The sequence below is a fragment of the Choloepus didactylus genome, chromosome 24, assembly GCF_015220235.1.
Source record: "Choloepus didactylus isolate mChoDid1 chromosome 24, mChoDid1.pri, whole genome shotgun sequence".
Classification (NCBI taxonomy): Eukaryota; Metazoa; Chordata; class Mammalia; order Pilosa; family Megalonychidae; genus Choloepus; species Choloepus didactylus.
The window spans coordinates 5,026,542-5,098,630 of NC_051330.1; the positions used below are offsets into that span (position 1 = coordinate 5,026,542).

The following is a 72,089-nucleotide window of genomic DNA, read 5'->3' on the forward strand; positions in this document are numbered from 1 at the left end:
AGATGGCCGAGAGTATGGTTGAAAGAGAAAGGTTAGGGGCTTGTAGGACACCAGAAGGAAAGATAGAAGATAAAAACTGGAACTGTGTGGCTTAATGAAACCTAGAGCAGTCAATGAATGTGATAAAATGTACAAATATGTTTTTGCATGAGGGAGAATAAACGAATGTCAACTTTGCAAGGTGTTAAAAAGAGGGTGGTGACACACCCTCGGCTCAAGCTAAAGAGTAAGGGATCTTTCAACATTACTGTTAACAGCAGGAAACGTGAGGGAAATCTAAAACTACAGTGAGGAGATTTATCAAAATCAGATATTAAGGATCAATAGGGAATAGAGTGAGGCGGGGCAAGATGGCGGAGTGGTGAGGAGCAGAATTTCGTCTCTCCCCTAGAGCAGCTGGCAATTACCCAAGAACTATATGAAACAGTGTTTTCGGGGTCTCCAGTAACCAGTCACACATTGGACACAAGTTTGGAATTGGAGGAAAAGCTGAGATCGCAGCGAACATTGTAAGTTCCCCGGACCAGGGGTCTGGCGCCCTCCCCACCCAGACCTCACAGACTGTCTTGTTGCCGGCTCCCTGAAAGGGGGGAAAAAACCCCAAAAAACAGCAATCTGCTGAGGGCAAGAAGGGAGGCTCAACCCAGCCTCAACTGCAGAATTAATTAACAAATTAATCAACTAACTTTGGGAGCTGGGGTGCTAAAGAAGGGCTGGGCTCCGAGAAGTGGGGGCACGTAAAAGCGGGCACCCATTCCCAGACTCCAAAAAAGCCATTTTTTTTTCCCCTACATTTTGTCCCTTCTGGCTTCTCACTGATCCCTTATCTTTTTTGCATTTCAATAGCCCCCGGCAGGGGTGAAACTGAAGCGGTTGGAGAGTAATTATCAGACAATAGCCCAAAGCATATCTTTAAATGCTCTATTCTGACACTGACAAAACTTCCAGGCTGGGGAAAGACTTGTAAAAGGGACTCCTTTTTTTTTTTTTTTTTTTCTTTTTTTTTTCTTGTTTTTCTTTTCTGTCTTTTTTTTTTTAATCTAAAAGTAACATACATGGTTATTTTCTATCGGAAAGCCCAGGTTGAGGGACTAGGCTGGGCTTGGGGGAGACAGAGTACCCACAGTGTCTTTGAATTCCGTATTCACTACTGAAGGCCTCCAGCCCCTTCTTTAATTGGCAACTCAGGCTCACCAAGGAATCTAGCTGGAGAGGCCCCAAAGAGGAGAGGGGAGAAGGGAATAGTGCCCCTGAGAGACAACTGGAATTCTGAGGATTGGGAGAGTGGAGGGAGGCCCAGCTCAACTGGCAGTCCTCCTTCTGGGAATTCAGACCCCAGGGGCTGGAATTCAGATTCCAGCTTCAGTCAGCCACGCCCCTGACAGGATCAGAGTCACCAGGAGAACTAAAGTCTCTACACCTCCTTACACTGGTGGGGGAGCTGCGGGCTGGCCAGTGCCACCTGCTGGACAGGAGAGGAAAAGCACCAATTCTAAAGGCCTCATAGGAGGGTCTCATTCTCAGGAAAACTCCATACCCTCCCAATGAGACCTGGGCCTCACTAGACTGGGAAAATCTGACTAGGGTCGACCATATCTGAGGAGACCCACTCACAAAAAGGTTACATAGAGGCAGAGCAAGAAACAGAAAAAACAAGAGGGGAAAAATTCTGATCAACTAAATAGAACCTAAGTTAGAGGTCTAAGATAAGTTGAACTGAATAACAGAAGCCAGAGAACAAAGCCAACAACAAGAACCCCCCTAGGTAAAAGATAGAAAACAAGCTCCAGAATAAACTAATCAAGAAAATCAGATGCCTAGACAACTTAAGATGACAAGCCATACCAGGAAACATGAAGATATGGACCAGCCAAAGGAATAAACTAATAGTTCAACCAAGATACAGGAGTTGAGGCAACTAATGCTAAATAAATTCAATGAAATGAAGGAAGATATAGTGCGAGAGATGAAGGATATAAAGAGGACACTGGATGACCATAAAGAAGAATTCGTAAATTTGAAAAAACAAATGGCAAAACTCATGGGAATGAAGCATCAAAGGACTTTGTCAGAAAAGTAAAAAGGCAGCCTACACAATGGGAGATGATATTTGGAAACCACATATCAGATAAGGGTTTAATATCCCAAATATATAAAAGAATCCTACATCTCAATAACAGAAAGACAAACAATCCAATTAAAAAATAGGCAAGACATGGACAGACATTTTTCTGAAGAGGAAATACAAATGGCTTAAAAACATACGAAAAAATGCTCCGCTTCACTGGCTTTTAAGGAAATGCAAATCAAAACCACAATGAGATATCATCTCACACCTACCAGAATGGCCATTATCCAAAAAACAGAAAATGACAAGTGCTGGAGAGGATGTGGAGAAAGAGGCACACTTATTCATTGTTGGTGGGAATGTAGAATGGTGCAACCACTCTGGAAGACAGTGTGGAGGTTCCTCAGGAAGCTAAATATAGATTTGCCATATGACCCAGCTATTCCATTGCTGGATATATACTCAGAGGAACTGAAACTTAAGACACAAACAGACATTTGTAAACTGATGTTTATTGCAGCATTATTCATGATTGCCAAGAGATGGAAACAGCCCAAATGTCCATCAACGGACGAGTGGATAAACAAACTGTGGTATATACACATGACGGAATATTATGCAGCTGTAAGACGGAACAAAGACATGGATCATGTAATAATGTGGATAAAACTTAAGGACATTATGATGCACGAAGTTAGCCAGAAACAAAAGGACAGATCTGTATGGTCTCACTAATATGAACAGACATTAATAAACAAACTTTGGGAGTTAAAAGCTGACAACACAGGCGACCAGGAGATAGGAAGAAGGCAGAGATCAGCCATTTGATGCTGAAGGACTACAGAATGTTTAGGATTGATTGTATAGATCCAGAAATAGGTAGCATAATACTGTGGATGGTAGCACAGTATTGTAAGTACACAGAACAAAGATGTCTGTGAGTAAAGCTGAAAGAGGTGGGATAGGAGAATATATGACACCAGAGGTAAAGATAGATGATAAAGACTGGGACTGTATAACTTGGCAAAAACTGGAGTGGCCAATGACTGTTACTAAATATACAAATATAAAAATGTTTTTGCATGTGGGAGAGCAGATGAATGTCAACCATGTAGAGTGTTGAAAAAGGGGTGGTATTCAGGAAAAAACATGGTCAAGGCAAACTGGAGTCTATGGTCAACAGTAACATTGTAATATATCGCCATTGGATGTAACAAAGGCAATATGCCAATGCTGGGTGTGTGGGAGAGGGGGATACAGGGGAGGAATATGGGATTCTTGGTAGTGGTGTTATTTTCTGTCCTTGCTACTATACTGTATTGTATGATGTTATTTTTCTTTTTATCATCTTTTTCATTATTGCTAAAAAAAAAAACAAAAAACAATTTTTCTTGTAGTGATCAATATGTTCAAGTGCTGATTGTGGTGATAAACGTGCAGCTTTATGATGATACCATGAACAACTGATTGTAGACTGTGGATAAATATATGGCATGTGAATATAACTTTATAAAATTGTAGGAAAAAATATGTATAGGAGTAGGGGTGTTGGAGAAAACATGGTGAGAGGGATGTACCTATCTACTGTTTATGAGCAGGTAGAATGGTGTAGCCTTTCTGAAGGTCAGTGTGGTGGTTCCACAAAGTTAAGTATGTGGGGACAATAAGGTCCTGCAACTTCATTATGGGGTATGTCATTTGAAGATCTGAGAGCAGAGACATGAATGGACATTTGCAAACTGTTGTTCATGGAGACAGTAATCATGATTTGCAATGGGTGGAGGTGACTTAAGAGACAATAGACTGAGGAACAGAATGGTGAACGGTGGTGTGTGCATACAATGGAATATTGAGGAACTATAAGAAGGAGTGAAGCTGTGAGACACACAATGAGGTGAATGGATCCTGTGCACAGTATTTGAGTGAAATACGCCAGAAATAAAGGCAAACACTATAATGCCTCACCAATATGGACTAACTACAATGTGTAGACTCAGAATTGAATCTTAGAACATAGCCTAACGTGGACATGATTATTGTAATGGTCCCTAGATTGTAAGCTCTTACAGCAGTCAACTCTATTCCTGAATTGTAATGCCTGTCTCTAAACTTTGAGATGCTAATCCCTTAGTGTATAACCTGATTGGTCTCTGGAACAATGCGTATCTCTGAGACACCTGAAACTCAGAGCTAGAGCTCAGCAGATATGAATGTCAGTATTAGTGCATACAGCAACTGTTGAAAAAAGGGTGAAAAAGAGCCCAGAATTCAATTAGTGATATGAATGAAGCAGGTCTGGTTAAGACCAGGGCAGGCCAGGCCAAAGGGTAAAGGTTGAAACTGACTGTGTATTAAAACTTCAACTTCCATATGAGACCAAGGGAAGAGATGTTTATTTGGTGCAGGATCTATATTTTCTAAACAGTATAACTCTGCAGTCGGTTTGTTCAAACACCACAATTACATGGAACTTTGAATAGGAAGTGAGATACGGTAGGTTAGTATAGGTTAGAGTGAAATAGTGACACATCCCAAAGTAATTTGGGCAGAGAATAAAAAATATATTTACAACCTCCCCCACCCCCCACCCTGAGGATCTGGGGGAAGGTGCGGATGTGTTGGACTTCCTCACCTGGACTGGTGTTGATGTTGTTACAAACATTGGGGCTGGTGGTTTGATGTGCTGAGCCCTCGATCGTGGGACTTGCCCTTATGAAGTTCGTTACTGCAAAGGAGAGGCTAAACTTGCATATAATTGTGCCTAAGAGTCTCCCCCTGGGTGCCTCTTTATTGCTCAGATGTGGCCCCTTCTCTCTCTAACTATGCCACCTCAGCAGGTGAATTCACTGCCCTCCCCTCTATGTGGGACCCAATTCCCAGGGGTGTAAATCTCCCTGGCAATGCAGAATATGACTCCTGGGGATGAATCTGTACCCGGCATTGTGGGACTGAGAGTATCTTCTTGACCAAAAGGGGGATGCAAAATGAGACGAAATAGTTTCAGTGGCTGAGAGATTTCAAATGGAGTCGAGAGGTCACTCTGGTGGACATTCTTATGCACTATATAGACAACACCTCTTAGGTTTTAATGTATTGGAATAGCTAGAAGTAAATACCTGAAACTACCAAACTCCAACCCAGCAGTCTGGACTCCTGAAGACGATTATATAATAATGTAGATTACAAGGGGTGACAGTGTGATTGTGAAGACCTTGTAGATCTAGTGTATGGATGAGCAGAAAAATGGGGATAAAAACTAAAGGACAAATGGGGTGGGATGGGGGGATGGTTTGGGTGTTCTTTTTTCACTTTTATTTTTTATTCTTGCTCTGGTTCTTTCTGATGTAAGGAAAATGTTCAGAGATAGATTGTGATGATGAACGCATAACTATGCTATCATACTGTGGACAGTTGATTGTATACCACGGATAATTGTATGTTGTGTGAATGTATTTCAATAAAACTGAATTTAATAATAATAATAATAATAGTAATAAATGTGAAACAAACATCAGTAATGGTATAAAAGCTACTTAAATAGTATAATTGACTAATTCCCAATGGTGTAAATGCACGTTTTTTAAAGTGTGCATTGATCAGCTTGAAATCATAAATTGTTTTGTCTCAAAAGAGGAGAATTAAAGTAGAAATCAATGACAGGTTAAGTAGCACTTCTAAGAAGCATGCTGAGACTTCTACTTTCTTAAAGGGATCTGAATGATTCACCCATACCATTGCTGTGAAGACTAAACAATAGATATTGCAGTTTCCTAATAGATACTTTGTGACAGGTACTAGTCTAAATGTTTTTACATTTTCCTATTCTCAAATAGTGCATGATGGTGGACACTGAGGTTAATGTGTGAAAGAGGAAGAAACTGAAGCACTGGAGATAAAATGATATGCTGAGAATCTTAGAATCACAGTCCTCTGTTCTGGGCTTGAGGCCAGGTTCATATATGTACTTTGGACAATTTCAGAAAGGCTGTTTTTCACTGCACCCATTAGCAATACTGTTAGTTTTGCCCAGCTAGTGAAAATCACACTTTTCCTGAGAGGAAAACCCCGGAGATGAGCAGGGACAACTGGTGTTGGATTAGACTGAGTTTGGGCTTCGGGTTTCTCCTTCTCTGCTCCTTGGTCTGTAGGAGCCACAGACATTTCACCCCAGGAGCCCTCAGAATGTTAGGGGAACTGTGATTCACTTTATGTTTCAATTGTGTCTTTAATCTTCACCGATCTTTTCATTGGTTCAAATATACTAATTTTTGCTTATATACAAAAGTTGTGCTCTTGGGCAGATTGTATTTATCATCGAGAACCAATTACCTCATTGAAATTACCTCTGGGCACTGGATACTCATGGTGCCAAGTCTGTGTTCCCAGGGGTTTTTTGCCTGATACCATTGGAGTCTTCCCTTTTGGAAATAAAACTGATTATGGAAGCTCTTACTAGAAACAGAAAGATTCCACTCAGGATCTCAGGCATGTCAAATAAATATGCCTGCTCATCCCAGCCTGTATGTAAAATATCACTGGACCTTTACCAGAAATCTATCATGCCCATGCAGCTTAAGGAAAAGCTATTAACTTGTGAGTGTTTTTGTTAATAATTTGTTTTTCTTTCCTCTTTCCCTTCCCTCTATGAATCACCCATATTTCTTTCCTGAGCTATTCACTTATTTTTGTTTGTTTTTAAAAAAAAAAAAATAATAGTAATATGAATATAACCTGGAAGAAACTCAAGTGCTGAAGGAGTCATGTAATTAATCCTATTTTGGATTTATATTTCTTTTTCATTTACTTTCCTCCAGCAAAGCTAGTATTTTGAGTTTCTCATTTACTTGAAATATTTTAGAAATACTAAATTCTTAAGGTGGCCATTATTACAGTTTTTATAGACAAGGAAATTGAGGTTGAAAGTTATTTCAACCTGTTGTATTTCTTAATATAGCGGAAATTTTCTGATATGGACTTTAGTGGGGAAGAATTTAAGCAATATTTTAAGATCTCAATCTTCAGAATAAATCTCATTTAATTTGGTTATAATTACCATACATGTATTTATGCTAATAGTTATTGAGCTACTCTCTATCTCTTTATATATATATATATTTACAGATAGATCTAGTATAAATGTTGAAATAGCAATTTTAACCAAGTTTATCAAACCATGTTCTCAATACATTTTCAGTAAACATGTTGGTATAAAACAATAACAACAACAAGAAATAGTCAATGAACAATTTTGAGGCTTCCTGAAAGAAAAAGGAACAAAAAGAGAGAAGGAATATTTAATTTTGAGAGCAGGAAGTCAGTCTGAAAGTGCCCCACTCCCCCCCGCCTTCTGTCATTTAGCAGATGTTCTCTATGTGATAATATTGATCATAAGGGAAAGATGAAGAAATAATAATGTGAAGTATGAGGGCATAGTGAATGTTCCATTATCAGTGAGAATTAGAGTATGATTTTAAGCAAATCTGAAATGTGCCTTCTGTGGTTTCAATGCAGCATGTAAAATATACAGCTCAATCATATCCAGAAGAATACCTTCTGCACCTTAGCATTATGGATTTAGCTGGGGGCCTACAATTATGAGAGAGAACATTATTAAGGAATTAGGTATAAGTACAACAGACATTAATAATCCATATACCCAGCAATGTCTTTCTATCTCAGCTTACTCAAGTTCTGAAATGTGTTCATATTTTATGGGAAAACATGACAGTATTTTCTACAAAACTGAAGAAACAACTGACCTCATTAGTGAACTTGATATTGTTATTAAATAAATTCTAATTATCACAGGTAATATCTACTTATCAAGAGTTGCAAGTGATTTTTCTTTGAAAGGACAAAACAAAGCATTTATTTATATTCAAGGATTACATGAGGAAGCAGAAAATCTTATGGCATTTAACTGAAACATTGGCATGTGTGAAAGAGGAGAAAGACTTTAGATGAGTTTGTGAATTAGCCTCAGATGGGAATGATTCTCTAAACATTCAGATAGCAGATAAGGGGGGAAAATGAGTGAACATACATAAAAATTATTTTATATTGCCATTCTTAATTTGTTAGTACAAAATCTCATAATATTTGAAGTGGATAAATGGGTATGCTGACATTGGGAAGAGACTAAAATTCATTATGTAGAAATAATTTTTCGGCTCTGAATCACTGTGATTTAAGTGAATACAAAAAAATGGGGTCTCCTGAATCCTGCAGTATCGGAAGGCAGGACTGCAGCCACACTGGTGAATGCTCAGCCTGAACAAGGGATGTGAATTGGTATCCTGGGACGAAGTAAAGCTCAGTAAATTCAGGAATTCTGGCAGGAGAAATATTCAATGTGGTGATATGCAATATTAGCAGACAACCCTGTCTTTGAAGGCATGCCCTCCAATTTACATTTCCATGGTTAGTAAGTATCCTTGTATTTCAGTGACATATTCTTTTATTTTTAAAATGACGTACTTTACTTCCCATTTTGCAGTTTCAAGGAGAATTACAGTGCATTATATATAAATAATGTAAACTACATAGGACATTCTGGATAAATAAAAGCTAGTGTCAACATAATTCACGGGGTTGATTATTTTATCTAGGCTATGGAGTGAACAAAATAAAGTCAGATAGAATCTAACTATTAAAAATGACAAAGAGATGTCAAAGAATCAAATGTCAAAATAGTATCAAAAGTCAAAATGGAGGAAGTGGAGATATAAATAATTTTCCACCTGGTAGGCAGGGAATGGATTACAATTGATAGTAAAATTTTCAGAAATCCAAAATATCAGCCTGCTCTCTCTATTCACATTTTATTTTGTCATCAAATAGTCATAAGCATTAACATTTATAGAATATTACTAATGTATCAGGGATACATAGAAATCACCTATAGTACATCCATTTATCTTACAGGCAGAAATGTAACCTCCAGTATATCCATTTTATATAGTAAGTGAAGCATTAAGTTTATATGTTAAGTGAAATAATATTTGCCAGCATAGGAAATGTTAAAGATTATATTTTCATACAACCCCTATCCTGGAAAAGATTTACACAAGCCTGGAGACTAAAGTAACATGAGGAAACATGGTGTCATATCCCACCAACCTATACAAATGAGAGAGAATGAAATTGGATAATTGTTAGTCAATCAATGTACTTTGGCTAATTTCTTCCACATGTTTTTTAAGGATTACTTGCCTGCTTCTTCAGGAACAAGGAAAATTGCCCAAAGATGCCCAACTCTACCACGGTAACTGAATTCTTGCTTACAAGATTTTCTGATGTGTGGGAGCTCAGAGTCTTACACACCATGCTCTTCCTACTGGTGTATTTGGCAACCGTGATGGGGAATCTTCTCATTGTCACAGTCACCACGCTTGACCATAGTCTTCATACCCCCATGTATTTCTTTCTAAGGAATCTCTCTCTCTTGGACATGTGCTATGTATCTGTTACAATACCCAAGGCATGTGCCATCTTCCTGCTTGATAGCAGGGTGATCTCCATAGCTGGATGTGCAGTTCAGATCTTCTTTGTGATCTTCCTTGCTTTTGCAGAGTTGCTATTCCTCACCTCCATGGCCCATGACCGCTATGTGGCCATCTGCCAGCCCCTCCAGTACCCTATGATCATGAACCATCAGGTCTGTGTCCAGATTACTTTGGCCTCAGTGCTCAGTAGTGTTGTCTACTCTGGATTCCACACTGGAATCACATTCCGGCTGTCCTTCTGTCAGTCCAATGTGGTCCATCAGTTCTTCTGTGACATTCCCCCACTGCTGAATCTCACCTGCTCTGACACCCTAATGAATGAAATTGCAATTTTTATCTCTGGAGTGATGGCTAGTACTGGCTTTGCATTTATTACCAGGTCTTATATTCACATATTTTCTACTGTGCTCAAGTTTCCAACAAGAGGAGAGCGAGGAAAGTTCTTTTCCACTTGCGTCCCCCACATACTCGTGGTGACCGTCTATGTCGGCTCTTTTGCTGCTGCATATCTGAAGCCAACCTCCCATTCACCCACAATTCTGGACATGATCGCTTCTGTGTTATATTCTACAGTCCCTCCTTTCTTGAATCCTATTATCTATAGTCTTAGAAACAAGCAGATTAAGGAAGCCGTAAGGAGAATTTCTAGAAGGCTTTGCTTAGAAAAATGAGAGGGTAAAGATTTCAAGCTGTCCTATTTTTGTGATGTCATTAAAATCTGATTTAAAATTGACTTTGTTCCCAGTTTCTTCCTTTGGGTGACCTGACTTGAGTTCTAAATAACATTCCATTGATTATGTGTCAATGAGTAACACACATTTTATTTTGAGGTTTCCACTTGCCAAAATTCCCCTTCCCTTGATGGCTGAAATATCACTGGTAATTGTATTCTTGCTAACTAGCTCTCTTATCAATTACTCTCAATTAAATAAAATTAGTCCTAAAATTGTTAAACTCTGTTTGCCTGTAATCTTTTTGCTATTAGAGAATCATTCCTTGTCGTATATTTAAAATATCTCTAAAAATGAATGCAAGAGCATCTAAAAACTGGCCATAAATTAACACTAAGATATTAATTATTTTATTAGCAAAAAAGAAGCATCCGAGGATACTATGATTGTTAGGGGAGATCAGTAATATCTTACCTTGTTTTTCATATCATGGAAGGATAAATTTTAAATAATAATACTTTTACTCAAAGCAAATATTAATATTCATGAAATGTAAACAACTGCTATGTTGAGAAAGTTTAGGACTGTTAATACACGTTGGAAGGCACTAAATTCTCAATACCATGAAACCAAAAATAGTTTTGTTTGTTTGTTTTTTTTCTATTTCTATATATGTTGCATCTGAGGCATCTTTTCATTATATTTAAAATTGTGAAATTATGTTTTTAAGTAGAGTTTCATACAGGTGGCTTATATTTTAGGGTCCATATCTCAATAGTAACACTCGAGATAGGCAAGCGGTCTCTGTTGGATGACAAAATAGTTTGCCACATTGAATAGCTTCTCAAGAATAGGCAGTCATGCAGAGAAATTAGCTAAAATATTACCATTTTGCTTTCTAGATATGTTAATTGGAGAAATGATTGTCACTAATTGCAAATAGCACTGCCACTTCTGTTAATTCTAAGTTTGTTATCACAGGGAACTGACCATAGTTAGCTGATCATACATAATACTTGGCAAACTGTTATACTGTCAGCAACCTTTTATAATTATAACATACTACTTTTAGTAAAATTCTACTACTTTTTGTCATGCATGGCTGTGCATTTATACATTTTTATGTTTGTATGAAAGATTTATTCAGTTAGCAATGTGTAAATGATATTATTTAATATAATGACAACACAATATATTTAAATTGTTTCCTTAATTTTATTCCTCACATATCAATTTATACTTTATTTTGCACAATACAAGTTGGACACCAATTTTCCAGTATAAATATCCATCTCTAAACTTTATAAAGCTCATTTTGAAATATTCATTGAAATAAGATGCCATAGTGTTCTCATGATATAATAGAATGAATCACAACATATAAAGCAAAATTTAGGGCACTAAAAAAAGAAAATGGACAATAACACAATTGTAATTAAACAGTTTAAAATTAGCTCTTAAAATGGCAAAAGAAATGTGTAAAAATAAGAATAGATAAAAGACATGAGCAAAACAAATTGCCAAACAAGCCTAATTGAGATTTGTAGAACAGTATACCCCCAAACTATGTATTCTTTTCAAATACACATTGAACATTTGTTACATAGACTATATACTGGGCCATATGGAAGATTTTTACAAAGTTCAAAAAATTGAAACAATTCAGAATATTACCTTTGATCTCAGAAATCAATATAGACAAGGTGGGGTGTCAATATCTCCAAATAAATTATTCATATGTCTATTTTTCCTGGCAGTTTTTCTTTGTGTATTTTGTAGCTCTGTAATTTCATGCATATGTTTGTGATTAATTTTATACATTTTTTATTGTGAAATCTAACATACATAACTGATAATTTTCAGAGTACAATTTAACAAGTAGTTAGAGAGCAAATTTAAAGAATGTTATAAGTTACTGTTCTAGAATTTCAGTTATTTCCATTATTGTAAAATATAACATTTACAGAAAGGTGTTCTCTGTCAAATTACAGCCCAATAAGCAGTTGTACATTATATAGATAACTTTAAAAAATGTTATGGGTTACAGTTCCAGAGTTTTAGCTCTTTCCTTATTGTGAAATACAGGATATACACAGAAAGCTCATAACTTTCAAAGCACAATTCAACGAATAGCTAGAGCAAATATCAAAAACTGTTATAGGTTACAGTATCACTATTTCAGTTACTTCCTTCTAGCTACTGTAATAGCCTAGCATCTAAAAAATGCATATATTTATATAAAGATTCAGTATTCATAATCCTTTGTTAAATCCTCTCTGGTGCTACTCCTTCCACTTGTTTAATCTCTTTCTCAATCTTCAGGGGTGTCTAGGAGTGAGCACCCTAACTCGTTCATATTGAAAGAGGTTGTCAACATTATGGGGAAGGGAGCTGCATCTGACTGTTGTCCTTAAAGAGGCTGTTGCCTCTGGGTTTTAGGGCTTCTCTGCATAGGAACACTCTGGTGGATTTAAGCTTCTGAGAGATAAAATTTAGTGAGTGAATATTCTATAGAATCTCAGATAGGGATCTAGGAATTTGGGGACCACTGTTGGTAAGGGCATGGCATACTGTGGCCATTTGGGATATTTGGCTGGCGCTTGCATAAGAGAAACCTCCGGGAGAGCCTCTCAACTCTACTAGCCACTGTAACCTTCTTTGCTTACCTTTTCTTTCCCCCTTTTGGTCAGGTAGTCACCCCCAATCCCTCACTTTCAGGGCCAGGCTCATTCCTTGGAGTCATGCCTCACATGTGAGGGGAGGGTAATTAATTTGTTTGCCAAGTTGGGATTAGAGAGAGAAAGGCCACATCTGAGCAACAAGAGGTTCTCTGGAGGTGTCTCGTAGGCATAATTATACGAAGGCTTAGCCTCCCATTTGCAGCGCTACATTTCACAGGAGCAAGCCTCAAGATTGAGGGCCTCATTTATTAAGCAGGGGTTCCTAATTTCACATAACATATATTCTATCCAAAGATAAACAGTTTCTCACATTATGTTCACTTAGTTGTTCAATCATCATCACTCTCAATTTTAAACAATTATCACAACATAAAATATCCCAGAGCTCATTTCAGGTTCTAATTATTCATCCCTAGTATTAATGTAGTGCTGGTAAGACAGTCCTATTAAATAGAGTCTATAATATGTAATGGTGGCTTTCCCATATACCAATCTGTTGTTAACTCTTTATACAAGTTATCCTGTTAACATTTGTTTATATTTGTAGTGCTACTCTGTGGGTCAGATGCCTTTAGAGAACCACTTTCAAACATGCTTGTCTTCAGTGCAGCACTGATATTTATAATCCCATTAACAAACCATAATCACACCTGACCATTCTCATACCATTTAATTCACACTCATTTTCATGTCTGTACATCTTAGATCATCATTCCTCTTCACTAGCTTCTATCTCTAGTTTCCCCATATTCTACATTATAAGACACTTATTTTACATTGTTCATGGATTTCATATTAGTGGTAACATACAATATTTCTCCTTTTGTGTCTGGCTTATTTCACTCAGCATTATGTCTTCAAAGTTCATCCATGTTGTCATATGTTTCAAGATCTCATTCCTTCTTACTGCTGAATAGTATTCCATCATATGCATACACCACATTTCTTTAGCCACTCATATGTTGAAGGGCACTTGGGTTGTTTCCATCTCTTGGCAATTGTGAACAATGCTGCCATGAACATAGGTGTGCAAATGTCTGTTCGTGTCACTGCTTTCAGATCTTCTTGGTATATACCAAGAAATGAAATTGCCAGATTGTAGGGTAACTCAATATCTAGTTTTCTGAGGAAATACCAAACTGTCTTCCACAGCAGCTGTATCATTATACAGTCCCACCAGTAATGAATAAGAGTTCCAATTTCTCCACACCTTCTCCAGCATTTGTAATTTCCTGTTTGTTTAATGGCAGCCATTCTTATTGGTGTGAGATGGTATCTCATTGTGGTCTTAATTTGGTTATTTCCCTAATTGCTAGTTAATATGAACATTTTCTCATGTGTTTTTAGTCATTTGTATCTCCTCTTCAGAGAAATATCTTTTCATATCTTTTGACCATTTTATACTTGGGCTGTTTGCATTATTGTCATTGAGTTGTAGGATTTCATTATACCTACAAGATATCAGTCTTTTATCAGATATATTATTTCCAAATATTGTCTCTCATTGTGTTGGCTGCCTCTTCACCTTTTTGAAAAATTCCTGTGAAGTACAGAAGCTTTTGATTTTGAGAAGTTCCCGTTTATCAATGTGTTCTTTCCTTGCTTGTGCTTTGGATGTAAGGTCTAAGAAGGTATCTCCTAATACTAAGTTTTGAAGATGTTTCCCTATATTATCTTCTAGGAGTTTTATAGTATTGTATCTTACATTGAGGTCTTTGATCCTCTTTGAGTTAATTTTTGTATATGGTGTGAGGTAGGGGTCCTTTTTCATTCTTTGGATGTGGATATCCAATTCTCCCAGCCCCATTTGTTGAAAAGACTGTTCTGTCACAGTTCAGTGGATTTGGGGACATTATTAAAAGTCAGTCAAACATAGATCTGCAGGTCTATTTCTGAACTCTAAATTCAATTCTATTGAACAAGATATCTATCTTTGCCCCAATACCATGCAATATTTTGAGTACTGTGGCTTTATGGTAGGCTTCAAAGTCAGAAAATACGAATCCTTCCACTTCATTTTTCTTTTTTTAGACTGCTTTTAGCAATTTGAGGCCCCTCATTCCCTTCCAAATAAATTTGATAAGTAGCTTTTCCAAGTCTGCAAAGTAGATTGTTGGAATTTTGACTGGAATTGCATTAAATCTGTAGGTCAGTTTGGGTGGGGTTGACATCTTGATTATGTTTAGCCTTCCTATTCATGAACACAAAATATCTTTCCATCTCTTTAGGTCCCCTTTTATTTCTTTTAGTAAAATTATGGAATTTTCTGTGTGAAGTTCTTTTACATCCTTGTTTAAGTTTATTCCTAGATATTTGACTTTTTAGTTGATATTGTGAATGTAAGTTTTTCTTGAGTGTCTCTTCAGATAGATCATGTCTTAGTGTATAGGAACATTAATGACTTTTCACATTAATCTTGTATCCCACCATTTTGCTGAATTTATTAGTTCAAGTAGCTGTGTCATCAATTTCTCAGGATTTTTCAAATATATGATCACGTCATCTGCAAATAATGACAGTTTTACTTCCTTTCCAATTTGGATGCATTTTGTTTCTTTGTCTTGCTAGATTTCTCTGGCTAGAACTTCTAACACAATGTTGAATAATAGTGGTGACAGCAGGTATCCTTGTCTTGTTCCTGATCTTAGGGGGAAGGTTTTCAATCTCTCGAGACCCACACTGAATGTGCAAGGCCACATCTCCATGGATATAATTTAATCAAACATTTCCACCCTAATCAATGGATTAATAGTCTGCCCTCACAAGATCGCATTAAAGGATATGGCTTTTTGTGGGACATGGTATATCCAAACTGGCACAAACATGTTTCTTTACTTGTTCCAAATTCCATATCACCCTTACTTTTTTATTTTCTCTTTTGACTGGGTCATATCTTCCTGTTTCCTGGTGTGACTTGTTATTTTTTGCTGATGTCTTGGTGTTCTGATTTGCTAATGCTGCCATTATGCAAAATACCAGAAATGGATTGGAATTTATAAAGGGGGGTTATTTGGTAACAAAGCTACAGTCTTAAGGCCATAAAGTGTCCAAGGTAAGACATCATCAATAGAGTACATTTGCTGAAGGATGGCAAATGGCATCCAGAAAACCTGTTAGCTGGGAAGGCACGTGGCTGGCATCTGCTGATTCCAGGTTTTGTTCCATCTCATATCTCAGTCCTGTGCATTCTTCAAATGTTGCTCTTGAGGCATTCTGTCCTCTCCTAGCTTCTCTGAAGCAAACGCAAACTCTGGGCTAGCATAAGTCTGTTTTCAATGGCTGTCTCCAAAACTTCTCTCTCAGTTGCTCTCCAAGATGTCACTCACAACTGCTCTGAGTTCCTTCTGTTTGTCACCTCACTTATATGGCTCCAGTGATCTAGTTTAGACCCACCCTGAATGGATGGGGTAACACCTCCATGGAAATTATCCAATCAAAGTCATCATCCACAGTTGGGTGGGTCATATCTCCATGGAAACATCCAATCAAAAGGTCACACCCTCATCAAAAAGATTAATCAATCTGCCCCCACAAGATTGCATCAAAGATAAGGGCATTTTGGGGGCCATAATACATCCAAACTGGCACATTCCACCCCCTGGTCCCCAAAATGACATGATCTTTCCATATAAAAAATACATTCAGCCCATCACAATATCACAAAAACTTAAATCATTTCAATAGCAATAGGTAAGTACAAGATCTCATCAAAATCATTCACAGGTGTGGTCTGTCCTAAAGCAAAATTCCCCTCTGACTGTTGACCTGTGAAACTTAGAACAAGTTATCTGCTGCCAGTATACAAAGGAGGGACAGTCATAGGATAAACATTCCCATTTCCATAAGGAGAAACTGAAATGAAAACAGGGTTTAAGGGACCAAAACAGTTCCTAAAACCTTCAGGGCAAACATCATTAGATTTCAAAGTCTAAAAGTCATTTATGCAATGATGTTTTATCCTTGGGGCTTGACAGAGTGGGAGTCCAACCCTTTCCAAGGGCCTTTGTGGCAGCCCTTTTCTCTCCAAATGCTGGGGTGAGTGCTCCAACATATCCACACAATGGGGAGACCACCTTCTTCTCAGCCCCACCCTCCTCAAGCATCAGGGTGCCACTGGGACTCTGCATCTCTGGGACAAAGCCTCTCCCATCTCCAAACAATGGGGTGGTGGCCAGATTCTCCCCAATCTCTGAGGAATGTGCTCCACCCTCTCTGAGGCCTGGGGTGGCACAGTCTTCCTAAGAAGTGAGGCGGAAAGCCCACTCTCTGCCTCCAGGGCAAACGCACCCTTTTCACGTGTATGTGGTGCTCCATTCTCCCAGCCCAAGACCTTTTGACTCCAGACCTCAATCTCCATGGCTCTGTCTTTGTAGAAATTTTTAATTCAGTTTGTTCTTTTTCCATCTCCTCCAATCCAGATCTGCAGTGGCTCTGTTTATACACATTTTGCAAAAATCTCATTGGCTTGGCATGAAGTTTACAGGGGTCAAAACCTTCAGACAATAGGACTTTCCACAAACCCTTTCTGGATAACTCCATCTCCAAACCTGGCTTGTACTGAAATGGTGGGTGGGTTCCATGTTTGGTTAGATCCTCTTGTGGGGCTGTAGCCTCTGAGGACTCACTTTTTGGAAGCCTGGAATTTCCCAAACTATCAGTCTCTGGTTTCTTTGAACCCAAGGGTTCATTTATCAGTGTATCCCTCTCCACTTTTATTTTACTATAAGCTGCAAGGAGAAGCCAGGCCATACTTTCAGTATTTAGTGTCACAGTTTCTTCAGCTAAATATCCCAGCTCATCATTTTCAAATTCTGCCTTCCATCTGAAACTGGGACACAATTTTGCCAAATTCTCTGTGACTTTAAAACAAGGATCACCTCTCTTCCAGTTGGCGATGACACATTCATCCCTTTTGCTCAAGGCCTCATAAGAAGTATCTTTAAAGTCCATATTTCCACAGTCTCTTCAAAGCAATTTAGGCCTTTTCTATCAAGCTCCTCACAATTTTTCCATAATCTTTCCCTTATCAATTTAAAAAGCCATTCCAACATGTTTGGTATTTGTATACTCAGCAACACCCCCACTTCTCTGGTACCAAAATCTGTTCTGGTTTGCTAACGCTGCCATTATGCAAAATAGCAGAAATGGATTGGAATTTATAAAGAGGGGTTATTTGGTTGAAAAGTTACAGTCTTAAGGCCATAAAGTGTCCAAAGTAAGACATCAACAATAGAGTACATTCACTGAAGGATGGCCAATGGCATCCAGAAAACCTCTGTTAGCTGGGAAGGCACATGGCTGGCATTGCTGATTCCAGGTTGTGTTCCAGCTCCTATCTCAGCTCCTGTGCATTCTTCAAAATGTTGCTCTTGGGGCATTCTGTCCTTTCTTAGCTTCTCTAGAGCAGACTCTGGGCTAGCATAAGTCTGTTTTCAATGGCTGTCTCCAAAATGTCTCTCTCAGTTGCTCTCCAAGATGTCACTCACAGCTGCTCTGAGTTCCTTCTGTCCACTCATTTATATGGCTCCAGTGATTTAATTCAGACCCACCCTGAATGGATGGGGTAGCACCTCCATGGAAATTATCCAGTCAAAGTCTTCACCCACAGTTGGGTGGATCATATCTCCATGGAAACATCCAATCAAAAGGTCACATCCTAGTCAAAAAGATTAATCAATCTGCCCCCACAAGATTGCACCAAAGATAAAGGTGGTTTGGGGGACATAATACATCCAAACTGGCACACTTGGCTTCAGCTTATCTTGGTGAGTTTATTCTGAAGGTCAAATTTTCTCTCATCAAAGTTTTCATTGTTGGTTGTGTTTGTGTTAATGCTCTTCTTTGACTCTTGGTTCATCAGTATTCCCCAACCAGAGCTGGGCAAGGGACATGTGAAAGGGTACACTCCAGTTCCGTAGCTCCTGGGAAGAGAGTCAGGTAAAGGCACCAAAAAGCCTTTAATTCCACTCCCCAGTGGTGCACTTTCCCGGCCTGCCCATTATATGGCCCTCCTGGCTCCAAAGCTTTTAGATGTCTTCCTAGAGTTGTGCTTTCCCCACCTGCCAGCACATGGTGATCTTCAGCAATTTATTCCCCTCAGCTCACAGAAAGCAGGCTATTCTTAGCTGTCAGCTCCAGATAATGTTGTAGATGTGCCTAACCAAGCAGACTGAAACCTCAGTCTCAGACGTCCAAATTTGCCAACCAAAAGCTGGAACAGGGCTAGACCATGTCCTCCACTGTTCTTGGGAGAGTGGACCTCTGCTGGCCTCTAAGTCAGTAGCTGCCCACCTGCCAGGGACTGGGCACCTGAAATTTTCTTCCCTGAGAGTGGGAGATGGGTCTGAGGGGTCTAGCTCATGTTCTCTCACTACATCTCCATCTCTTCTTCTGCACTTTCCTGAGTGTTGCACAGCACTCCTCCTGATCTCTAGAGCTCCAGAACTGTTGCTCCACACAGTTTCTGCTTGTTCTCTAGTTGTTTTGGGGAGAGAAAAGTGAAGCCAGCCTCTCCCTGATTAGCCATGTTGAATTCATATAACTTATTAAATCTTGCAGAAATTTAGAATGTGTTCCATGTTGTAAAAATTGGTGGGGAATTGAGCATAGTTAATGTTCAATGCTCAAAATCTGATCAGCGCTTATGATAACTAGTTAACTGACCATATTCTCTTTGCAAATCAACCTATGTGTAGATTATGAAATCTATTTAAATCTATTTAAATCATATAGTTGGATTTTCAATCTAGAAGGTAGAAAAATTGCATGCTTATAAATTTTAAGCTTCTAAGACAATAAAATTTAGCCTTGTTAACTGAATGTTCCCATTTAATAAAGAGTCTTCATTTTTATTCGTTTTAATTAGAAATAATTTCAAGCTTACCAGGACAGTTGCAAAAATAATGTAAAACCCATACAGAGATCGCCAACATACCACTCACCCAGTAACCCAGATCCACCAACTTTTAACATTTGTCACATTTGCCATATATATGGCAAGTATTTTGTAATTTCATTTTTAATACTCAGAAATGCAATAAGTAGGGAATATAAGCTATCTAAACATATAACATCAAGATATTTTTTATAATAACCATATAGTAATATAAAGTTTATAATCCTCTCATTCATTCATTCAGTCAGCAAATGTTTCATTCTTTAGCTGTGTATGTGGCACAATTTGAGCACTGGTCTAAAGAAAAATTAAAAACCAACAGAAACCTCTGCTTTTATGAAGTTTACATTTCAATGTGGAAAGCAGAAAAAAATAAAATAAAATGAATAAGTACATTTTATGATGTAACAAATGTAGCAACTGCCACAAAGAAAATTTAAACAGGTGGTTGGGATAAAGAAAGTTGGGAGATACTGCAATTTTAAATAAACTAGTTAGGGAAGGGAAATTAGAAAGATGACATTTGGACTAAAACTGAAGGTAGATGAGGAAGTGAGTGAAGCAGCTAAATGGGGATCAATATTCTGGAAAAACAGGGAAGCAACTGAGGATATGCTGAAGATGTGGCATTCCCTTCTTAGTCAAAGGAGTAAATTGTAGAGTAGTAAGAAATGAGCAGAGGTAGTAGGACCAGAACTTGCTGTGCAAGAATCACTGTGAGGATTATGGCTTCAGTCTAAGTTAATGGCACACTCATTGCTTGGCTTTGAGTAGAGAGTTGAAATGGGCATTTGGAGGTCCCTGCAGAAGTCCAGTTGTGACAAGAAACTGCTTTGGACCAAGGAGGAGAAGCAACAATTGGTCCAAGTAGTAAAAGAGGGATATTTGATGTTTGTGACAGAGGAAATGTGAGGGAATTATAAGGGTTTAAAACTACACTATTTTGCATTAAGCATATGAAAATGCCATTATTTGAGTTGGGGAAAACCACAGGTGGAACATTTCTATAATCCAGTTCCTTTGTGCTCCTTCCCTGTTAATACTTTTGCCCCAACAAAGTAAATCACTATTCTGATTTCCATCATTGAGTGGAAGCTCTTATTACTGGAATTAGAAAATAGCTTCTCTTTTGTGTCTGGTACTTTTCCTCAACATATTTCTGTGATTCAACCACGCTTTTTCATATATCAATAATATCATCACTTATTGATGATTAGCATTTCAATGTATGCATATATGGCAATTGTTTCCATTCCAAAATTGTGCATTTTGGGCTATAATGAATAAAACTGCCATAAAGCTTTCCACACAAATCTATTTTCGTGGGCATATGAGCTCAGTTTTCTTGGACGTGTACCTAGGAGTGAACTAGCTTAGCCATTGATGACGCATATGTTCAACTTTATTAATAACACTCAAACTTTTCCAAGGTTGTATTAATATTTTATAATCCAGTCAGCAAATAATGTGAACTTTTTACTGTCTACATGTTCATGCTAAATAAGTGAGTAGTTTGCTAAACACCTGGCCCTAAATTTACAGTTAGATATAAGCCATTATGCAAATAAACTGTTACTGATGTTACATCTATACATGAGCAATGATATTGGAAGTGGTAATACATTGTCTGTGAAATATGTTAGAGATTCATAAACAATTTCTTTGTATCCATTGTCAATAATTTTCATAACAATCTGTAATGACCTTTAGGGACACTTATTCCTGGTTTAAGACAATATATTTATTGGTGCATGCATATATTACTTTAGTTAAATTTTTGCTTATAATGCATACTTCTAGCCCATCAACCAACCCAAGAACTAAAATAGTAAAATAATTTAAGTCCTTTCAGTGTCTTCCATATCCTATCCATATGCCTTCCCCCATTAAAATATCACCAAATATATATTCATGGGAAATTATAGAATGTGTCGTTCATGGATGCTTTGTTTATGTCTAGTTTCCTGCTATGATATGTGATTTTGCTATGAACATTGTTGTACAAGTCACCTGACTCCCAAGTACAAGAGTTTATATTGGGTGTATATCTATGACTGGAATTGCTTGTTTGTAGGCTATGAAAATGTTCATAGCTACAGAACAATGCCAAGTGTTGTGATAACACAACATATTTGTGCCAACTTGGCTGCATTTTGTCCCCCAAAATGCCATGTTCTTTAATGAAATTTTATTGGGGCAGATGTATTAGTGTTGATTAGCTTAGAATCCTTTGATTGAGTGTTTCCATGGAGATGGGACTCAATCAACTGTGGGTGAAATATTTGACCAGATTATTTCCATGGAGGTGTGGCCCCACCAATTCAACATGGGTCTTAATTAAATCACCGGAGCCGTATAAAAGAGCTGTCAAACAGAAGGAACTCAGTGCAGCTGCAGCTGAGAGACACATTTTAAAGATGGCAGTTGGAAGCTGACACTGACATTTTGGAGAACACCATTTTGAAATGCTACCTGGGAACAAGCAGATGACAGTCACGTGCCTTCCCAGTTAATCAGTTTTCCGGATGCCATCGGCCGTCCTTCACTGAAGGTATACTTGTGTTGATGCCTTACTGTGGACATTTTTATGGCCTTCAGACTGTAACTTTGTAACCAAATAAATCCCCTTTATAAAAGCTAAACCATTTCTGGTTGTGCTGGTTTAAATGTATTTTGTCCCCCTAAACCCCATTATCTTTGATGCAATCTTGTGTGGGCAGACCTATTAGTGTTGATTAGATTGTAATTCTTTGATAGAGTGTTTCCATGGAGATGTGACCCACCCAACTGTGAGTGATGACTCTGATTAGATAATTTCCATGGAGGCCTGGCCCCACCCATTCAGTGTGGGCCTTGATTAGTTCACTGGAGCCCTATATAAGCTCAGACAGAAGGAGTGAGCTTGTTACAGCCAAGAGGGACACTTTGAAGAAGGCATAGGAGCTGAGAGAGGAGCTAGCTGAAGCTGAGACAGACATTTTGAAGATGACCATTGGAAGCTGATGCAGACAATTTGAAGAACACCATTTTGAAACACAACCTGGGATCAGGCAGATGCCAGCCACATGCCTTCCCAGCTAACAGAGGTTTTCCAGACACCATTGGCCATCCTCTAGTGAAGGGTACCTTCACTAGAGGATGTTTGATGGACACTTTACGACTTTAAGTCTGTAACTGTGTAACCAAATAAACCCCCTTTATAAAAGCCAGTCCATGTCTGGTGTTTTGCATTCCAGCAGCATTAGCTAACTAGAACACTAGTATTTTGCATAATGGCAGTATTAGTAAACTGGAACAATATTTGTAACAATTTACATTCCCAAGAGGAATAGAAGATATCTTTGTGATTGACATCTCCAAAATTCAGTTAAAACATCTTAATTTTTGAAAATTGAAAGGATCTTATATAGTATATAATTTTTTCATTGTGTTTTTCATTTGAAATTCCTTATGTTTATGAATCATTTGTGTTTTGTATCAAATGCTCATTGCCATAGTTTGTAAATCTAAATTATACTTAGTATCAAGTGGAAGATTCAAGAAAAAAAAACTACATTGTAAGGACTTTTAAAGGAATTAAACATTTCCTGTGATGATTACTCCCAACTTTATATATCTATAGGCCAGATCACTCCCTAAAACAAGGCCTTTATGTCCAATTGTAGCTTCATCATTCAGCTTTTTTCAGTTTTATTTTGGCCTAAGTATGCTATACATTGTAGCTCTCTGATTGATGTAATTAATTTTAATTTTTTACAGCATTTTATCTGTAAGTTCCAACAGGGCTTCTAATCTACATACACTGCAATATATGTTCATTTACATGATTAACATGCCTTTTAAGTGAACAATTATTTGAAGTATGGTTTAGATAGACATAAATAGAAAGTATGATTTGTATGGAATATGTTCATAAATCATAAGAAATTATCACAAAATTTTGTATGCAATATGTTCATAAATCATAAGAAATTATCACAAAATGAACACATTTGTATGAAACTGATATCAAATAATCAGCACATGAGAAGATGAGAAGAATCCCTCATGTCCTCTCCCATTCGATATCCATCCTCCCTCCCAGCAGGAGCTACTATATTACTTGTAACAGGGATTATTTACGCATGTTGTCGAAGTTATATATATAAATATATATATATATATGAATTCATATTGTATGTACTTTATCTGGCAGCTTTCACATAACCCTATGTTTCTGAGACTCATCCATGGAGGTGTAGTTAGCAGCAGTTAGTTTATTTTTATTACTCTATGGTATTACATGATATGACTGTAATGTGACTTACTTATGCATACTACTAGTGATGGTTATTTTGTTCATACTGATGTTTGAGTATTTTGAATAGTGTTGATGTGAATATTCTAGTGTATGTCTTTGGTACACATGTGCATGCATTTCTGATGGGGATGTGTGTGTGTGAGTGTGTGTGACATTAGTCACAGAACATAAGGTCTTTGTATGTTGTGATGAAGAAAAATGTAAGCCATGAGCATATGGGGCATGTGCCAAAAAAAACAAGTTACAATGAAAATTAGAAAATGCTATGTGTTAAAGATTATGGAGAAACACTGTATTGTAGGTTTAAATGCAACTATCAGCAAATAAAAAAAGGATGAAAATCAGTAAATTTTTAAAATGTCTCATATATACTTATTCTATAAAAGTTAATTTTATTTCCATATGCCAGAGACAAAATATTTAGAAAATGACATTTAAAATGACATGAAATATGTCTACATCAAAATCTTTAAAATTCCCAGGAAAAAAATGTAAATAAATGCAAGAGCCCTATCAGAGAAAAATATGAACATTGTTGAGAATAAAAGTGAAACAAGTTATAAATAAGTGGAGGAAGGCACCTTGTCTGCACACATACACCGAGACATCTCTGCTGTGTGCTTTTATGGGGAAATGGGCAAAGTGTCTTCCTCTCCTGGCTTCCCATGTTTTGAACATTTTCAGGCTCAGTAATGATACCAACTTGGAAATTAGATGGCCTTGGTTTGAATTCTATATCATGTTCTTATCATCAGTTTGGCCCTGTCAGTTACCTAATCTTGTTAAGGCCCAATTTCTTTGTCTGTAAATGGAGGATAAAGTTATCACTCGTTTCATGGGTCTACAGAAGTATAACTGTGAAAGTAAATTCAGGCACAGTGCATATCAGACAGTAATTCCTCAGTTAATAGTAATCATTTTGACTATTATAATTAATACTACTATTATTTAATTTATTCATAATTACCAGCATTTGATTTATATTTTTGCTGTTTATCCTCTCCTTTCTGACATAACTATGTCTATTTGCACGTACCTATTTTCATATGCATTTCAAATAGGCCTTTATATATTAGTTTGGGCATTCATTGTATAATTATTGACAGTAATTCAACCAGTTTTCCTAATTCCCAATCATTTCTTTTGCAGAGCTGCAGTTCAATCAAGTATTAAATGTGTATTTGTTTTGTTTATACAGTACAACATTGTAACAATCTCCCAGATTTAAGGTGATCTTAGTTGCCAGGCGTTCCTGTTTGCTAATGCTGCTATTAAGCAAAATACCAGAATTGAATTGGCTTTTATAAAGGGGTTTTATTTGGTTACAAAGTTACAGTCTGAAGGCCACAAATTGTCCAAGGTAAAGCATCAACGATCGGGTACCTTCACTGGAGGATGGCCATTGGCATCTGGAAAACCTCTGTTAGCTCGGAAGGCACATGGCTGGTGTCTGCTTGCTTCAAGGTTGTCTTTCAAAATGGCATTCTCCAAAATATTGCTCTTGGGGCATTCTGTCCTCTCTTAGCTCTCTTCAAAATGTTACTCTCAGTTGCTCTCCAAAATGTCACTCACAGCTGCTCTGAGGTCCTTCTGTCTGTAAACTCCTTTATAGGACTCCAGTGATCCAATTAACACCCACCCTGAATGGGTGGGGTAACACCTCCAAGGAAATTATCCAATCAAATGTTTCACTTACAGTTGATTGAGTAACATCTCTATGGAAACACTCACTCAAAGGATTCCAATCTACTCAACACTAAATACCTCTGCCTCCACAAGATTGCATTAAAGAATATGGCTTTTTCTTAGGGACATAATGTATACAAACTGGTACACCAGGTAAAAGCTTTTCTTCTCATTTTAAAAATCTTCTTTCATTACTGTCCATCAAATCAGAAGGCAACGTTTTCTGCTAGAGCAGAGAGAAAAGAGGGAAAGGAGCTTACTTTTATTTGATAGATTTGGTGCTTTATATTTATTACATAAATTAATCCTCATAAAGAATCTCATGGGAGAGGCATAGTTTTCCTCTTTTACAGATCCCTAAACTGAGGCTCAGAGAGTTTATGTAACTTTCCCCAATTCATACAGCTAGAAAGTTTCAAGACTGGAAGAGTTCAATTCAGCCATGCCTTTTGGAAAAACATCTTGCCAGGCAAGACACTTCAATAAGCAACACTCTATCCTCATTTAATTACCAGCTCTTAATTGACAACTGCTAAACTGTAGCTTAGCAGGCTTGATGCTAAATAAATTGCCAGGTATGAAATAAGCACTTCACGTATTTTATCTCACCTAATACGAACAATACTGTAAGGAAGCTATGGATTTCAAATTAGTCATATCCTGACTTTAGTATCATGTTAGTCAAACAGGTCATTTTCTCCAGGCATCAAATATCCAAGACTGAAAATAATCCTATATGGAGGTAACAAATGGACAAGACAGTTTTCTTATTTTTCTAAATTCCCCATTGGTATTCCCATACTCTGAAGCTCAGGGCTCCCTAAGGCTTTAGCCAGGTATCTTCCATCTTATAATGCAACAGAAGTGTTTAGTGAGCTCTAAAACAGGGACATAGAGGGCAGGGGGCATGTAGTGGTAAGCACTTCATGCAACGTGGCTGCTCCTGAGACAGGTTAGTACCTCACTCTGAGACTGTTTACAACTCGGGGTAATGTTCTCTAGTGCTTTCAGTGTTGCCCATTTTATTTCTTTCATTTTGAGAACTAGATCATCATCCTCACCATTTTGAAAACAGGGAAACTAAAATATCTAAATTTCACCCAATAACATCATAACTATTCCCATTTATTCTCTGCCCTATACATTATATATAATTTATCAGACATTGCGTCTGCTTCTATCAATTAGCATGAGGCTTGAGATTGCCCTGACTGTTATATTGTGACCCATGGGATAACTTAATATTGCCATAATAGTTTTTCTCTTTACACATTGTGAAAGACTTTGCAAAAAGCCTTTTGTGTATATGGTTCCGTCTTCACTTTATTTTGGATTATTTCTTAGAATGAAATCCAGAACATATATTAATGATCCTAAGAGACAAGACTGGCTCTATGGATCTCACCCCATATTACAAAACTCTGATTTATAAATGATTTTTCGTTTTTACCCTTCAAATAATTTTCACCAAATTCCTACTAGAAATGCATATTTCAACTGAAATTCAAGTTTTGGTGGATAAAATATTAATTAATTGGTTTAAACAATGTGTTTCTTTCATTTCCCTAATGATTGGACATTTCCTCATGTTTATATTGCATATATTTACCTTTAACAAATTATAATTATGAAACAAATATCGATACATTATTCGGGAGACTTTAGTTTTTCTCCATGCACTAGCCTCAATATAGACAGATACGTTTAATTGTATCATTTAAATCATCTCCTTATCAGTTTCTGCTTAGAAAAGTGACAGTTTGGGAATAGATGAAAACACTGGTGGGTACAATTTATTAACTTACGAAAAGCCAGTAATTAATATAGCACTCCATGTATACTATCATATTTCATTCTTACAACAATCCTGTAGGGCAATTGCTGACCGATTATAGAAACACCAGCTCGAGACTCATAGGGTGGAGGAAATGTGTCTAACACAAGCCCATGCACTTAAGTCTCACCACTCAAACCATAAATGCATTGGACTTTGCAGATCGCTTTCTTTGTGTGATTAAAATTACAGAGAGGAAAGGGATTCCTTTTCATTCATTTATATCAATGTTCTTACACTTACACGTTTTTTCATTTATTCAAGGATCTATTCAAAACTAATTCTTCAAAATTTACTTTTGGCCATTGGCATATATTTGACAGAAAACATGAGCATGGGACTACATCAATTGTGAGTGACTTTGGCAAACATTTTGCCTTCTTTGAATTAATTTCTCAATTACACAAAAGAGAATCATTTGGTCTGTCCTATGGGTTTGAGAAACAATTATTTATTTTATTTTGTTTGTTTTATTCAATGTGTCTTTTCATAACTGAGGTAATAGTTGGAACAACAGCAATAATAAAAAACCTAAAGCAACCATGGAAAATTTACTTTCAAAACCCAGATTCTGGACTCGTGCTGCCTAGTTTTAGACCTGACTTCTCCCCCTATTGTCGAGGGAGAAATAAATTAATGTAATGCTCATGTCCTTAGTTTTCAATTCTGATACAATAACCATCTACCTCATTTAGTTTTTGTGACATTAGATGGGGCAATGCATATGAAGAGGTTAGGATAGTGCTTGAAACAATGTTTGGACCAATTATTAAAATAATTATATGGCTAAATTGCCACATCTACAGAATGTGGATATGGAATTAGAGTCTTTTCAACTTTAAAATTCTAGTAAAAAAGTGAAGAAAACAACCTTATTAGGGTCCTACCAAAATATTGGTCAGCAGTGTATACCACAAAGTATACATTAAGGAAGAATGCAGCTCTGCTGATTCTGGGAACACTGCATTGAAGTACAGATAGAAATGAGACATTGGTTTTAAAATGACTGAGTTCCCCATAATCAAACATCTTCTACAACTAGAAAATAAAAGAGAATGTGATTTTATCCTGTTTGCAATGTGCAAGAACAACATTATAGAAAGTAGAAATTCTAGTCACCAGCATATCCATCTTGTACTTTGATCCTGTTGAATTACACAAAATTGGATTCACTTGCATGCAAATGCTTATTTTTATATGAAATATCACATAATAATATTTCATCATTTAACCAGCTGCTTTGAAATTTTGAGACTGAAAGAAATTGTTGCATAGATGACAAGTTCCATGATGCTAATTAAAATTCTCATAATATATTGAATAAAGACATAAGAATAAATTTCAGAATTAAAATCAAATAATTTAATAGCATTAGAATGAGTACACTTATCATGATTAATTTATTGTGATTTTGACCCTATGTCAAAAGAAATTCATAGAACTGGACAGAGTGCAGAAAAAACAATCCAAACTGAAAAAGAAAACATTGCCATTTAAGCTGAAAAAGAAGATTTATATATGAATAACATTTTTATACTTTGATTACAAAATAATTAGAATTATATTGTGTGAGCTTTGAAATAAATATTAATTTTACTTCTCAAACATTTGAGTGGGAAACAGCTATTCATTGGTCACAATAATAATGATGATAATAATAATAATAATAACAACAATGGCAAATCTTTGTGGAGCTATTTTATTATGTCATGGATTCCAGGATGTTCTCATAAGCATTTTCTCCTGCAGTCATGAATAATTTATATATATATGTATATATAATTTCATCAGATTTTGCACATAACAAAAGTGAGATTTAAATATATTGCCCAAACTTATCCAACTTCTAAAAAAATGGCATGGGTGTTCAAACTCAAGAATCTTGGCTGTTAAATCTGTAAATCTGTACTTTTACACCTATATAATTTTAAACACGAATTCTATTGAATTAAGGATTGGGAAGACACATACTGGTATCAACTCTCCAATTTTTAAACTGCATATTTTAGATGACTGAGATATCTTTTTCTAGACTTCAGATTTCCTGCTGGTTAATTGTGAATAGCAAGGATACTTCACATGATATTTATTTGGATATATAAAATGGAACTGCTAATTCAGTGAAAGAAATATGTAATAATATCACAATGATTATTTTTAAGTAATTTCTTCTTTTATTGTAAATCCACAGAGGTTTTTCAAAATAATATTTCAACATTTTATCGTTTGATAAATAGTTTGGGAAGATGCCCTTAAGCACAGTGCATTAGCTGGTGGTTTTCAGTTTACCTAAGTATAGAGCAGAAAGTGACCCCGATGGAAGCAAAGAAAGCCAGTGCTTGAAGACAACATTATGTATAAGAAAAATAGTTTATTCTTGAGTCTAAAAACAAGAAGACTGACTTGATAAAGGGCTTTATGACCTGCTTCAAATCTCCAAGCTATTTGCTAAGAAAATTTCAACAGGATTTTAGAATTTTGCCATGCCCCTGCCCCAGTCTTCACGTTATTTAAGCAAACTGTAATTCTTATCTCAGTTCCCAGTGTGCACTGATGTGGGGCTCATGACATTCAGATCTGTGTATCCACAGAATGCAGTAAAGGCCTGGGATGCCTGTTGAGAATAAAGAGGACACAGACAAGGTTAGGGAGGATAAGTGGTCCCTTTAGCATATGAAATAGGCAAAATTGAATTTAAAAAGTAATACATAAACCCAATTGACAAATGACAAATAGGAAAGTGAATGGAGTATTCAAATTTTCTCTACAGGCTCAGATTATTTTACAACTATGTTTTAAAAGATTTCAACCAAAAATTTTATCCCTATTTTTTTAAAATTTTGGAAAATACAAACTAAAAGATGATCTCTACACAATGTACTTTGTGAGGGTAATATATTTGATATCCATACATGTAAAAATGGTACAAAAGTAATGCCAAAATTACTATGATTATATGTTCAGAAAGTTATATATCAATAAAACTTTTATCCAAGTAATATTCAGATAGTTGAACATGGGGAAATATCTTAATGTAATGCAGTACACTAATAATAACTGAATAATAACATATAAGTGTCCCAAATACATATAATATAGAATGTGAAACTTTAGTTCAAAATAATGTAATGCAAATTATAAATATATCAAATGGGCTGGAGAAGATATTTAAATATATATATAAATATCAAGATATAACAATATGTATAAATAACAGAATATACATAATTATTTAATCAATGAGGATAATTTAAACAATCTAATAGAAAACATGCACATGAGGTATTCACAGAGGGCTTGCAGAAGAAATCCAAGAGGGCAATTAATAGATAAAAGGACTTTTTGCTTCACTAACATTAAGGAACATGTAACTTAAAACAAATTGCTTTCCACTCTTATATGACTGGCAATAATTATTGAACCTAATGATATTTAACAAAATCACATTTGGAAGAATTGAAACACAAATCAACAGTTGATGGGATTATAAAAGTTGGGGATGCAGTTATCCTAAAGCCAAAAACATCTACTTTTAGAATATTTACTAGGGAAAATGTTGCCTCATGCACAAAGGCAAGGATTATATTAAGGAGGATTAGAAATAACCTAAATATTCATAAATATACTGCAGTATATGTATACAATAACATAAATTACAGTAGCAATTAATTTCTTAATATGGATATATAATACATATTATTGCATAAACAAAGCATGAGCGAGTGATATGCTCAATATTATATTGTACTTACTTCGATTTTGACAAACATGTCAGATATTTATGTATTTTAATGACATGAAGGACGGACATTGGCAATATATTCTCACCATCAAAACATGCTAGTATTTATTAAAGGTATGATGCTGATTTACACAAGGTTCACTGTTTTTCAATTAAGTAACAAACTAAAAAGGGATTTGCTTTACCATTTATTACAGATGAAGCCCAAACATAATCCTCTTGGTAATCCTGAGCCCATTGTTCTCTTTGACAATTTGAATTTATGAGCAGAAGACACACCTCATGTAAGTTTAACAGGGGAAGCCACTTGCACATTCATATACACTTATACTTTTGAAATACTTAAGGATAAGAGAAATGGAACCTAGAGGCAGTAATGAAAAGAGAAGCTCATTTTAGAAGTAAATGAGATGCCTTAAATTTTATTTGAAGAAGGTGCTAGACCTGAAGATCATTTTGTGAGAACAAGTTCATTTGGGCAAGTCATAATTAATTGATTATCTTCTGTCTCCAACTTTTAAGGAGGTTTACTTGTTACTTTTTAAATTTTAATTCATCACAATATTAAAGGAAATGAAGTAAATATTGTAAGACCACATTAAGAAAATATAGGAGAAATATGAAGTTATAATTATGAGAGATGTCACATCATAGACTAAAATGCATGAATCTGAAGTTACTTCAACAGAGGAATAACCAAAAGTTGCTAAACTGGTATTACAAATGCAATATTTCTTAATATTCTGAGTAGATTATACATGGGCATACTGAAGAAAATATTCAAAATTATTAGAATTTTAATTTGTACCTCTATATGTACATGTTATCCAATTTAGCTTGAACTTAAAACTAGTGTGTAATAACAGCAAAAATGATAAGCAGGATAATAAGGCAACATCTTATTGGAAAGTGAAAGAATAGAAACACAGTGCATCCTCCAGGTCTGAGATTTCCCATGTCAACTGAACAAGTTTTCTTAAGGAAATGCTCAAGCTTCCTTTAAAACAGATCTCGTCTCTCAGTCATTGGTATGTCTTCCAGGCATGATTACAGCCATGGAGAATGGAAATGAAACCACAGAGATGGACTTCATTCTTCTAGGGCTCTTCAACCACACGCGGACCCATCTGTTCGTTTTCACCATGGTGCTCATGATCTTCATCACCTCGCTGATGGGCAACGTCCTCATGATTGCCCTCATCTATGCAGATCCCAGACTCCACACGCCCATGTACTTCCTGCTTAGCCAGCTTTCCCTTATGGACATGATGCTGATCTCCACCATCATCCCCAAAATGGCAGCCAACTACATGGTGAACGCTAGGTCCATCTCTCCCACCGGCTGTGGAGCCCAGATCTTCCTGTTTCTCACTCTGGGAGGTGGTGAGTGCTTCCTCTTAGCAGCCATGTCCTACGACCGCTACGTGGCCATCTGTCACCCACTGCGCCACCCCATTCTCATGAATCAAAGGTTGTGCTTGCTCATGACAGCAGGTTCCTGGCTCCTGGGAGGGGTTGATGGGCTATTGCAGGCTGTGGTGACCTTGAGCTTCCCTTACTGCCACTCTCGGGTAATCAATCACTTCTTTTGTGAGGCACCATCACTTGTGCGCCTTGCCTGTGCCGACACTACAATTTTTGAGTTGTTCATGTACTTCTGCTGCATCCTGATGCTCTTGATCCCTTTGTCTCTCATTTTGACATCCTATGGTCTCATCCTGGCGGCTGTGCTGCACATGCGGTCCACTGAGGCCCGGAAGAAAGCGTTTACCACCTGTTCCTCTCACTTGGCCGTCGTGGGACTATACTATGGCACCATTATATTCATCTACATGAGGCCCAAATCTTATCATTCAGTGAACCATGACAAGGTGGTCTCAGCTTTTTACACCATCCTCACACCTGTGTTGAACCCCCTTATATACAGTGTGAGGAATAAAGAAGTCAAGGGGGCCTTGAGGAAGTGGCTGGAGAAACATTTTAGGTGATCTCAATATTGAGCACCATTTGCCAAAATGGCAACACCCAAATTGGATTCAGGTTACATTTGCAAAATGTGAATTTATTTGTCCTATTTAACCTCTTCTGTATTGGATCAATTAATGTCATGCTCACTTTCCCAGTCTGACTGCATTGTTTTTCTGTATTTATTTCCTGTTTGAAAAATAAAGTAGAAATTATATTTGCCTTGTTATCATACCTTGTGGTAGTATTTTTGGTTTGAACCGAGGGCCTAGCAATTAGCATGAATGATTGAGACACCAACTAGAACACAACAGAATAGACATCAACCATATTATTTGTATTGGTTGAAATATGATGACTATCACTAATGATGATGGGATAGATTATTAATAATTACATAATTACATAATAAATTTGAATCAATATAGATCATAATTACAAATAATTAAGGTAAAAATTATAAATAAAAAAATAACCCATGTGAAAAAAAAGGTCAATATTTTCTCAGAAAATAGCTCTAATTAAAAAAGAATTTGCAAATGATGAAATTAACCACATTATTAATATGGAATATGTTTATTCATAATAGCAATTAAGAGCAAACATAGGCAAGCAACTTTTTCACATGTTAAATTTGAATAAATATTGACTTGCACTTAATTTTTATGCAGATGAAAATACATCATTTATTATGTATTACAAAGAAAGCCTTACTGTCTGCAGGTTTCAGATCCTTTGTGAATTTGGATCAGATGCCTTCTGTAAACTGTTATAAAAACTATACAGATATAAAAACTATGCAAATTTGTTTTATGTTAATTTTTTATTCAAAAATAGAAAGACCTACACATTTTGTTCTGTAAGAGATCTCAGTTTAGAAATGAAGAAAATGAAATGAAAATAATGGGTCTTGCCAAAAATTCTTTATATGTGAATTTTAACAATGTGTGAATTAAATATCACACCTCTTTCATTCAACTGCCCATACTAATTCAAAATATCACACCACCTCTGCAGATCTGCAAGGAGTAAAGAAAACATGCCCCTCCACATCATCAACAATTAAAGGGTTTTGCTCCTGATATGTCAAAGTGGTATTTTCCAACTTTAAGTTGTAACTCCAGAATAAAAGTTTACATCAGGCCATCTTTCTCTTCACTAAATTAAATTAATTAAATTGGAGTAATTTAATGATCATGAAGATTATATAAATGCATGACATCAAAAACATCAGTTTCAAACACAATTCATTCTAAATGCATACAACACAGGAAGCCGTGCTACAGTCCAGTCCTGTCTATGGGGGTTATATGCCTGGGTTTTCCATTATTTGAAAAATATTTATGTAAATATAGTTGAGTGATAAAAATATATTTAGGGAATTATATATGAGCATAGATTACTTCATGAAACCACAAACTCTAAACTACATGCTAATTACATATCTGATATATTTTCATAGAACTTTGTTGCAAAGGATGGCTAGTCTCGCTTACTGAGAGTCCCTATATATCTTCCCAGAGCTGTGTTAGGTAGTTGAGAGTTAAGAGAAGAATGTGACATAATTCCTATCATCTAAAAAGCATAATGATTATATTTTCCAAGGATTGCTTTAAAATATCAACAGCTGACAATTTCCATTAATAAGTGAAATCTGTGCACCCTCCCACTGAACCTGAATAGACAGGCCTTTCTGACTGCTTTGTCCAGTACAGTACATGAATAATCTGTAATGTTTTGAAGCTTCATGGACCCCAGAAGACCATGTTCTTAAAGCTAATCCATTCCTGTGGGTGTAGACCTATTGTGGATGGGACATTTTGAATAGGTTATTTCTGTTGAGGCTTGCCTCAGGTGGGTATTAATCCTCTTATTGAAGTCCTTTAGAAGAGGATAAAAGACAGAGAGAAGACACAGATTAAAGCTCCAGAGATGCTCAGACGTCAAAGAGCCACAGAGCAGCTAAAAGAGAAAGACACAGAGAACAGTGAGGGAGTCTCTAAAGCCAGAAGCTGGAAGCAATGAAACCTGGGAGAGAAGGACCAGCTGAGGATCACCAGTAGATGGTCTTTGGGGAGAAAAGACCCCATTGATGCCTTAATTTGGAAATTTTTCATGGCCTTGGACTTTAAACTTGTAGACTAATAAATACCCATTGTTAAAAGCCAGTCCATTTCTGATATACTGCATTTCATCAGCCCTAGCAAACTGAAACAGGTTTGGTACTGAGAGTGGGGTGCTGTGGTTGCAAATACCAAAAAGGCTGGAATGGCTCCATAAACGGATAAGGGGAAGATTCTGGAAGAATTGTGAGGTGCTTGGTAGAAAAGCCTACATTGCATTTAAGAGACTGTTGGTAGAAATATGTACACTGAAGGTACTTCCCATGAGAACTTGGACAGAAATGATGAACGTGCCATTGCAAATGCGAGGAAAGGTGATCCTTATTGCAAAGCGGCAGAGAACCTGGCAAAACTGAAAACTGATTTTGGATGGACAGTAGAATTTGACAGTGACAAGCTTGGATATTTAGCTGATGTGCATCCCGGCTTCTCACTGTAGCTTATAGTAAATGCAACAGGAAGGGGATAAATGAGAAGTGAATTCTTGGGTACAAAGAACCCAGAAATTGATGACTCAGAAAATTCTGAGCTTGCAGAAAGTGAGTCCCCAGAAAATAGTGTCCCATGGAGGAATTTGACTTAACATGGAGGCTGTTAGCTATTTCATTATGAGTCCAGATTGGAAATGCAGTTATCCAGAAAGGATTTGTGGAAAGTCCTACTGTCTGATGTTTGGGAACCCTGTGTACTATATGTGAAACTGATGAGTTTTTTGCAAGAGCTGTTATGAAAGGAACCACTGCCAGCCGGACTAAAAGGGACAGAAAAGGGACAGATTAAGGGGAAAATGACTTCAAAAGCAGAAACATGGAAACAGATCTCAAGAAAAGACACCTTGAGCCTGCAGAGTGGACCCACCCATGTATGTGGAAAGGTGAGTATGTCCTGGAGCTTGCAGAGGGTGATCCTTCCACACCATTGTTCAGGAAGAGTGTTTGCCTACTCAGTCTTCAGAAAGAGTGGAGCCCATTCCCCAGGGCTTGTGAAGAGTCCGGCCACCACCCGAATGTTTGGAGATGCTGGAGCCTCACCCCAGTGTTTGGGGAGAGCAGGGCTGCTGCTTAAGCCCTTGGAAAGGGTGGGGGTTGCTCCTCTATCAAGCCCCGAGGACAAAACATCATTCCAGAGATGATTCTCAGAGCTTGAAATCTAATGGAGTTTGCCCTGCAGATTTTCAGAACTCCTAGGAATCCTTACCCCAGTTTTCCTTCCCATTTCTCCCCATGGAAATGGGCATGTTTACTCTGTGCCCTCCTTTGTATATGGGAAAGCAGATAACTTGTTCTGAGTTTCATAAGTCTACAGCCAGAGGGAAATTGTGCCCCAGGACAGACCACACCTGTAACAGATTTTGATGAGACTTTATACTTAATATTGTTACCAAAATGATTTAAGGCTTTGTGATATTGAGACAGAAAGGATGCATTTTGCATATCAAAAGAACATGTCTTAAATCTCACTGCAGGTAGAAAGGAGATAATTCTGGAGAATGATTCTGCATGGAAATTACATTCTAAGTTGAGAACTTAGTAGCAGAATTCTCCCTGTTGCTGGACTTCCTGCCTGCTGAACATTCAAAGTGGGAAGTGTGGTGTCATGACTAGGAATGGGTGCTTTGGAACCAATCCTTGTTTTAATGTGAGGTCCCAGAAAGATTATCACTGCCTTTGTCTCCGAAAGTATCTCAGCTCTGTGTTTAGTTCAAACGAGAACCTGAGCTTGCTGCATGATTAAAAATGTCACTCCTGCTGATGCATATTGAGACTTCTGTCTGGCTTTCATTGGAAAGAAGATCTGACACACCTGATCCTGGAGGGTAGCATCCAGACTGAGATGCTGCTGCTGCTGTGTGAGACCCTGGAACACTCCAAATGCAACCTGCAGTATCTAAGTTTGGAAAATTGTCATATCACAGAAGCCTACTGCAAGGATCTTGCTTCTGCTCTGATTGTCAGCCAGAAGCTGACACACCTGTGCTTGGCCAAGAATGACCTTGGGGATGAAGGGGTGAAACTTCTGTGTGAGGGTTTGAGATACCCCGAATGCAAGCCACAGACCCTAGTGCTGTGGCATTGCAACACAACTAGATGTGGCTGCAAACGTCTCTCATAACTTCTCTAAGGAATCACTAGCCTAACACCTGGACCTGGGTTTCAATCCCACAGTTACTGGATTATGGTTCCTCTGTGAGACCTTGAAGAAGCCAAACTGTAACCTAAAATTTTTATGGCTCTGGGGCTGCTCAATTGCTCCTTTTCATTGCCAGGGTCTTGCATCTGTTCTTAACAGAAATCAGAGCTTGGAAACTCTGGAACTGGGCCAGAATATCTTGGAGCAGAGTGGAGTAATGGTGCTCTTTGAGGTTTTAAAACAAAAGAACGGTCCCCTACAGACACTCAGGTTGAAGATAGATGAATCGAGTATGCAAATCCAGAAGCTGTTAAAGGAAGCGAAGGAAAGCAACCCAGAACTGACAATCAAATGTAATGATGCCAGAACAAACAGACCATCAGGTTGTGAATTCCTCTCTTGAACATCCTGAGAATTTTTCCTATTGGTTGAGTGTCCAGAAGTAGGGGAAGAGCTGATCTTCATTAGTGAGATGTCTTTGAGAGAGATAACAGAATTAAATGGCAATCACTAAAAAAAAAAAAAAAAAAAAAAAAAATCATGTCTTTTGAGGGGTCCAGATTGTGGAATATGATGGTTCAAAGCTGCGTGTACTCCAGAGAAGATCATGTTCTTAAATTTAATCCATTTCTGTGGGTATAGATCTATTGCAGTTAGGATATTTTGACTAGGTTTTTTTTCAACTGAGATGTGACTCACCTCATTCAAGGTGGGTCTTAATCCTCTTACTGGAGTCCTTCATAAAAGATAAAAGCCCCAGAAAAGCAGGGAGAGACAGAAGCAAAAAGAGAAGACACAAAGAAACCAGAGAGGAAGCCAGAAGCTGGAAGCAATGAAATCTGGGAAAGAAGGACTAGCCGAGGATCACCAGGGGCAAGTCTTTGGGGAAAAGAAATCATTCTGTGGATGCTTTAATTTGGACATTTTCAAGTCCTTAGAACTATAAACTTTTAAGCCTGTAAATTCCTATTGTCGACAGCCAGTCCATTTTTGCTATACCGCATTTTGTGAGCTCTAGCAAACTGCAAGGTTAGCTCTGGTGTGGGCTTTTCTGGTGACTTCCAGCAGCTCTGTCCTTCTTCCCTCCTCTTAGTGGGAAGTTTGTCCTTCCAGACCACCAAAGGGCTCATCACGGGGCAGGGTCCTCTGACAAGGCACTTCCAGACTTCTGGCTGTCTTCTCTGAAGATGCGCTGAGTATACTTTGTTTGAGAAAATTAAAGTGAATCAAATATTTTGGTAATCAGAAGGGTGAACCAATCAGTGATGTTGGTCAATAACCTGGTCCTACTCCTGGGCTTAAGGTCAGATATGACTTAGTTTACCAGGGCTTCTGTAACAGACAGGTTGGCTTAAACCACAGGAAAGTATTGATCACAGTTTGGGGGCTAGGAATTTAAAATTAATGTGTCTGCAGGATCATACTCTCTCTGAAACTGTCATAACTCAATCTATATCTCTAACCTATGCTCATCTGTCAATTAATCTCTCTTCTGTGCCTTCCTACCTCCACATCTCCTCTGCCAATGAGGACTGCAGTGATGCTGTGTTAAAGCCCAGCCTGATTCAGTTTGGCCTCGTCTGAACTAATAGGATGATCAAAGATACTATTTACACATGAGATCACATGCACAGGACTGAGGTGAGGACTTAAGTGTGCCTTTGTGGGGTGCATATTTCAATCTGTAACAAGGTGGTACTTTCCTTCTCTTTGAATATAGGTGGGAGCATGAAACATTAGTGCAAGAGGCAGGGCTAGCTCCTGGCCAAGAGAGAGAAAGCCAGTAAGTGACGTCCCAGGTACTTCTTTTTGCCTTTCACAGACTGATGATGAACTTAGGGGAGGCACCATCCGTCTGCATCCTTGAGAGAAGACAAGTCCCAAAATGACATGCAGAATGAGCAAGACATCCACATTTTTGGTTTCAAAACATACTGATTTCAAGCCACTGTTGAGTACTGCAGCATAAACTAAACTGTTGTAAATTATTTCCCACATTCTCAAAACAATTTAAGTGTTTTCACTCACATATCACTAAATTTCCCCTGACCAAGATCTTATGTGCTCCAATGAGAAAGTCTAGGAAGTCGCTAATGCCAAAATAGTTAAAATTATATCGGTGGTGAGTTAGGTTTGTGTAAGTGTAAGGAATGATGTTAAAATCATTTAATAGTTCTTTTTTCCTTAAAAGTTGGGACACCAACTCTGAAATATCATAATCCTCAACTATATTGAAACGGAATATGATAGAAAATGACACAGGGGAATAAAAGACATTCTTGTGATTCTCTCCTATTTCTATGAATTACATAGCAGTTCCAAGATTAATGTAGGGATTTCAGAAATTATACTTTCAATCAACATCCATGTCAAGCTATTTTTATTTTAGATTTAAAAATATTGACCTGAGAGGTAAACAAATTTTATCTTTCATACTTTTAAAAATAGACACTGAGTATAAGAAAATATGCTGTTCCCTGAACCTGTCTTGTTTTTTCCTGTATTCAGTAAAATTTTCATGGAAGGCAAGAAGAGATCACCTGATATCGTGTATTATTCAAAATTGTATATATTCCTCAGAATCTCTCAGAGACTCCACGTGACCCTTTTACTCAACATAGTTGTTCTCATTTATAAATTTCTTTTCTCATGCAAAAAAAACCACATTTCTAATATTGTCAAAAAGACCACAGGTGATGGTCAATAATGGAGTAGGTCACAAACAATCTGAGAAATAAAGTACACAACTTCTTTTTATCTGAAACTAAACATGAATATTCAGTCACTACATTTTTCTTTTACTGTATGGAAATCATAAAACATCATCAACTGTGTCACCATCACTCAAAAGGAGACTAATAAATAAGTGCTAACTAAGTGCTCACTTGTATAATCTGTAAATTTGTGAGGGCATTTTCTCATTAGTTATCCTTGGACTAAGATCTAAGGTGAGTTATGGCTCTAATATTGCACCAAAACCTGCTATTACAATCTAGAAATTACCTTTGTACTTTGGAGTCAGTCGGATGAGAAGTCATGAGAAATAAACAGAAATCTGTACTAATCCAGGAAAAAAATCATAGATTGTCATCTCTGATGCAGTAGAGGAGACATGATAATATGGAATTAGCAGACTACAATAAAATATATGATTGTTAATAAATGCATCTTAAGCTCAATAATAACAGCAAAGTGCATGTAAAAATTTATAAACAGTTGTGGAAAATGGAGAAGTCATAATACATGGTATTTTTCCAAAGCAAATATTAAGCAAATGTATATTGGTAATTCTAATGAAGGAAACAGAGGGAACACTGTAAATTCTACATTCAATAAATAGAAGCTACACATCTTCCCTAAAATTTATATTTTATAGTAAAAATAACAAATATTGTCACAAAACAAATATCAAAGTAGTTCCTTCTATTAGTTTTATAGGAAATTATCTCAAAAAAGTATACATGAAACAATAATTTTAAAGTCTGCTAAGCAGTCAAAACCTCACTTAACCAATTCATATTTTAAACTTGTAAGTGTATCAATACATTTAGATTCAATAATCCCACATCAAAAAATTGGAGCCAAGATTATCTTAGGATACAACTTAAAATTTAGTTAAAGTATACATTTTTAAATATTCATTATTATATAATTTATAATGATAGCTTTGGAAGAAATCTACTTTATCAATAGAGATAATTATTTGGGGAAATCAAATCTTCTCAATTTGGAGATGCGTGTATCTTAAAAAATTAAACATATATGCTGACTGCATAGGAATAAGGAAAAATCATTTAATAGCTTACATGAATAAATAAAATCCCTATTTATTCAATGTTCAGTAAAAAGGTAAAGATGATTACAAGGAAGAAAACAGTGTCATATATTAAATTTAGATATGGGACAATAAGATTTGTTTGTTCTCTATTTCTCAAAACATCTGCCCTGTATATTTATACATATATATGACAGATAAGTTAAATCTCACCACTTAAATGTAAATGCTTTTATTGCTTTAGGTTTTTAGTGTAATACAGGAAAAGTCTTCCCAGTTCTCATTTTTTGAAAAGTTTTCTGAGGGCTCTAGTGATATCCTTGTTTCTCAGGCTGTAGATGAGGGGGTTGAGCATGGGCGTAAGGATGGTGTAGAAGACGGAGACCACCTCATCCTGCTCAGGGGAGTGGTAAGACTTTGGCAGAAGGTATTTGATGATAGCAGCTCCATAGAACAGAAACACCACGGTCAAATGAGAAGAGCAAGTAGCCAAGGTTTTCCTGAAGGCCAGGCTTGACCCTATCCCCATCACCGTGGAGAGTATCCTTCCGTAGGAGGCTATGATGGCTGAGATGGGAGGGAGGAGAAAAACAACACCACTGAAAAACAGACCCTTTTCATACCGGGAAGTTTCAGCACAGACAAGTTTCAGCAGTGCTGGGATCTCACAAAAGAAATGGTGAATTTCCCTGGAGCCGCAGTAGGGAAGAGTCAGTGTGTAGACTACGTGGATTAGGGCATTGAGCAGTGCGCCCACCCAGGACCCAACCACCATGAGCACACAGATGCCAGGGCGCACAAGGATGGAGTAGCGCAGCGGGTGGCAGATGGCCACGTAGCGGTCATAAGCCATGACAGCCAGCAGGAAACACTCTGCAGCCACCAGCGTCATGAAGAGAAAGAGCTGAGCTCCACAACCAATGAAGGAGATGTGATGGTTCCCAGACAGAAAGTCAAGGGCCATTTTGGGAACGAAGGTGGAGATATACAAGAGGTCCATGAGGGATAGCTGGCCGAGCAGAAAGTACATGGGGTTGTGGAGACGAGGGTCGGCCCTAACCAGCAGGATTATTGTGGTGTTTCCAAACAGGGCCATCAGGAGCGCCAACACGAGGAGTGCAAAGAGGACCCAAGGAGCCTGGTTGCCATGAAACAGACCCAGGAGGACAAAATCACTCCTTGATGTCTGATTCTTTTGCCATGCCATTCTCTTGCTTCTAATCTGTAACTGTGAAGACAATTTCAAAGACCATTACAATCTACTTTCACCAAATTAAATCATCCATTGTATTCCAACCTGTCAAATCCATTTTCTTCCCTGTCCTTTATCTTTTACTTTTGGTTATAGAATATATTTGCCTTTCATCAGACTTCACTACAGAAACTTGAGACCGTCTAAAATTTGACACTTGCCACATTGGGGGAAGGTGACGTAATTTTTGTTTGTATTTAAAATAATGTTTCAAAACATTTTTAATTAATGTTCTCTAGGAACTGAAATCTTCATAACACATACAATCACCATAAATTTATACCTTAGCTACTTGTCTCTAAACTTAAAGGGCTGCATTAATATGTAGATGTGTTATTTAACCAGTTATCAATAAATTTTATGGAGAAAGCATGAAAAAGTTTGCAGAAAAATTCAGAGTCAGAATTAAGGCACAATTGTCATTAATTAAATATCTTATATAGAGTAGATTTACCTCTGGAATTCCAATATGTCATAAAAAGGGAAAAAGAAAAGGAGATATTTTAAAAACCTGAGGAGAAATTATATAAGTGATATTCCTTGAATGTTCTCATTTTATGCTGCAACTGATTTAATCAAATAAGCAAACTCACTGGAGAGGAGGAAATACAGAAATTCACTTGATTACAAGCCTTATTTCATATGGCTAAATACCAAATCCTTGAATGAAGGATGTTTCAGTGTGTGACTATTAGACATAAAGAGGTGTCTGGTAGAGAATCGATTACACAATAAAAATTTATTTCTGCTACCCAAAACATAATTTAAATTATTGACTTACCGATGGTAGTTCAGCAGCATTGTCTTTGCTATAAAAGAAAAAACACAATAGATCCCTCCTATCATTATTTTCATTCCTTCTAAGTATTTTATAAAAATATAGTAACTTCTGATTAATACAGGATAGTATGAAGAATACTGTCCATAAGGTTGTTTTGAGGATCACTTAGGAATTAATTTAAAATTTTATATTTTTATATTGACTTTCAATAGATGTGATGCATAACGAAGAAATCTGACAAGTTTTAAATACAAATAAAACTGTTTTCAAAATTACTTCTTTGAATATATTTAAATATATGAATTTAATTTAACAAGGAGAAATAGGCAAAGCAGTTATTACAGCTATATTTGGATTGGCTTAGTTACTTCCAAAGCAACTTGTTACATTGTTTCACTGAAGTCCTTACACCAAAATCCCCATGGGGAGTGGAACAGCATCTTTTGTATTTACCTCTCAATGCTCAGTATCTAGCAGAGGGACTGGATTAGAGAATTCATTCAACAAACATTTGTTGTTTGATGAAGGATTGAATGCATCGGGGGGTGGATGAATGAACACCCAAAGATATTGGACTGAACAGGCTAGATTTCAATATCATTACCCATAAAATAGTATATTTAACCTTAGAAATCTTAAATATTTATTCCACAATCAAGTATGATAGACAAAGGTGTCTTCTAGAGCTCTTCTACCACCCCACACTAATTATTATTTAAAATTCACTTTTCATCACAAACTTTTCACTGTAAGACAAAGATAACAAGACAACATGCATTGTGTAGTAAAAATGGAATCATAATCTAAATGTTAAAAAAATTTCAATCTTCTTTATCTCTAACAGAACATGACACTCACATTTCAGTTTACATAGGGACCTAAAGAACATTGTGATTAGGATTCAGCGACCTAATTGACTGAGTCACTAAACACATTTTTACAAGGAAAGTATTATGCCATTTACTCTAAAATATCTTTTGGTGGTTTCAAAAATTTCCCACTGGCTATTTTGCTGATTTATTCTTGAATGCTTAATGGTGACTGAATGAACTTGGTCCTAAATAGGCCCAACCTGATGTTGCAAAAATGTGCTTCTCATAATTTGATATAAGTTTAATTCACAATTGCTGTAAGTTAGAAATATGAAAATTAAAATAAAACAAATGAATTCACCCAAAATATTAAAAATCAATAAAAAAGACATTAATGTGGTGGCAACTTTCTTCAACTGAGACATGAAACATCTACCCACTTGACTTCAGATGATGAAGAACAATAAAATCAACCAAAAGCTTTTTACTTTTCTGCTTAGTATTATTTTGCTACTGTTAATATGCATATAACCTGAAAACACAGAGTATTAATATAGTTGTCACTGTTTCTGTATTAATAAAATGATTTGAGTTATTTACAGTTGCCTATCAAACCTTATTCCCTTCAGCTTTCAAAAGTTCTTTTAGGAAAGTCTATGAGCACTGGGGATTGAATCCTGGGTTATCTAAATATGTAATATATTATACTTACACATAACTGGGTTGCTCCAGTCAATCCAGAAGTTGGCATGTTACACCTGTTTGAAAGTAAAGTAAAACCAAGATTATCAATCTATGAATGAGAAACTGCCTTAGTATAAAAAAATAAGTTAAATAGGCTCTATCTCCCACCACATGTTAAGTTTTTCATTCTGATTCAATGGCATATGTAAAAAGAATGAATTTTCTTACTTGTAAATAATGGCTTTAAATAGATGGCTTCCTTGAGAGTTTCTGTTTTATTAGCAAGATTAGTTCATAATATACCAGTCAATTCAAGAATTTTGAACAGATTATCTTCAAGAACTTTCCTTAAAAAATTATTTTTAGTCAGTCATATGACAAAATTAATGCTGCTCATAAAGTTTTGTAGTTACCTTTTATCTTTCTTAAAATACCAGAAACACAGAGCCTTCCTTAACAAAGAAATTTAAATACCGTGGAGTTTTTACTTTAGCGGTCCAAGGACAATTTACAGCTCCACGTGCAGTCCTCAGAGAAAATGTCCCGTGTCTACAGCTCTGTTTCCTTAGGTGCATCGATTACATCATTGTCCTTCATGATTCTAAAGAAATGGATAGCTCTACTATCTTACAGTTAGTTGAAGCATGTGCAAGAGGGATATTGTTTCTCAAATGATAGTTCATCAAAGATTTAACTTAATTGCAATTTTAAAAACCATTGACAATATTAATAACAAGTGTTTTAAAAGTAAACAGGTCATTTGAGATCACAATTTTAAAACATAATGAGAACTTACACTTTCAGCTCTGAGCTTTAAACAGTTTAAACAGTCATCATTCCAATCACGAAAACAGAAAAAAAAACTAAAAATATTTAAAATATAAATCAGTGGCTTTTTCTCAGATGATCGGAGAACTGATGTCCAGCCATACTTCTAAAGAGACAGCTGTATCTTTAGAGTCACAGCCAAGCTCTGCTGCTCTGGAGTAGAAACTTCTGGAACCATACACTGGTAGTAATATTTAAATAGCAATTTTGATGAATTGCTGGACAATGACTGTGGACTATCCTGAGGTTGGAAAACTCCTTGTAGCTGTAATTTTAGCCCCCTCTTCACTTTCACATGGGCTAGGGAATAGACTCTCTACCCAGTTCTCCTGGTAGACTCAAGAATTACCCCCTTGTGGCTCTCAGGGTGTGAAGAGAAGAGTAACCAGTGTGAAATAAGCTCAGAGATTTCTCCTTAACAAAGGACTATCCTTCAGGGGTAAGATTTCACCAGAGTCTTATCCCAGCAGGAGAGGGGTAAAGGGTATTTATCCAACTCCAGGCCCCTCTGGAATTTCCATCTCACTTACTCAGGAGGAGGTGGGGTGGGGAGGAAGCTGAGAAACACTTACGAAAGTCACAGATCTGGGGTACAGTTGCAGTGAATGACTGAAATTTAATCATAATATTATAAAAAGTGTCTTCACCCCCATACCATACCAGCACATAAACAGAGCTCCAATATAATAAAAGTGAGCAATAGCTAAAAGAGCTGCAAGACATGGAATCTAGCTAGGGGAAAGTTTTCAGGGAATCCTTAAGAAAACAGGGGATTCAAAACACTAGACACTAGAGGAATTCTAAATCCCTGAAAACTGTAGATAGAGCAAATATTAAATTCAGCCCAACTCCTAACCAGGTTACCATAAAACCTCACATCAAAGGCCTTTAGTATCAATTCTTATCATGTATGAGTTTCTACAAAAATTGAAAGAAATGCTAAAAGACAAGAAAAAGCACAGTCTGAAGAGACACAACAAACAACAGAACTAGATTCAGATATCATGCAGATTTTGGAAATATCAATGAGGGAATTTAAAATAACTGTAATCAATATGCTAAGGAAAAGTAGATAACATAAGAATAGATGGGTAATGTAGGCAGAGAGATAGAAGCTGTAAGAAAGAATCAAAGGGAATGTTGAAAATTAAATACACGTTCCATGATCATGGATTAGAATATTTAATATTAAGATGTCAGTACTACCTAAAGCAATCTACAGATTCAATGCGATTCCCATCAAAAATTCAGTGCTCGTTTTTTCTTTGCATAAATGGTAAGGCAGACCCTCAAATTCAAATGGAACCACAAAGGACAGCAAATAGCCAAATCAATCTTGAAACAGAGGACCAAAGTTGGAAGTCTCACACCTCCCAATTTCAAAACATACTGCAAAGCTGCCACAATACTCAGAATAGGGTGGTTCAGGAAATAGTGTAGCCATATAGACCAATGGATTAGAATTGAGAGCTCAGATATGAAACAACACATCAATGGCCATTTGATTTTCTCCAGGAGTGCCAAGATCACTCAATCAGGGAACAAAATTCTCTTCAACAAATGATACTGGGAAAATTGGATATCCACAGGCAAAACAATTAATTTGGACACATGCCTCACAACATATACAAGCATTAACTCAAAATGGATCAAGGATCTCAGCCTAAGAGCTAAAACCCACTAACTTAAAAGACAACATATGAGGAAATCTTCATATCCTCGGATTTGGCTGTGACTTCTTAATAGGACACCAAAACATGAGCAAGAATGTTTCCAGGGCTCAGGTGGCACCTGAAGTGAGCTCCAGTGCAGGCTCACTTTCTTGTCTCAAGAAAGAATTCGGGGACAAGAGGAATAGTAGCAAGCAGTAAAGTTTATTTGAAAAGCTGGCACACACAGGGAAACAGCAAAGGCTGGTAAGAAGGAGCACGTGCTTGAGAGTTTGTTTCCCTTTTGCTTGGACCCCTCCTTCCTGCTCTCCATCTGGCTTTCTCCACTATGGCTTGATGCTGACTCTCCATTTGAACTGACCAATGCCCCTGGCCTGCCCAGAGTGCCCTATTCTAGCCTGCCTCAACAAAGGGAAAAATAAAGAAAATGTATTTCATCAAAACTAAAAACAAGCAAGCAAGCAAATAAACAAACAAAAACACCTTTTACTTCAGAAGAAATTATCAAGAAAGTGAAAAGACAATCTACTGAAAGAGAGAAAAGAGTTGCAAATCATATATCTGATAAGAGTTTAATATCCAGAAGCCATCAAGAACTCCTAAATCTCAGCAACAACAACAAAAAAAAAACTAATTTTAAAAATGGACAAAGTTCTTGAATTGGCATTTATCAAAAAATGATTCACAAATTATAAATGAGCACATGAAAATATGCTCAATGTCATTAATCATCAGGGAAATGAAAGTCAAACCCTCAATGTGATATAACTTCACACGCACCAGAATGGCTTTTATATTTATAAAAATGGAAATATAACAACTGCTGTTGAGGATGCAGAGAAATATGAACCCTTGTACACTGTTGGTGGTATAAAATGATGCAATCACTCTGGAAAACAATTTGTGTGGCTCCTCAGAATAATAAACATACAATGATCATATGATTTGAATCCAACTTCTAGGTAAATACTCCAAAGGTATGAAAGGAGGGACTTGAAGAAATATTTGTATACCATGTTCATAGGAACATTATCCACAATAGCCAAGAGGTGGATGCAACTCAAATATCCATAAACACAGAATGCATAAAAATGTGATATATATATATACAATATTATGCAGCTATAAAGAGGACATTCTGATATATGCTACATCATGGATGAATTTTGAAAACATCATGCTGAGTGAAATAAGAAAAGGACAGAAAAAGAAATCAGAAAGGACAAATTTTGTATGCCTCAAATTACATGAAATATCTAGAAAATGCAAATTCATAGACACAAAAAGAATATTATAGGTTACTAGGGGGCATGTGCATGTGTGTGAGAGAGGAAGAGAGAGAGAAAAAAGAGAGAGAGGGAGACAGAGGGAGAGAGACAAGGATGGATAGAGAGGGAGAGAGAGGGCAAAATATTGCTTAAGGGTACAGAGTTTCTGTTTGGAATGATGAAAAAATTGGGGTAAGGTTTGTGGTGGTGGTAGCACAACATGGTTATGTAATAAATACCAATGAATTGTACACTTGAAAGTGATTAAACTGGAACATTTTGAATTGTATATATTTTATCAGATTAAAAAGTAATAAGAAAAATTAAAAACATCATTACAGAAATGAAGAAAGCCTTTGATGTCTGCATTAGTAGACTGGACATAGGCAAGAAAAAGAATCAATGAGCTTGAATATGTCAATAGAATTTTCCCAATCTGAATAAAGAAATGAAAGGGAAAAATAAATGGGATAATGACAAGACAGAATATCCAACAACTGTGGAATAATTTCAGAAGAGGTAGTATAGCCATATTTGGAATATCAGATATAAGAAAGAAAGAAACAGAAGAAATATTTAATGTAGTATTAGCTAAGAACTTTCAGAAATTAATGACAGGCTTCCGGAAGCTCAGAGAGCTGTAAGGAGAATAAATAACAACAACAAAAATATCTATGTATATGTATTATATTCAAACTGCAGAGACCAAACACAAGTAAACCATGAAAGAAGCCGGAAAAATCCCACCTTATCTACAGAGAATTAAGGATAAAAATTTCAGCAGACTTCTTGTCATAAATCATACAACAAAGAAGGAGGGGAATGAAATATTTAAAGTGTTGAAAAAATCACCAATCTAGAAATACATATCTAGGGGATAATCCTTCAAAAGTGAAGGAGAAATGAAGGCTTTCTCAGAAAACAAAAACTGAGGGAATTGCTTGCTGAAAAAAACTGTCCTGTAAAAATACTGAATGAAGTTTTTCAGGGAGAAGAAAATGATACAAGTCAGAATCTTGAATCTACATAAATAAAGAGATAGTGTCAGAGAAGGAATAAATGACAGCAAAATAAAATCTTTATTTTTCTTAATCTAAATTAATTGAAGACATATTTATTCAAAATAAACAGTAACAATATATAGAGTGGTGGTAACATATGTGTTGAGCAATTAAGCACCGGCTGCCAATCACAGTGGAGAAGCCCTTACTGCATGGAGGATGTTAAAAATCATGAGTATGCAGGCCACCAAGAGAAGAGTCCAAACACTTCTGTCCAGTCTATGGAACAGGGATAGCTGTCAGCAGGGCAGACACATCACACACAAGCACTGCTTGGAACAATGCTTTAGTCACATAGAGAAAAGACAGAACAAGGCCTGTAGTAGTAAGTGTCAGTTTCCCGTGGCTAGAGAACACTCCTGATAGCTGATACATGGCAATATTTATAGAAAAATCATGCCAAAATTACAGAGTTCCCGTATACCCTTTAGATTTCCATATTATTAACATTTTACATTAGTGGGAAACCTTGTTACAATTGATGAAAAAATAGTATCATAATTTTAACAGTAGTCCATAGTTTACAGTAGAGCTTTCTGTTTGTGTTATACAGTTCTGGTTTTTGTTAATTACTTTTTATTCTAGTAAAATATATTAAAACTAAAAATTCCCATTTTAACCACTTTCAAATATGTAATACAACAAGGTTAGTTACATTCACAATGTTGTGCTATCATCACCACAAACTTTTGTCAAAACTTTCCATTACCCCAACCAGAAGTTCTGCATTAATTAATATATCCAATTCCATACATCAATTCCATATATCCAGCCTGGCCCCTGGTAACTTTTATTCTAGCTTCTGAATCTATTATATAGTCAAATAATTTCATATAGGTCAGATAATATAATATTTTTCCTGTTATGTCTGGCTTGTTTTACTCAATATGTTGTCTTCAAGGTTCAGATGTGTTGTTGCTTGTATCAGAGCTTCATTCATTTTTAAGGATAAATAATATTTCATTCTGTATGTACTATGTTTTCTTTGTCCATTCATCTGTTGATGGAAACTTGGCTTGCTTCCATCTTTCAGCAATTGTGAATAATGCTATTATGAACACAGTGCACAAATAACTCTTCAAGCCCCTGCATTCAATTCTTTATGCTATATACCTAGATGGGAAATTGCACAGACATAATGTAAATCATTACTTAACTTTCTAAGGTACTGCAAACTGTTTTTTTCTCAACAGCTGCACCATTTCACATTCCCACCAAAACTAAACAAGTGTTCCTATTTCTCCACAGATTCATTAATTTGCAAATGGCTATCCAGTTTTCCTGGCACCATTAGTTGAAGAGGCTATTCTTTACCAATTGAGTTGACTTTGCACCTTTGTGAAAAATCAATTGCCATAAATATGAATTTTATTTCTGAACCCGCAATGTTACTCCATTGTTCTATATCTTGTGCCACTGCCATGCTGTTTTAATTACTGTAGCTTTGTAATAGTGTTAAAATTGCAAGTATGAGTCTTCCTACTTCTATTCCCAAGTGGTTTTGGTCATTACAGGCCCCTTATCCTTCCATATACCTTTGGCAATTGCCTTATCCATTTCTGCAAATGAGGTTGCTGGGACTTCCAATGGATTTGTGTCAAATCTGTGAATAGATTTGGGCAGAATTGACAACTGTACAATATTTATTATTCCATTCCATGTATATGGAATGTCCTTCCATTTATTTAGGTCTTATGTGATTACTTTTAGCAATGTTTTGTAGTTTCCATGTACAACTAATTTACCTCCTTTGCTAAATTTATTACTATAGATTTGATTGTCTTTGTTGCTATTGTAAATAGATTTTTTTCTTGATTTCTGGTCCAGATGGTTCATGGCTAGTGTGAATAAGCACTACTGATTTTTGAACATTGATCTTCTTCCTATCACTTTGCCAAATTTATTTATTATATCTAGTAGCTTTGCCATGGATTTACCAGGTGTTTCTCTATATAGCCTCATGTCTGCAAGTAGGGAAAGTTTTACTTCATCCTTTCCAATTTGGATGCCATGTATTTATTTTTCTGGTCCCAACTGCAATTACTAAACTTCCTATACAATGTTCGATGTCAGTGGTGAAAGTGGGCATGCTTATATCATTCCTGCTCTTTGAGGAAACACTTTGAACATCTCAACGTGGACTATGATGTTGGCTGTGGTCTACTCATATATGCCCTTTAACATGCTGAGGAAGTTTCTTTCTATTCCCAATTTTCTATGTGTCTCTATCAAATAGTGTTGCTGTAGTTTGTCAAATGTCATTTCTGGGTCAATTGATTTGGGATATTGTTCTGCAATTCAACTCTCTTTTGATATATTTATCTGGCTTTGATACTAATGTGATGCTAGCCTCATATAACGAGCTCAGAAGTGTTTTAGTTTTCTTGGATGCTCAAGTAAATATGAAATTGATTAGCTTAAACAATGGGAATTTACTAGCTCATGTTTTTGAGATAAGGAAAGAGTCCAAATCAAGGCATCATCATTCTTCCCAGGGGCTGGCCTTCTAGGGCTGGCTCCTAGTGATCATGGGTCCTGAGCTCCTTTGTCATTTTGCAAGGCACATGGAGGCCTCTCCTGGCTTCTCCCTTCCCTTCTGGGTTCCATTGACCTTCAGCTTTTAGTTTCTCATGACTTTCTCTCTGTCTATCTGAATTTCATTCCACTTTTAAAGGACTCCAGTAATGGGACTATGACCAATCTTAGTCACATCTTAACTGAAGTAACCTCATCAAAGTTCTTGCTTGCAACTGGTTCACACCCATGGAACATTAAGTTTAAGAACATGTTTTTATTTTTTTTCCTGGGGTACATACAGCTGTAAACCACCCACTCCTCTGCTTCAATTTTTTGGAATTGTATAAAGATTTGTGCTAAATCTTCTTAGTAAATTTGGTAAAATTCAGCAGTGAAGGTCATCTGGTCCTGATACTTTCCTTTTTTGAAGGTTTTGTACTGATTCAATCTCTTCACATGTTATTGCTCTTTTAAGACATTGTGTTTCTTCTCATGGCATTGTAGGTGGTATATTTGTTTCTAGGTATTTGGCCATTTTATCTGCACTATCAAATATGTTGCTATATAATATTTCATATTATACTCTTAAAATCCTGTGTATTTCTGTAGGGTCTATAGTGTTGCCTCTCCTTTCATTTTAATTATTGCTGTCTTCTCATTTTTCTTTGCCAGTCTAGCAAATTTTGGTGAATTTTGTGGATATTTTCAAAGAACCAATATTTGGTTATTTGATTCTCTATATTTTTTAATTTAAATCCACCGGGATCTTTGGTATTATCTTTCTTCTTCTCACTTTTGATTTAGTTTGCTCTTCTTTTATATTGTTCCTCCAGGAATGAGTTAAGTTTCCTATTTGAGGTCTTTTTTATATTTAATGTAAGCATTTATAGCTATAAATTTCCATCTTAGCACTGCTTTTGCTTCATTCTATAATTGTATGTATGTTGTATTTTCATTTTCATTAACCTCAAAATATTTCCTAATTTCTCTTTTGATTTCTTCTTTGATGATTTGTTGTTCAGTGTGGTATTATTTTTAATACATTTTTATTGTGAAATTTAACATATATACAGAACAGTGATAACTTTCAAAGTAAGATTTAACAAGTAGTTATATAGGTAATTTCAAAGAATATTATGGGTTACAGTTCCAAAGTTTCAGCTATTTCCTTATTGTTACATATAAATATAAGAGGTTCTCTGTAAGTGCAACAAAAGAGGTTCTCTGTAAGTGCCTTTTAGGCCTAACTACAGGAAGACTTAGACTCCCCTTTACAGCCATAAGCTTCACAAGAGCAAGCCTCAAGATCAAGGATTGCTCTAATTAAGTAGGGGTTTCCTAATTTCACATAGCGTACATTCTGTCCAAGGTAAACAATCAGCATCTCACATTATCTTCACTTAGTTGTGCAATCATCTTCACTCTCAACTGCAATTATCATAACACAAAACATCCCAAAGCTCTTATCAGCCCCTAATTATTCATCCCTAGTATTAGTGTAGTACTAGTTTGGTAATCCTATTAAATATAGCCTATAATATCTAATAGGTAGTTTTACCATACTCCCCTCTGTTGTTAACTCTTTGTACCAGTGTCATACCTTAGAAGTATTTCAGGCAAACACTTATTTATATTTGTAGTGCTAATATGTGGAATACATGCTTTTAAACAACCACTTCCAATCATGTTTGCCTTCAGTGTGATACTGGTACTTATAATCCCGTAAACAAACAATCATCACCCCTGTCCTTTCCCAAACCTTTAAGTTCACCCTCATTAACATGTCTGCACATATTAGGTTATCATTCCCCTTGCCTGAATATCATCAGTGAAATGTTTGTGTACCCGAGGCATTTCTAAGATCAGAAATCTTCACTTTGAGCTTTTCTGCATTTTTTGGTTCAGTAAGGTATTATTATTTACCTCATATTTGTAGCATTTCCAGTTCTCCCTCTGTTATTAAATTTTAGCTTCATCCTCTTCTAGTTCACTGAATCTTTCTTCTGAATGTTCACATTTGCTGTTGAATGCCTCTAGTGTATTTTTAATCTCTACTTTTGTGCCATTCATCCTCATAATTTCTGTTAAGTCTTTTTTTATACTTTTAAATTCCTTTTTATGCCTACACATTGTGTTCTTAACATCCTTTATCTCTGCTCGCATACTTCCCTTCATCATCTTGAATTGATTTAGATTTGTTTGATTTCTTATGATTTGTTGTTCTCCAATTCTGTGTCTCCTCTGAAGTTTTATTTTCCCTTTTGACTGAACATATCTCTCTATTTCTTAGTATGGTTTGTAAATTTTTTTCTTATCTCTAGGCATCTTATTATCTTGACAAGTTAACTCTGAAAGTCAGTTTCTCCCTCTAGTCTAGGGTTTTATTGTTGACTGGCTTTTTGTTAAGGTTCTTATTTGATGCTTTTTACAACTTACTCTGGTCTTCTAGAATAGCCTGAGTTTAACAGATCAGATTTGCTCAGCTCTTCTTCATTTGATTCTCACACTGGATATGTGGTACAATTTTTAAGATTGTACTTTTATGTAACTGTTTCAACTCCAGGAGAAAGCTGTTTTACTCTGTTCCTTCTCTGGAAATCTTGATCTGTTCTGTTTGTTTTTGTGCAGACTGTTCTCCCCAGATCCTATGATTTGTTTAAATTCTCTCCATCATCCTTTGTCCCCCTTTCCTTGCACTTCTCAGTTCTTGGCCCCTCCAGACTTAAATCACTTCAGTTTAATTCCCACTGTCCCTTTTTTCTCTCTGTGAGGGCTTTCTGCCTAGGCTTATTCCCTGCTAGGTTATCCTGACATGGAGAACCAGATAGGGTTAATCCAGAAAGGTGGAACATTCCAGAAAGGTCTGTTTTGTGTTTAGGGTTTCCACCAACAGTAATTGGATTGAGTCCCGCACTTGACCACTGCCCTTCTGTCATGATTTTTCACTCCCTTCCCTCTTTGGGCCCCTTTGGAATGCAGCACTCCTCAGCAGTTTCTGCTCCACCCTGGGCCTCTGGGGGACTTAGGTCTTTGTGCCTGCATATACTTGGGGTTCTAACACTGCTGTGAGTTCCCCCACAGTATGTTTCCCAAGTGTGAAGGGCTGGGTCACTGCCTCGGGGAACTCCCATGTTCTGCACAGGATCAAGTGAAAGGGGGAAGAGGATTGATTGGTTCAGGATGGAAATTTCCTACCTTATGTTTTTATCTTTCTTCAGATCGGAATTTGTGGAGTCCTTTTCCAGTCTCTTCCATCCTCCAGAGTTCTAATCAAGTGGAATTTGTCCTGATATTCACTGAATCTCTAGGGAGGTTTATTCAGGGGATGTCTTATTTTGCCATGTTGAAGACATCACCAATATGCATTGATTCTTAGGCCCTAAAGTTTCCTACTGGTCCTCTGCAGAGGGTTAGGATATTTTGTTAGCAGCTGCTACTTTACTATAAGCATGCTGACAGTGAAACCCACTTATAGCTGCAGATTTTGGTGCTCTTACTAAATATTATGTGCTGAAAATATGCACAATGTCATAGATGAAACACATGATTCTGTTTTCTATATGTGATGTAAAACATGAAATTTGATAGAAAACATATGCATAAATGTATTTCTATATATACATAAATAAAAGTTAAAATGGGGAGGGATAGTGTACATAGATTGAAATATCAGTTCAAAGCAAAACATCCAATATATTTATTAGCTTTTATTGTGAAGGACAACTTTGAAGCATGTGTTTTGTTCCCCACAAATCCTCAGTGGGATTGAGTTTATCATAGTGGTCACATATGCAAAAATGTGCTCTTCGCTGACATCCTTCATTTCTCCATTATCTCACTCCTTCCTGGCATGTCGTGAGATGATTAACTAAATATACAACTTGCACTTGGGTCTGCTTCTGAAGGAAGTCGACCTAAGATAATTTGTATAGAAGTGGTCCTAGGAGGCTGACCCTCCAGTTAGGAATCTGTTATCAGATCTTTTGCTGGTCAGCGAAAATGGGTAGGGTGAAAACTCCAGTTTTGCTGCAGCATCAGAATGACTGAGACTCTTATATGATGTGAACAGACAAAATGATGTGGAACAATGGCAATATATGGATTGTAAAGTACTTGGGCCTTGATGGCCATTTGTCACTTTGAAGGAAGAGAGGTTAGTCTTAACCTCAACTTGGTACCATCTTAGGAGAAAACTTTATCTCCTGAAGCTAAAGGAGATTCCTGTTAAATTCATGCATAAAATACAGAACACAAAAGTACTGTAATTGCAAAGGGGTCTGGATTCACAGCCTCATGAGTATCCAATACATCACTTAGGGCCTTGATAGTCAGACTATAGCCCTGATTGAAACTTCTTGGCTAGCAGGATGCCCCAGTCCCCTCACTGAAAGAAATCTTTCACAGCTCTGGATTTAGCTTCCAGGCAAGAACTTCTGGAGATAGTCCCTAATATGATGCTGAGGTGGCTCTTTGGAGTGTTGGGAAAATGACAACCTTCAGCAGACTTTTGAATAGGAGGTTAAAAAGCTAAGAGTGGAGGGTGTTTGGGAGTTGATTTATTATGCAAGGTGAGCTACCCTCAATCCCTAGGAGAATCCAGAGTGTAATGGAATGCATCCTTGAGGAGAATTCTGGCATTATAATAGTTGGTTATCCATTTTGGCCCAAATTGATGGTAGGAAAAAAAATGCTGCTGTGTAACCAGAGCTCCAGATATAAGTGGAGAAGAAAGGATTCTAGAATAACATGGCCCATGAAGTATCATATGCACTTCAAAGGCAAGATGTAGACATTTCTGAAATGATCAGTGGGGTTTTAACCAATAGGAATAGAACTAATGCACCCCAAAACCCCTAGGGAGAGATATACATGGACATACATCAGGATGTTTCTTGATTATAGTATCAGAAAATATGCAGAACATATAAAAAGAGCAGGGGAGCAGAATAATGGTGCCAGGCATTTCAAATGAAAGAGAGAACAGGTCCCCATTGGGAAGAGCCATGCAATGCAAGAACAAGTAAATGTGTTGTCTATATACCAAACTTCTCCAAAGGACCAACTGCCAATTGCCATTGCAATGAGTGTGCCAATATCCTGAGATCTTTTGAGAGTGGCTATTACATAGACTTAGCTGATCCGATAGAATATTCCATTATAATGGAATGCCCCTTTCATCACTAATCCAGTGATCTACACAGTGAATTTCTGCATTCCATCAAATCTTAAATCTCTTTTGGATTGAGCTCCAGGTTCCTAATTTAGGATAAATGATTTTATCAGGGACATAGTGACAGTACACTTAAAGCAAAATCTATGGCTGCTACCAGTCAAGTTGAGCTCCTCATGCCAACATGTTCTTTGTGAACAAGTTCTGAAAAACCTTGTACTTTTCTGCTTGAAATAGAATTTCCAAGAAGCTATATTTTTAGTGGATTGGTCTGTGTTGCTAGAGCTCTTCTGAGTGCCCCCAAGATATGCTCTACCTGCTCTATAGGAGGCCAACCTGTGTGTGAATAGATGCTGACTTCTGATTGACTTTGGCTTGTAGAGTGTAGTGTGTTTTACCCTGTGCCCTGTAGATTCCCATTTGTCCCTTCAGAACCGAGAAAGCTATTACCCTGGCTGCTAGGAGATTTCTTATATGGCAGCTCTAATATAAGTCATTTCAAGAAATTGTCCTGGATTGAAGAAAACTGCCCAGCCCAAGATCATGCTTCCCTTCTGGTTGAAGCCCAGATCCAGTGAGGGCTCCAAGGGGTCCACAAAGGAGGGGATGCTTGGCTGAATGGGGGGAGCGGTTTTGAAGAGCTACTCTATTCCAGAACTCCTGAAGGGGGCAGTTGAGATTGCAATTGTGACTACACTGCAGTTCAGTTCCCTGCACCCAATTCTGTTTTCTTTGCTCCTTGCTGTGGTAAACCCAAGAGCACTACTCCAAAACTTACTGTATGCCAATCTCTACCTCAGGGTCCATTTCCCAAGAATTTCTAATGTGCTCTTGTGGTGGGGAGGGAAACAGTAGAGTGATATTTATTCCCCTTGCTTTCTGACAGCTGGTTTATGACTTCTGGGCCCTGTCCTCTGGCCAGGCACACAGCACCTGTTGGATGGCCTTCTCCACACAGCCTGTCTGTGTGAAATCCAATAACTCCTCCCTCCTTACACACCTTCAGGAACAGGTGTGGTAAATCTTCCTGCTCTCCCCATCTTGGGATCCTGCATAAACTCCCATCCTGCCCTCATGTTTATAAATAGTTCTTACTAATCTCAACACCGGACTTTCAACTTTAATGAGCTTTCTTTTTCGGGATGGAATTCTTACCAACTCATCCTTTTATTCCCCCAATCAGAACTTCATTGCCTTCATTCACATATCTTCTGAGATCCTCCAGAGGATTTGATCTACATCAGGCAAAAGCTAGAGCATCATATGACTGACCTAGAAAATAAGAAAATTTTACTATAAATAATTTTTACACTGTTCGAATGAATTTCTTTGAAACGTGATATACTACTTATACCTGATGTACTATTTGTTCTTACCCAGGGGCCTGTGATTTTGCACAGAAAATAAGATAAATTGACTTGAAATACAGACTGCACATGTTAGCAAACACGCCCTAGATCAGAGTAGGATTTGCACTTGTAAGGGTCAACATCCAAAGGCAGAAGCATAACAACCATCCAAATAATGTGGTCTCTTCTAAACACAGATAATGACAATTGTTACTGCCCACCTGGATTAAGCAATTGCGTTATCTCTTGTATTTTCCTCTGGCATTGCTGCACATCAATTATTCCATGAATTTTCTTTATTTCTCTTTTACAGTTGAGGAAACTGTGATTTAAGTATACTAATGGATGAGTGCTATGTCACAGAAGTAGTAAAAGATGGAGCAAAGATCTAAGGATGCTTGGAAACCAAAAATTCTTAAAAAATAACAAAAACAAAATCATTAACTACAACCCCAAAGAGAGTCAAACTGCAAAGAGCTTGGTACAGTGAGAGCAATGAGCTGTTACTTTTGTTGCTATTATGATTACTGCTATTATTATTTCAGTGAAAACATATAAATATAAATATAAATACATTGTTATTACACAGATGTAAACAAATTGATACTTATAAGGTCAACATGATTTTGTCAAATTAATTCGGGGGTGGGGGTGCAGGAAACAGCTGAATCCTGCCATGGGCTACCTTGCATTTTAATTAACGATCTTTGTCAATAGTTGATCTCTCAATATCACACTATTTAATATACCACCTTATGAAGGTTGACAGGTAATGCCAGAATCACATTAATTAGCTCCTTAATGTATTTTTAAATCATCTTTCCCTTTTCACATCCACTTATTTAAATTTTACTTTTTGTCCTAAATGATTTTTTTTTAATTTTATTTTAAGGAATCACAGCTTTCTAAAGCATGTAAGGAAGTATGTTTACCTTCTGGGAATACTTCAAATATTTCTGAAAATTAAACATCTTGGCATCCCTGGTATCAGCCTCCTGCAGCCCTGGCATATCATTTAAGATGGTATTTTTAGATAAAGTCCATGAGAAGTCACACCCCTCCCACCCCACATGGAGGAAATTAATGATGTAAGTCAGATGCAGCCAGACTAAACGAACCTTCCTTCATGTGAATTGGTGCCTTAAGGTGATGCTGCTAAGAAGGAAGGGAGAGCCAGCCTGCGGGGGTCACCATCTTTATCCTACGTGAGCAGGTCACGCTACTCTCTTATTATTTAGTATCTTGCTTGTGAGTTTTTAACTCCAGAAAATTCATGTTTATACCACTTCTTAGATAAAATTTTCCAAATGAAATCTCTATTATCTCTTTTATAATTGGAAGAACTAAAACATATGCTGGTCGATAAAGTTATTCAGGTCAAAACTCTGCTCATTTCAGTCAAATAAGTAATTTGACTGTTACTACTTTATTTTACACAGGAAAAGAATGATTGAGTATATTAATAATCCAGGGACTAAGATTTACAGTTTCAATCTCATATTTGGGGAACAGGGGTGGGGAAATACAGAAAGGAAGATGCTTGGCTTTGTTCTGATTTTCTGTGATTACTCAAAGAACAATAAGTGAGAAGAAAGTGGGTATATCCTCTTCCTTCTGGTGGCAATTAAAATAATGAAGACAACATTCTAAGTAAAGGATATTAGAAAATGAATAAAGTTTATTTGTGAAAAATTTAGTTTTCTGAAGCCCTATCAGAGAAGGTAATATAAAATCTTTATTTTCTAGCAAGTCAGTTTTCTGCCTTCTATACTAGTCAATTTTGAGTGTCCATTCTTCTGTTTAAAACCATTATAGATAACTTTGTTTGCATGGTGAATTATTTCCTCATTTTTAATGTGATCCATACTTTGTCTCTTGTCAATTCTATGAGGTTTTATTCCAGATAATGGATTTTTTAAATTTTAAATTAGTAGCAGATTATTACACTTGTGTATATGAACCTATAGTCTAGAATTTTAAAATAAACAAATGTAACAATATCACAGTTTATGGAAATATAATTACCTACTACTCATTTTATTAATTGATGCATTTAATTCACATATTTCCATTAAATAATATGAATACTCTACCATTCTGACTAGACATTACATCCATAATGGTCAATTACTTTTATACTAAAATGATAATGCATAGATGTATTGCCTGTATCTATTGAAAAGTTAAGTATTAATAGCTTCAAGTTAAAAACAAAAGTACTAACCTCAATTAGAAGCCTCATAATAAGAAAACCTCTTGAATAATCTGAAAGTATTTTATGTAGTTAAAATTATTGTATTAAAAACACCTAAATATATTTTGCATTGTTAAATCAGATTAGCTTACATTGCTATTTTTAATGCTATGTCTGCTCTCTTTGTCAAAACATGAAAAAAATCTAGAATCTAATGTCAAACACGCCATTAAATTGATGCTTAAGTATACACCTATGTGAAGTAACATTTGAATAAAAGAGTTCAGCGGGAAACTTATTACAAAGCACATTCTCACCCATAATATTTCCTATTTTTTCTAGCTATTGTAAAGTAAGTTTTATTTCCAATTTCACTTACTAATTGACAAAAAGATAATTTAAGAAAATTTTACAAGAATGTACAGATATTAGTTGTTTTTGAAACATATTAAAAACTCAAGCACCTTTCAAAAATAAGGCAGGTGGTAATAGAAAAACAGAAGACCACCATGTCAAAGAAATGAGTTAGAAGTCCTTTGAGTTTCTTCAAGAAAATTACTCTAAGGATCTTAACTGGGGGTTTCATAAAGTTATTAGGTATAAAGAAGGCAAGTTAGAGTCATAAGAGTGCAAGGATCTCAAAGTGGTGGAAAGCACATGAAAACATTTAGTAAGGTAGAAGTGTATGCCCAAGACATCTAACTTTTAAACAATCAACTAAAGCCATCAAATAGCATGCTGGCAGTACAGTGATGATGCTCAAGTATTGTAGTTACATATTTAATGAGTCCTTGCTCTGTTGTTGCTAGTCATGATTCCCATTTGAATTTAAGATGGCTGTGTAGAGTGGGTGCAGAAAGCACACCCATGAAAGAGGTGAACTCGTTCTCCCATGTAACTTCACTGAATTAGAATATCGACAAGATCATACCCTTAAGATTGAATTAACGTCCCATGTCTGCAGCTCTGGCCATATTTAGTCAACACACTAGAATAGTTGCAGCCCCAGCATATCAGAGAGCAAAATGTTTTTATGGAATTTTAAGATTGTCTTGGGACAGAAGAAAGAATTAATTTACCTCTATGATCCATTGAATAAATACAGAATATTCACTTTCCTTTACCCTATTAAGTATTTGCTCTTGTGACTTTGAAAGTAATCATTACATCACAGCACACATTCTTTGTATCGTTGATGAAAGTATGCATTAATATTAGCCTCACACTGGGGGAAAAGATTTGAGAAAGTCATTTTTGCTTTGTGTGCATAGCTCTGTAACTTATACACATTTCCAAATCAAGTTATGTTTCCATATGCAGCCTCAGTCTTTCCAGTTCCTAAATCTGGGAAAATGACTCAATGCTTGGTAAGAAAAATAATCCTTCCAGAAATAATGCCTTTTCAAGAAAACATTTTCCATTTAACTTTGATATGTTATAAATGTGCAACCATCATTACCAGCTACCTAGTTTTATGTAATTAAAATTTAATTGTATTTTAAATTGTAATGTCTGCAAATAATGTAAGGTAAGCAAAAACATAAATAATAAATTCTGTGAATCATTTTTCCTGTCCATTTATTTTGATATCGGATAAAATAACACAAGACTTTAAGAGTAGATGTTTACTGAGAATTTTGATTCATTATATTTTTTAATAAAAATTCACCTGTAAAGCCCTTTTCATGGAAACCTCAGAAGGATAAAACATTTAAGGTAATTCTGGTTTTATTTTTTATATTTTTATTGTGCTCAATATTAATTATTGACAAAAACAGATAGAAAACTCTTCTGAACTGCTATGTCTTAATAAAACACTTCTAATGATTTCATCATTCTGCTTGTCTTAGTTTATTTCTTTGCCATGTTCTCATTTCTCTGTTATTTAGCATTTAAAGCAAATTCAGGTATCATATCATCTCATCAATAAATACCTTAGTATGCAACTCCAACAAATAATGCTTCTGAGTTTTAATAAAACCACAATGGCATTATAATATCTAAAAATAAAAGCAACAATTCCTTTATATAATCTGTTGTGAAAACCATGGTCAATATCATTAACCGTGTGAAAAATATTTTCTTTCAATTGTAGTAACATATATGCAACTATAAATTACCCATTTCACAACTTTTAACTGTACAATTTGAGTATTAATTATGATTACAATAAATTAATATTGTGCTACCATCACAACATAATTTACCACAACTTTTTCATCACCTCAAACAGAAACTCTGCACCTGTTAAACAATAACTCCCCCACACACCATCTGAGGTAATCTGTAATATATTTCCTGTCTTTATGAGATTACTTTCTTCTATAGATTTTAAGTGAGATCATATAATATTTTTTTTTTGTATTAGCTTTATTTGTTTTAGCATGATGTCTTCAAGATTGTGCATCAATCTGAACTTCATGTCTTTTTACAATCGCATATTATTCCAGTGTACACTTGATTTACCCATTTACCTGTTGATGACAATTGATTTGCTTCCACCTTTTGGCTCTTGTGAATAATGCTGCTATAAACTTTGCTGTAAAGTATTTCTTCAAGTCCCTGCTTTCCATTCTTTTGGGTATGGACGAAGAAATGAGATTGATGGGTTATATGATAATTCTATTTTCACCTTTCTGAGGAACCATCAAATTTATTTGCACAGTGGCTGCACCATTTTTCAATGCCAGGAGCAATTTATAAAAGCTCCTATTTCTTCACATACTTGTCAACATATATTAATTTCTGTTTTTGTTTAAGTAACAGCCATCCTTAGGTGTGATGTAGTATCTCATTGTGATTTAAATTGCATTTTCCCGATGATCAGTAATGTTGAGCATTTTTTCATGAGTTACTGACAACTCGCATACATTCTTTGGAGAAATATTTATTCAAGACATTTGACAATTTTTTAAATTGATTTTTTGTCTTTTTTACTTGAGTTGTGTCAGTGTTTTACAAATCCTCTGTATCAAGCCTTCCTCGGATATATGACTAACACGTATTTTTTCCCATTATGTTAGGTCATCTTTTCACCATCTTGATAGTATAATTTTGATGTACAAAAATTTTAATTTTGATGAAGTCCATTTTATCTTTTTTTCTAATTTTGCTTGTTCCTTTGTTGTCATATCTAAGAAATCAATACAAAATACTAGGTTACAAATTTCCCCTGAAACTTTTCTTCTAAGAGTTTTAGGAATTTAACTCTGTGTCTAGGTTCTTGATCTATTTAGAGATAATCTCTGTATATGTTTTTAGGGAGTTGTCCAACTTCATTCTTTTTCAGCTGGATATCCAATTTCTGTTACACTATTTGCTGAAGAGACTGCTTCTTTCTGAATTAATGTACTTGGCACCATTGTCATACAACAGTTGGCCATAGATGTGTGGGTTTATTTCTGAGCTCTCAATTCAGTCAATTGATGTATATATCTAGCTTTATGCCAGTAATACACTCTTTTGATTTCTGTGGCTATGTAGAAAGTTTTGAAATTGGAAAATATGGGCTCTACCAAGTCATTCTTCCTTTGCAATATTGATTTTGCTCTTTGGAGCCCTTTGCAATTACAGATGAAGTTGGAGATCAACTTTTCCATTTCTGCAAAAAATACTGCCAGGATTTTGATAGGTATTGTGATCAGTCAGTAGATTTATTTTGTGCCTTATACTGTCTACATATCCATGAACATTGGGATGTGTTGCCCTTTATATATCTTCTTTAATTTCTTTCAACAATGTTTTGTACTTTTCAGAGTAAAAACCCTTTTCTTCCTTGTTTAGATTTACTCTTTTTAGGAGCTATTATAAAGGAAATAGTTTTTTGTTTGTTCCCATTTCAGAATATCCTTTTTCATCTTATGGAAACAGCTGATTTTTGTGTGATACTCTTACAGCTTACAACTTTACTGAATATGTTTACTAGTTCCAGTAGTTTTCTTAGGGATTCTTTGGGATTTTCTGTATGAATATCATTTCATCTGTGAATAGAGAGTGTTATTTCTACCTTTCCAATTTGTATGTCTTTTATTTTTTCTTTCTAGCCTAGTTGCTCAGGCAAGGATTTCCAGTAAAATATTCAATAGCAGTGGTGAAAGCAGGCATCTTTATCTTCTTGCTACCTTCCATGGAAAGAAGTCCAATATGTCAACACAGAATATAACATTAGCGGGTGAATATTCATACATGTCCTTTAACATATTGAAGTTATGTTCCATTCCTATTTTTTTGAGTGCTTTTATCTTGAAAATCGATTGGATTTTGTCAAATCCCTTCTGCATCCATTGTGATGATCATGTGATTTTTCCTTCATTCTGTTAATGTGGAGTATTACATTGATTGATTTTCTTAAGTTGAAATACCATGTTACATTACTTGGATGAATTAAGTTGGTGATGATTCTTTGAAATTGCAAATAATTTATGGAAGATTTGTATATCTGTGTTCATAAGGGAAAATCTGTATCATTTTCTCTTCTTTTCAATATGCTGTGTTTTCATTTTCATCCATCAAAAAATATTTCCTAATTTCCTTTCTCATTTCTTTACTGTCTCACCGATTTTTAAGAGTGTGTTGTTTAATTGCCACATATTTGTGAATTTTCCAGTTTTCTTTTTCTTATTGACCTTTAGTTTTATTCCATTTAGTTTATAGAAAGTGTTCATATAATGTCAATTTTTTTAATTTATAAGCTGTCTTTTGTGAACTAACAAGTGGTCCACCCCTTAGAATGACTCATGCAGACTTGAGAAGGAAATTTATTTTACTCTTGTCATGTTTGGACTATATGTCTGTTGGGTGTATTTCATTTATACATTCGTCAATCCTCTGTTTCCATATTGATCCTATGTCAAAATGTTCTGTTTGTTACTGAAAATGATTGCACTGAAATCTACAACTACAATTGTCAAACTGTCTATTTTTCCCTTTTAGTTTGGTCAAGGAATGCTTCCTTTATTTGGGGCTCTGTGATAACATGAATACATATTTATAATTGTTATGTCTTTTGGTGGATTGTGCCTTTCATTAACATACAGAGTCCTACTTTACCTCTTGCAGCAGTTTTTGACAATCTATTTTGTCTTGTATTATTATAGCTAGTACATATGGCAAATGAAGAATTTGATATAGGTATTGTCATATTCACTCTTCTAACTTGGACATGATATTTCAAATGAAACATTTTGAAGGATGAAAATTCTCTTTTCTTTTATTTATTAATTTTTACTTAGATTGCAGGTATACAATACAAAATGGCACATTATAACCACAGCCAAGAACACAAGTCAGTGACATTAATTACATTTATTATATTGTGCCACCTTCAGCACCGTCAACTATCAAAAGGTTTTCATCACCCCACATCAAAATTATATACATAAAGCAATAACTCCCATTCCGGACCACAACTTTTCTCTGCTTAACCACTCTGAATTATTTTTCCATTTGCAGTGTTGCTCCTGTTTGAGATCATGGAAAACAGAAACCATACCTCAGATTTCATTCTTCTAGGACTCTTTAACCATACAGAAGCCCACTTCTTCCTCTTTGTGATGATGCTGGCAGTTGTCTTCATCTCCCTGATGGTCAATGCCCTCATGCTCTTTCTGATCCACTGGGACCACCGCCTGCACAAACCCATGTACTTTCTACTGAGCCAGCTCTCCCTCATGGACATCATACTGGTTTTCACCATTGTGCCCAAAATGGCAGCCGACTACCTGACTGGAGTGAAGTTCATCTCCCTTGCTGGCTGTGGGCTGCAGATCTTCCTCTTCCTCACCCTGGGTGGTGGAGAGTGCTTTCTCCTGGCAGCCATGTCCTATGACCGCTATGTGGCTGTATGTCACCCACTGCGATATCCCATCCTCATGAGCTGGCAGGTGTGCCTGAGAATGATTTTGGGGTCTTGGCTTCTGGGAGCAGCTGATGGGCTCATGCAGGCTGCTGCTGCCCTGAGCTTCCCATACTGCAAATCACATGAGATGGATCATTTCTTCTGTGAGGCCCCCATGCTGGTGCGCCTGGCTTGTGCTGACACATCTGTCTTTGAGTCTGCCATGTACATCTGCTGTGTGTTAATGCTTGTGGTCCCGATCTCCTTGATCCTGACCTCCTATGGTCTCATCCTAGCTGCCGTTCTCCGCATGCGATCCACAGAAGCCCGCAAGAAGGCTTTTGCCACCTGCTCATCACATTTGGCTGTGGTAGGACTCTTTTATGGAGCTACCACTTTTATTTATATGAGACCCAAATCATACACATCAGCTAACCACGACAAGATTGTGTCAACTTTCTACACGATATTCACGCCTGCACTGAACCCCCTCATCTACAGCCTGAGGAACAGTGATGTGAAGGGAGCTTTCACAAAGTGCATGGGTCAATGTGTTGCCTTAAATCGTAACTAGGATTACGTGGATTTACCCCAATGTTAAAGGCTATCTAAAATTGTAGTGTGCGATAATCTTGGGTGAAGGTAAAACTTTTTCACATTTAAGAACATTTTTATAGGCACATATTTTTCTTCTGTTTCATTTGAACTGAGGAAGAATGTCCATACTCATGTTCAACTTCTAAGATGTCATTGCCAAATCATATTGGGTCTTGTTAAACATCTGTGAATCACAGTCTTAGTAATATATTTGTATGGTGTATATCACAGTAAATATTTGGTGAAAGAAGGAAATAATAAGTACTAAGCAAATATTGAAAATTCATTGCTGACAAGTTTAAATTGGAGGTATAACTTATGCACAATAAAATTCTCAGATCTGAAGCAGACCTTCTGCCAGTTTTTACAAGTATATGTGCTCACACCCGCTTTCAAGAGACACAAATTCTGTCACCACCAATGTTAAAATTACAACCACATTTAACACTACTGGTATCATTTTTGTCAAAATGTTTTAGCAGACTGTATTCTATAACTTTATGTAAATGGGCACTTAATTTGTGTTTCCAACTTCCTTCACTCAGCATTATATATATAGTTTCTGACTTCTTCCAAATACGCACATATACATACATAGATATAATTCGATATGTGTACACAACATATACATAATCATTTATAAGTATGCACACTCTGTATTTTTTCATTTATAATTTATTTTTCTTTTTTATTAATTGGTACCATTCCACTGTATGGATAGATCACAAAATGGATATATCACAGTAGATTTTACATTATTTTGTTCATCGACATATATGCCATTTTCAGTGTAGAGCTCTTATGAATAAAGCTACTGTTAGTCTCCTTTTGATGATTATAGTTTCTTTTTCTCTAATTAAAGTTACACTTACCTTTTCAATCAACTGTGTTTTAAAAGAAGATTTGCAATTTTATACTCCCACTAGCAATGCTGGTAAGTTATATTCGCACCACATTGGCAGTAATGCTGGGTTTTGTCAATCTTGTTCATTTTCGTGGATTCTAGTGGATGTAGAAGCATCTCACTTTAACACTAAATTAGGCCTGGTTGAGTTTATGTTACTTCTGCTATATCTCATAACCTTAATATTCATTCCCACATACACATTCCTACATTTTTGCCTAAAATTTTGGAAAAATCATGCCTTTCATTTGGAGTGTAGCACACTTCATTATGGCTTATACTTGTTACCTCATCCTTTGGAACCTGCTGGTAATTTTGCCTAGTTACAGGTGTAGAAGCAAGATGTGTGGAAGGGTATTTCCTGAAGAGAATCATCCATTTTGCAAGGTATCTCCATCAAGGGAAGCTATTACAGTTTCTTCGAGAATCAGCAGGCTTAACCTTATCAGGCAAGGTGGAAGGACTGATTCCTCAGCAGAATTTTGTGGTTCTAAGCCCCAGCCTAATTAGGATCTGCCTCAGATCCCAATTCAAATTTTCAAGATTACTGTTACTTCTTAATCAATGCCCTTACTTTACCAGCAGTTTTGAGAACTCATTTTTCTGTGATTCAGCCACTCATGCATTTGAGTCCAAGCTGGTTTTCAGAAAAATAAGCTCTGTGGTTACGGTAAGTATTGTATATTTGAGGGGAGATATAGAAACTCCCATTTCTTTATGCAGATTTGTTCTGGGAAATTGAAGCCCAGAGCTTTCTGTTATTTCACAATATTCTCCATCACAATTAGAGGCAACCAGCTAATCTCATTATACTATTTAGTTTGAAAATTTTTCTAAGGTAATAACTACATGGTCATCAGGACCTCACTTTTATAAATATTTAATTAGGAGTAGTAGTTAGTCTTTTTGGGTTGGTTTTGCAACTTTATTGCCACATTATTTCATTCACTTTCAGTATCTTATTTACTAATACATGATTCAATGTTACCTTCAAACTAAATGTTAGAGAATCAATTCCATGTGCACCAACATCATTTCAGAAAACTCATCCTGAAGATTCTGTTCTTTTAAACTACTCTTTTTATGTAAATCCATGTCAGTCATGGTTCTTCACAGAAACAGAACAAAAATATGTACGTACATATATATACACACACATATACATGCATACGTATATGCATCCATACAAGCATATGTATATGAAAAACATTTATTTAAGAAATTGTCACCAGCAATTTTGTGGAAGGCAGGTCTGATGTCCACAGGGCAGGCAGACTGGAAACTCAAACAGGATTTACTGCTGTTTTATTTCAGCAAAATTTCATCTTCTCTGGGAAACCTCAGTATTTTCACTTTACACCTTCAATTTATTGGATCCGGGCCACCCACAACATTAAAGGGGATCTCTTTGGCTTAAAGTCAATTATTTGTAGATAAAGGGGGTGAAAGTCTGTTTCAAAGGAAGTAGAGAGGGTGGTCACCCAAACACCTGTAAACTGTAAATGGGGCTGGGGGCAATTTCTAAGGTCACCAGCAAGGACAACTCTAGAAAAAGGAGCAGCATCCTAGACTACAATCAGGCTAAGGTAAGAGAGAGGAGGCCCTGCACTTTGCATTTGCCTTAGTCTGTTTTTGATAGGTGAGCTCAGCTCTGAAGGAGAAAACAAACCAAAACAGTGCCAATTTGTAAAACACTTAGAAAGGTGATTCTTGCTTTGATTTGTTTGTTTCAATTTGTTCCTGGCATTCAGAAAGTCTTCCATATCACAAGCAGGATGCAAACTTAAGGATCAGAAAGCTAAGAGATTAAATCCCAAAATTAACACTTTAAAATATTAAAAAGTATAGTGTGCAAAAAAAGAACACAAGACAGAGAAACAAGAAATGATGGCTGTTCTGTTTTGCCAATGCTGTCAGATTGCAAAACACCAGAAATGGATTGGCTTTTATAAAGGGGGTTTATTTGGTTACACAGTTGCAGTCTTAAGGCCATAAAGTGTCCAAAGTAACACATCAGCAATCGTGTACCTTCACTGGAGGATGGCCAATGGTGTCAGGAAAACCTCTGTTAGCTGGCAAAGCACATGGCCGGTGTCTGCTCCAAAGTTCTGGGTTCAAAATGGCTTTCCCCCAGGACGTTCTTCTCTAGGCTGCAGTTCCTCAAAAATGTCACTCTTAGTTGCTCTTGGGGTGTTTGTCCTCTCTTAGCTTCTCCAGAGCAAGAGTCTGCTTTCAAAGGCTGTCTTCAAAATGTCTCTCATCTGCAGCTCCTGTGCTTTCTTCAACGTGTCCCTCTTGGCTGTAGCAAGCTTGCTTCTTCTGTCTGAGCTTCTATAGTGCTCCAGTAAACTAATCAAGGCCCATGCTGAATGGGCAGGGCCACACCTCCATGGAAACTATCCAATGAAAGATCTCACCCACAGATGAGTGATCACATCTCCACAGAAACATCCAATCAAAAGTCTCCAACCCAGTCAACACCAATACGTTTCCTGCCCACACAAGACTGCATCAAAGATAATGGCATTTTGGGGGACATAATACATCCAAGCCAGCACAATGGCCCATCCAAATGAACAAGATAAAAACCCAGAAACTATCAAAGAAGAGGACCAGGCTTTGGACTTACTGAACAAAGACTTTTAAAGAAATTATCCTCAAAATGCTCAAAGAGATGAAATGAAAACATGGCAAAAGAACTAACAGATATGAGGAATATAAGAAATGAGCAATGTGGGAATAGCTTTAAGACTCTCAATAGGAACCACAAAGAAATACAGCAGCTGAGGAACACAATAACTGAAATGAAAAATTCCCTAGAGGGTTTCAACAGAAGACATGGAGAGAGCTCTGAAAGCTACAAGAGTAAGGAATGAATTATGTATTTTGGAGTCCCAATAAGATTAAGTGTCAATTTCTCATGTGAAACCATGAAGGCAAAAAGGCAATAGTACAAAATATTTAAAGTGCTGAAAGAAAACAATTGCCAACCAAGAATTTTATATTTGGCAAGCCATTCTTTCAAAAATGAGGAAGAAATTAAAACATTCCCAGATAAACACTAAAGATGAGGATGTTCATTACCACTAGATGTGCCCTGTAAGCAACAATGAGGGCAGTTTTTTAGACTGAAAAGAAAGGACACCAGTTAGTGAATCAAAGTGACATAAAGAAATAAAGACCTCTGGTAAAGTAACAATATAAATATACATGCCAGGACTATTTCATTGTATATGTTAATAGGTAATTTCACTTCTTACCTCACACAGGGGCTAAAATGCAAATTCATAAAAAATAATAAATCCATGGTTTTGGACATAAAACCTACAAAGAAATACTTTGTCACAAGTACAAAAATATGGGATGATGAGGGTTATAGGAAAAGTGTATGTATGTGCTATTGAACTTTAGTAGGTCTCAAATCAAATATGATTGCCATAGATTTAGGATGTTAAATTTTAACCCCATTGTAAACACAAACAAATCCTATAACTTTATTCAGAATGAAATGAGAAGAGACTCAATATGGTAGACTACAAAAAAAATCACACAAATATGAAAGTAGGCATTAATATTAGAATTAAGTTTCAAAAACTGTATGACTTACAAAGAAAAAAAACAAAATGGCAGAAGAAAGTCCTACATAATCAGTAGATATTTTAAATGTAACTGAATTGATCTCTCCAACCAAAAGGCAGATAGTGGAAGAATGCATCAAAAATCATGACTTACCTATATGGTGTTCACAAGAGATTCACCATAAATTAAAAGACATACATAGGCTGAAAGTG

General features: G+C 36.4%; 4 protein-coding genes and 1 pseudogene across 4 annotated transcripts; 4 read left to right on the plus strand and 1 right to left on the minus strand.

Annotated features, from left to right (window-relative positions):
• The first annotated feature begins 9,314 nt into the window (after positions 1-9,314).
• LOC119519816 (olfactory receptor 14C36-like) lies at positions 9,315-10,244 on the plus strand. Its single transcript, XM_037817540.1, has one exon. The coding sequence runs from the start codon at positions 9,315-9,317 to the stop codon at positions 10,242-10,244; it is 930 nt and encodes a 309-aa protein (XP_037673468.1).
• A 22,193-nt stretch (positions 10,245-32,437) lies between these two features.
• On the plus strand, positions 32,438-33,370 carry LOC119519817 (olfactory receptor 2T33-like). The gene has a single exon (XM_037817541.1). It carries the CDS (start codon positions 32,438-32,440, stop codon positions 33,368-33,370), a length of 933 nt encoding a protein of 310 aa, XP_037673469.1.
• A 3,826-nt stretch (positions 33,371-37,196) lies between these two features.
• Positions 37,197-38,003, plus strand: LOC119519818 (annotated as a pseudogene).
• A 3,652-nt stretch (positions 38,004-41,655) lies between these two features.
• LOC119519819 (olfactory receptor 2AJ1-like) lies at positions 41,656-42,582 on the minus strand. Its single transcript, XM_037817542.1, has one exon. It carries the CDS (start codon positions 42,580-42,582, stop codon positions 41,656-41,658), a length of 927 nt encoding a protein of 308 aa, XP_037673470.1.
• Positions 42,583-66,411: 23,829 nt separating this feature from the next.
• LOC119519820 (olfactory receptor 2T8-like) lies at positions 66,412-67,371 on the plus strand. The gene has a single exon (XM_037817543.1). The coding sequence runs from the start codon at positions 66,433-66,435 to the stop codon at positions 67,369-67,371; it is 939 nt and encodes a 312-aa protein (XP_037673471.1). The 5' UTR covers positions 66,412-66,432.
• Positions 67,372-72,089: the final 4,718 nt, after the last annotated feature.

Coding starts and splice junctions, on each gene's coding strand:
- LOC119519819 (XM_037817542.1), bottom strand. CDS start 42,582: ATGGCATGGCAAAAGAATCAGACATCAAGGAGTGATTTTGTCCTCCTG.
- LOC119519817 (XM_037817541.1), top strand. CDS start 32,438: ATGGAGAATGGAAATGAAACCACAGAGATGGACTTCATTCTTCTAGGG.
- LOC119519820 (XM_037817543.1), top strand. CDS start 66,433: ATGGAAAACAGAAACCATACCTCAGATTTCATTCTTCTAGGACTCTTT.
- LOC119519816 (XM_037817540.1), top strand. CDS start 9,315: ATGCCCAACTCTACCACGGTAACTGAATTCTTGCTTACAAGATTTTCT.